The sequence below is a fragment of the Petaurus breviceps genome, unplaced genomic scaffold (assembly GCF_028583685.1).
Source record: "Petaurus breviceps papuanus isolate PSGF00001 unplaced genomic scaffold, PetGlider_PUasm1.0 91041, whole genome shotgun sequence".
Lineage (NCBI taxonomy): Eukaryota > Metazoa > Chordata > Mammalia > Diprotodontia > Petauridae > Petaurus > Petaurus breviceps.
In genome coordinates, this window is record NW_027187400.1 from 39,127,498 (window position 1) to 39,197,776 (window position 70,279).

General features: G+C 47.8%; 2 protein-coding genes across 3 annotated transcripts; one reads left to right on the forward strand and one right to left on the reverse strand.

Annotated features, from left to right (window-relative positions):
* Positions 1-10,301: 10,301 nt before the first annotated feature.
* Positions 10,302-11,897, reverse strand: B3GALT6 (beta-1,3-galactosyltransferase 6). The gene has a single exon (XM_069079093.1). It carries the CDS (start codon positions 11,763-11,765, stop codon positions 10,755-10,757), a length of 1,011 nt encoding a protein of 336 aa, XP_068935194.1. The 5' UTR covers positions 11,766-11,897; the 3' UTR covers positions 10,302-10,754.
* Positions 11,898-12,116: 219 nt separating this feature from the next.
* Positions 12,117-59,698, forward strand: SDF4 (stromal cell derived factor 4). Of its 2 annotated transcripts, none has more exons than XM_069079091.1 (7): positions 12,117-12,306; positions 23,148-23,507; positions 40,430-40,566; positions 43,487-43,600; positions 51,767-51,925; positions 54,764-54,939; positions 58,801-59,698. In XM_069079091.1, exons 2-7 carry the CDS (start codon positions 23,203-23,205, stop codon positions 58,975-58,977), a joined length of 1,068 nt encoding a protein of 355 aa, XP_068935192.1. In that variant the 5' UTR covers positions 12,117-12,306; positions 23,148-23,202; the 3' UTR covers positions 58,978-59,698. The 2 variants fall into 2 exon arrangements, with proteins under 2 accessions (XP_068935192.1, XP_068935193.1); XM_069079092.1 differs by lacking the exon at positions 12,117-12,306 and adding an exon at positions 12,324-12,457.
* Positions 59,699-70,279: the final 10,581 nt, after the last annotated feature.

A 70,279-nucleotide genomic window follows, 5' to 3' on the forward strand; every position in this document is an offset into this window, starting at 1 on the left:
TGAGGACTGCCAGGGGCCGGACGCTGGGTGGTTGCTGTGTGTGGGGAGAGGAGGACCTTTGCCTGAGGTAGCCTGTTCTGTTTTAAAGGCTTGAAAATGTGGGTGCTTTCTACTTTATCTACCTGTGCCAATATCATAACTACTCTGATGGCTTTCACTTTCTGGTTTTGGGACTCAGTCTTTTGGTATCTTAATAAATTTTCTAGTTTATTTCCCCAAATGGCAAACCTGACGTATTTTGTGATGGATAATTATATCAGCATATTTGTAATCTCTATAGGCATTGTGAATATGGCATTGCTGATACAGCAAGTCACCCCTCAGGGTGGTTCCCTGGACTCAGCCTCTCTGTTTATAGCAGATTTTACTATGGAGTCCCATAGTCAGATCACTGGTGGTTCTTCTGACCTTCTGAAACTTACAAGGTTGCTCTGGTTCCTGCCCCTCCACACACTTATTTTTTTTTCCAATTACATATAAAGATAGTTTTCAACATTTTTATAAGATTTTGAGTTCCAAATTTTTCTCCCTCACCCCTCCCCAAGATGGCAAGCAATCCGATATAAGTTGTATATGTGCAATCATGTTAAACATTTTTCCATATCAGTCATGTTGTGAAAGAAGAAACAGAAAAGGGGAAAACCGTGAGAAAGAAAAAAGCAAAAAAAAACAAAGAAAGTGAAAATAGTAAGCTTTGATCTGCATTCAGACTCCATAGTTCTTTCTCTGGATGTGGACAACATTTTCCGTCATGGGTCTTTCAGAATCTTCTTAGATCATTGTATTGCTGACCATTGAACAATGTAGCTGTTACTATGGTAACAAGGTTCTCCTGATTCTACTCACTTCACTCAGCATCAGTTCATATAAGTCTTCCCAAGGTTTTTCTGAAGTCCGCTTACTCATCATTTCTTATAGCACAGTAGTATTCCATTACATTCATATACCATAACTTGTTCAGCTATTCCCCAAATGAAGGAATCCCCTCAATTTCCAGTTCTTTGGTCGCTCTGTTTTCAACACTCATTTATGGAGGATCAGAGAAGAATAAACATAACAGGGAGAGAAAAAAACAAACAAAAAACATGCTGTGTTTGAAGGCACCAGGTTGATGAGGGGCTTCTCCACCTAAAGGTTTACATATAGCATTTCTTCCTCCTCACTCAAAAGCATCCAGGAAGAGAGGACAGGAGGGCAGGGAGGAAGGAAGGGAGACAGAGAGGCAGAGAGAAAGAAAGAGAAAAAGAGAAGAGAGGGGGGAGGGAGGGAGGGAGAGAGAGACAGAGTGAGACAGAGAGAGAGGGAGACAGAGAGACAGAGACAGACACACAGAGACAGAGAAAAGAGAGAGAAAGACACAGAGACTGAGAGGAGAGATAGAGACAGAGAAGTTATTTTTTTATTAGAGTCTTTTGTATTTCACTTGGTGCCACATGACCATGAGGTAAGCCATCCAGAAAGAGTCTGTTTGTCCTTGTACAAGGAAAGCAGAGCCCCTACATCACCAGTCCCAGAAACAGATTCCCAGATCTCCACGAGGGCTGGCGCCAGGCAGAGAAGAAGGTACATACTTGATGAGCTGGGTCCTGTTGGCCAGTGCCTGATTTCAGTAGACACTGTTATTTTGGGTGACTTGGAATACAAGCAGAGGAGTGAGGAGCCAGTAACAGGAGTGGTAGGGCTCAGCAAGGTAGAAATGAGCCAAACTCAGAGTACCAGCTCCAGTGTTGGGACGACCTGGAGATCGAATCCCGGGCTCAGACACTCAGCACCACACCCAGAAATAACTGGCCGTGTAACCTTGAGCAAGTTACTTAACCCCGATTGCTTAAACAAACAAACAAAAAAAGAAATGAGCCAAACTCGTGTACCAGGTTGTAAAGTCATGTGGAGTGGTACATAGAGGGGTGGTCTTACAGTCACAGACCAGGGTTTTAGTCCTCTGACAAATAATAGCTGCATGAATATGAATATGGGCAAGTCACCTCTAGGGCCCCAGACAACTCTTGGAGACTGTTAAGTTGCAAATAATTTCATTATCTTCGTTAGTGGAAGGAGTTTCCACACAGGCAATCACATATACTGACGAAATGGATGTTCGGGGCAAAAAGCCAAAAAACCCTGAAACAAATGCCCCAAATTATCATTAAGCTTTAGTAAGTTAATTAAAATGAACACATGAAAAAAATATTGAATATTATTTGTTAAATGGGACAGCTGTCTTAGAGGGAAGAGGGGGTCAGATAGGTATCTACAGCACTGGACCTGGAGTCAGGAAGACCTGAGTTCAAATCCACCTTCAGATACTTAATTCTGTGTGAACCTGGGCAAGTCACTTAATCATTGTCTGCCTGTTTCCTCTATTGAAAAATTGGAATAATAATCATACCTACCTCCCAGGGCTGTTGTGAAGATCAAATGAGATCATTTTTGTAAAGGGCTTTGTCACTTAGTGAATAAACATTTAATAAGCGCTCACTGTATGCCAGGCATTGTGCTTGCGATACAGAAAGAGGCAAAAAGAGCTCCGTAAGGAGCTCACAATCTATCAGGGGAGACAACATTAAAAAAACCAGATGTACGAAGAAAGCTACATGCAGGATAAATAGGGAAGAGGGATTGGAAATTGGGGGGAATGCCCATCAACTGGGGAATGGATGAATAAGTTGTGATCAATCAATGTAATGGAAAACGATTGTACTATAAGAAATGACAAGCAGGAGAAATTCAGAAAAACCTGGAAAGACTTACATGAACTGATGCTAAGTGAAGCGAGCAGAACCAGAACATTGTATACAGCAACAGCAATATTGTGTGATGACTGACTTGGATAGACTTAGCTGTTTTCAGCAATGCAAGGTTCTAAGGCATTAAAGGCTCATGATGGAAAATGCTATCCACACCCAGAGAAAGAACTATGGAGTCTGAATGCAGATCGAAGCAAACTATTTGCTCTCTCTTTTGAAAAATTTTGTTTTGTTTTGTTTCTTCTTTCTCATGGTTCATTCCATTGGTTGTAATTCTTCTTTTAAGACATAACTAATGTGAAAATATGTTTAATATGAATATACATATGGAGCCTATATCAGATTGCACGCCATCTTGGGGAGGGGAGAGGAGAGGGAAGGAGAGAAAATTTAAAACTCAAAAGTTTGTGGCACTGAATGTTGAAAACTAAAACTAAATTAATTAAAAAAGAACATTACTATTAGTAATTAGAAGGAGTGAGTATATATAGACAGCGGGTGTGGACATAAGGTGACTTTGATTGGATGATAGTCCAAAATCCAATTTATTTCGTTGCACTGGAAGGAGGAGGGAGATAGAATGGTGGTAAAAGATCCCACATAAAAGAGGCATGAAAGAGCTATTATAATGGAGGGAAAGATGGGGGAGGGTGGTGAGCAAAGCTTACAGCTTACTCTCATGAAAATTGGTTTAAAGAGGGAATAATATAAACATTCAGTTGGATATAGAAGTCTATCTTACTCTCTCCATTTCACATCCTTTCCATGTGCTCACAGATAGCTGGCTGTCTTTAGAAAACTCACAGATTAAGGTTTGCAGAGGTCCATTATTACATTATCTCATCTGGTCCTCACAGCAACCTCTGGATAGCAATGGGCCATGAGCAGGAGTTAGCGCCCACTTCACTCTTCACTGCTGATCTCAGACCTTCTGCACGTTCTCCTCCCCTAAAGGTCCCTTACTATGAGCCAAGCACTGTGTTATGTTCTGGAGACAAAATAACAGAAAAATATCTGTCCTCAGGAAGCTGACATTCTCCTGGAAAGGGTAGGGACATATACTTGTCATTGAATCATTTCAGTGGTATCCAACTCTTCATGACCCCATTTGGGGTTTTCTTGGCAAAGATACTAGAGGAGTTTGTCATTTCCTTCTCCAGTTCATTTAACAGATGAGGAAACTGAAGCAAACAGGGGGTATATACACATCTAAAAAAATGCAAAAAACCCACACAGAGTAATTTCATGTGGAGAGAGAGGGAGTGACTAACACCTGGAGGGAGATTAGCAAAGGTCATTGGTGTGGGGTATGTATGATTCAGTGGCTAGTAATGTGGAAGAAGTTCGAAAAGATAGTTTGGAGGGACACAATACTGTATGCTTATAAAGACTCTGGACATGCTGGCCTCCCAGGGTCAAGCCCTCCATTGCCATCTAGGGATAGTCACACCTTGACTTTCCCCACATTGCCCATGACTACTCCATCACTACCATGACACCAGAAACTCTGTACTGCCCCTCTCTGGCATCCTGTCCTCTCCATCAGTTCCTCTTTATGGGTTTTGTCCTCAACCTTTCCTACATTAACAACAATTATGGTTCTATCTCTTCCTGGTTCCTTGCCTTTACTATGGCCTCATTTTTTTTTTTCCCTTTCATGCTCTGGTCCTGTAGTAAACCAAGTCCCAAATACTTTGTCCTCCTTCCTTGATTCCCTTTCCCTACCTACCCTTCCTTTTGATATTTATATGCCCTCCCTTTATCTTCAACCTGGGATCACCTCCACTAGCCACACAGGGTTTAGGAGTATAGAATTAGAAATGGAAGGGGCCCTGGAGGCAGTCAACCAGCCAAGGAACATTTATTAAGCACTTGTTAAGTTATCAGGCATGCTCTCCCTCCCCAACTCCACTTCCTGGTTTACTTCAAGTCCCAATTAAAATCCTGCCTTTTACAGGAAGCCTTCCATAGGCCCTCTGAATTCTGGTGCTTTCTCTCTGTTAATAATTTCCTATTTATCCTGAAAATAGCTTGCTTTGTATATAGTTGCTTGTCTCTCCATTAGATTGGGAGCTCCATGAGGGCAGGAACCGTCTTTTGCCTCCTTCTGTATCCCAGTGCTTAGTAGAGGTGCCTGATAAATGTCTATTGATTGGCATGTGCTATGCTCAGTGGATATAAAGAAAGATAAAAACACAGCCCCAGCCCTCAGTATAGACGTAAGATATATGTGGTGTGAAGGGAAGGTCATCCCTGAGGGATGGCACTTGCAGTGAGGGGTGGGGGTGTCCTTGGGCAGAAGGTGGTATGTCAGCTTTGGAAGCAGAGGTGAGGAGGGAGGACAGCCAGTTCAAAGGCAAGAAGGGAAATGGGGATGGTGTCTGAGGAACACAGTGGAGCCAGACGTTAGTATTTGCAGAGGGGAGTAAGGTGTGAGAAGATTAGAAAAACAGAAAGGGGCCAAGTTATGAAGAGATTTAAATGCCACACAGAGGACTTTATATTTGACCCTGGAGGCAACAGGGAACCACTGATGGTCACTGAGGGAGGTGGGGCAGCCACAGGATCAGACATAGTTGAGGAAGCTCATCTTGGCAGCTGGGAAGATGGTTTAAAGTTGGGGGAGACTGGAAGCAAGGAGATCAATGAGAAGGTGAGGAGTGTCTGAATCAGGGTTGTGGCTGATTATCTATATGACAGCTGTGAAGAGAAATGATGAGATTTGGCCACAGATTGGTTATCTGGGGGACTCAGGTGGGAAAGCAAAGATGGATGCCTAGGTGACTGGGATGGCGGCCCCCTTGACAGCAGTAGAGGAGTTGGGAAGAGGGGAGGGTTTGGGGGGAGACAATGAATTCTGATCTGTTCAGTTGGGACGCCCAAGTAGCTGGTGATGCTCGGCTAGTGTCAGGGAGATAGGTCAGGGCTGGATCTATTGATTTGTGAGTCATCCGAATTAGAGATAAGTGAACCTATGAGATCACCTATGAGCTAAGGAGATTGGAGGGCCCCCCCCCCCCCCCTTGCTTCCTATTAGCCAGCAGACAAGTCAGCCTTGCTCAATCCAACAAACACTTACTACTATGTTATGTGCTGGGGTTATGACAACTAGCTCTTAGCAAACGAGAGGCAGGACCAACAATTATAAAAAGTCATTCCCAATTGAGATTCTTAAGGCCATTTCCCTGATGAGGACACTTCTAGGCGCCTCCTTTCTGCCGCCCTCTTCCTTTTGGCTTTTAATTCTAGCCTTTCATTGCTTGGCCCCTCCCTCTGGGCAGGGTCTTCCTGCCTCCTCACACATTCCATGTTCCAGGTGGCATATTAATTAGTAGCTGTCTGCTCAGGCCGTCCCATCTTCTGCTTCTGCGCACAGGCCTTCCCTGGGCCTGTTAGGAGCAAACAGCTCCCTCTATCTTAGCACTTTGCACTTACTGTGGTTTTTATTTACCCATTTTTGTGTCTCTCGGGGTTCAGAGGTCCTTGAGGACAGAGCCTTTCTGTATCCCCGGCACCCCGAAAGGCACCTGCGTCCAATGAACGCTAGCTGAACTGAAGAATGCCACTTTTCCCCTGACGCCCTCTCCCTCCACAGCAGGCCCCCGACTCGGGGTCACTCTTTAAGCCCCAAGCTGTGCCTCTCCAAACAACCTCCCTTCTGTTTGTGCAGAATCCCCGACGCCGTAAAAATCGAGCCCCATACTTGGGTTGGAACAGCCACAATGAGGGGCTAAATTAGGAAATGAAGAGCGGCGAGGTTTCATTAGCCATCTAAACCTAGGCTTGGCTCCACTCTGCAGGACTATAAATACGGTATATAAAGACATACCATAAATGTCACACTCAGACCTGAGGATCTGAGCCACCCCACCTGACTTGGTCAGCGCGCCTCCAGACCTTCCGAAAGCCCCCTCCCCCACACTGGCAAGTACATTTTGGAAAACCTTGCCCGCCCCCAAGATGCCGATTCCAAGAGGGTGGGGAACCGCTGAGGGAAGGTTTGTTCTGTGGAAGGCTCTGTAGCTAAATCCACTCATCCCGTCTTTCTTTCTAGGGGATGGCAACTTTCTATAGCAGCCCTAATTTATCTTCCTTTATTTTTCTGGCTTTGGGCTGGGGGGGCGGGGTGTTCCCAGGCTTAATTCTCTATCACTCCAAAGGCAGGGGCTATTTTGTACTCTCAGCACAATGCGGGGCAGCTAGGTCTGCAGTCAACAGTAAACATTTATCAAGGGTCTACTTAGTGCCAGGCACTGCGCTAAGGAGATAAGACGGAAGACAAGTCCCTTGCCCTTGAGTTCACAATCTAATGGGGGAGACAACCCGCCACAGAAAATGCCTGAAGTGGAGAGATGGAGTGTCTTGTTCCAGAAACAGTCAAGAGACCAGCGTCACTGAAGAATATGTGGTGGGGAAGACCTGTGTTCAAATCCAGACTCGGTTACTTTCCAGCAGTGTGACCTAGGCAAGTCATTTAACCTCTGCCTGCCTTATCTGTAAAACGAGGATACACACACACACACACACACACACATATATATATGTATGTGTATACACACACCAGCTATTAGTAGTAGTAGTAAGGTGCTTAAAAATGCTTGCTGAACCACTCCTGAAATTACTTGTGTACTATTGTTTATATCCCCCTTAGTAGAACACAAACCCCTTGAGAGCAGGTGTTCTCTCAGTTTTTGCCTTTCTATCTCCAGGGTCCCTCATCCGGGTGAATGGCTTAAGAAATGCTTGAATTGGGTTAGTCAACTAACCTTAACAGTAATACAGACAAGTAGCTCATCACAAGCAGTTAGTTGGTGCCCAGTGCACAGATTGTTGGGCTTGGAGTCAAATGCAGCTTCAGACATTCACAAGCTGTGTGACCCTGGGCAAAGTCGTTCACCTATCTGCCTCAGTTTCTTCAATCTGTGAAATGGGGATTGGGGATAACTACACCTACCTCCTGGGGCTGTTGTAATCAAACAACATTTGTAAAGCACAAAGCAGATGCCATATAAATGACCACTGCTCCCCCCATCCCTGCCCTAGCCACTTCGGCACATTAGTCACTATTGTGAGCACTTAAAAATGCCCACCTTTCCAGATTGTACAATTTAATAAATGTACCAGAGTAGGTGGGATATTAGAGGTGTCTATACAAATGACCAAAGGCAAAACTTTAGTAGGCTTTTACATTTTCAAGGTGAAAAAAGATTTAAAATCAAATTGAGAAGGTGAACATCTGGCCCATAGGGAGGGGTCACCCGATTTCAAACCCTGATGAAAAGTTTTACAAATGTCATCATCATCAATTCAATGTTCCTGACACAGTGCTTTTAAGTCACCTTTCTCACTCTCTAAACCTTTCCTGTAAAACAAGGGCAGGAGAAAAGAAATGGGGACTCTAGCAGGAACGACAGATGGAGTGGGATCATTTGTGCACGCTAAGCAAAAAGTCACTAGGCACTGTTAAAATACGGGGGAGCTGGTGGTCAAGTTCTGACTTACTGCTAAGAAGTACTTATGGTGGATACTGTATCTTAAAGCATCATGGAATAATATTCCTGATGTATGAATGTTTTGCTGTTTTAAGTTTAATGTTCTTATAACAGCCTACCAAATACTTTACTAGACCCTAAAAGGGCCTATGCTGCAAAAGGCCCCCAGCAAACCACCCAACCTATATCTATATGTGTGTGTGTATAAGACATTTCCTATACTCCATCAAGAGATTTGAGAGGCAAAAAGTCACAATGGACAGAGAGAACTGGCCTTGGAGAAGGAAGGCCTGACTTGAAGTCTCAACACTGGCTTTGAGATCCTGGGCAAGTGTCTTAACCTCTCTGTATTCTAGGTACAGTTCTAAGCCTGTATGTTTCAGGGAAGGCCTGTAACTGCCCTTGTAGAAGAAGCTGCTCTTTGGGGCTTTGCGTGCCACCAGAACCACAGATTCAGTCCCTAATCCTAGCTTGTTGGGGAGTATGAAGGGTGCTGCTCAGTCAACGGCCTTACGAAATGAATGAGAAAGGCTTCCCCCCTTTTATTCTTTCAGGCTTACTTCAAAAAAAAATAGAGTCTCAGCAGCAATTGATTGATGTTCCTTTTGTACCTTAAGAAAGTCCCAGCTGGGACCAGTGACACAGACTATATGGGCTGGCCAAGTCAAAAGAAACTTTGTCTTCAGCAGTCACATCAATGTAAGGACTTATCTTCAGTGGTTCAAGGGCACAGAATAAGGAAATCCCCATGTAACCAGATCAGAAAGGTCATCAGTCAATCCGGAGGGGAACTGAACAATGCAGAGAACAACTCTTAATTCTTAGTCTTCTGGATGAGGTGGTTCTCCGGGTAGGCCTTGCTTCAAGAGAACCCACTTAATGTTTCTCCCAGACTTTTGGAGCTTCTATCCTTCAGAGAGTTTAGGGACAACACCTCTCATTTTACAAATGGGGACACTGAGGCCCAGAGAGGTTAAGGTCATTTGCCCATGGTCATCCAGACTGATGGCCCCAGGCCTGGGCTTCTTCCAAAATACCACTCTGCTCTGGAGAAGGGGGTTTTGAAAATTCTTACACCAATCTCTTTCTTTTATAAAGAAAAATAAAACTTGACACTTTAAGACAACACTGTGATTGTTTTAGAATCCTCATGATTCCCAATATTTGTTTAAAAATGAAATGACTTAAACCTGGATTATACCAAGTCTAGTAAGGTGACACTTACTTAATAATTTCTCAGGTGGTATAAAACACAAAAGAAAAAAATATAGTTAGATAAACCAGTTCAAATAAGGTTTGAGATCAGTTGATAAAACCAAGGTTTGCCTTATTTTAATTACAAGGACTAGTGTTCATTTTTCCTATTTGCCAGAGAAAAAGAAAAAGGCACCTGAGGTCACTGGGGCAGGGTCATTCCCTAGGAACCACTCTCTCTGTTGTTTAAAAGTAACACTGAAATGGGAGAAGGGTCTTTGCAGCATTTGGAGAACCTCAGACCCATATTAAAGAATTCAGTCTTGTCTGTGGACAAGCTACAAGAATGAAAGTCAATGTGGAAGAGCAAGAAACCCTTTTTGCCTGGTTAGAGGAGCTAGTGACTTACTATTCATTCCATCAAGGGAACCTTAAAAGGAGAGCCTCTGACAAAAGACAATATGTGTAAACTGTTAAGATAAATGGATGGTTCTCACATTCTTGCCAATTTAAATGGATTTGAAGCAATTTGGGATTATAAAACTCTGAACCTAAAAACAAACTGTACACCCATGAATTTGAAGCTTTGTTAAGACAGATGAAGAATAAAAAGACTTTTCATTAAATACTATTCAAATACTGGGAACCTCACACTCAGCTTAAGCTCCTCACTATACATATTTATAGTATTTATAAATATATCACAGTTAAACACTGACCCGTATTTACAGTACTGCTTTGCCCAGAGACATTGCCAAGGACTCATTAAATATAGTCACTCTAAAGTAAAATCCAAACTTCAGTTTTACCTGCTACAACAAATATTGCTAACGTCAGATGCAAACGAATAGATCAGGGAAAGTTACAATTGCCTTGGCAAGAATATTTTTTACTGCATGGTGGAAAAGAGGTCAAAAAGTGATTTCCTTTTCAGCCATTAAAATAATCTTTCCCCCTCCAAGTCTCAGTTTTGTTTAGAATGAGATGAGGAAAATTTATTCAGTCCCACCCTGGAATATATACACTCTTGATTCCTTTGGCATAAGTGACTAAAACAGAGGTCAATTTTAGTTACTGGTATTTTGGAGTTTGTCTCCCTTCCTAGGTAACAGGGCCGGGGAGGCTGGCTGGCCTGGCTCAGAATTAGGAGAAGAGGTCACGTGACCAACGTGTGCAAGTTTCAATAAATAAGCCCAAGAGATGACAGATAATCAACTACTTCTTGCGGTCCAAACGCGGCCTTCGGGGGCCCGTCGGGGGGCCCGGAAGCAGCGTCCGCCCCCTCCGGCCCGGCCCGGCCCGGCCCCCGCGGCGGCGCGGCTCAGGGGATGCCCTCGCGGCGCCGGCAGCACTGCGACGGCGGCACGTCCCAGTCGTAGACGTAGGAGAGGCGCAGGCGCACCTCCTGCGGGCACAGGCGGCCGTCGCGGGTCAGGCTGCGCTGCTTGGCGCGCATGTCGTCGGGGCTCTGCTTGTGCGTCACCAGGTACTGGTTGCTGCAGCCCCGCGAGCGGTACTCCGTGTCGAAGCGCGGGTCGTGCTCGCGCCGCACGTCCAGGGGCGCCAGCCAGGCGCCCAGCGACACGTCCTCGTTGCGCCAGCGCTGCAGCACGTCGCGGTTGCGGCTCACGAAGCGCACCAGGTCGGCCGAGAGCACGTAGCCGCCGCCCAGCGCGTAGGGCAGGTAGTGGTCGCAGAGCAGCCAGGCGGCCTCGCGCCAGCGCCCGCCCGCCTGCACGCGCCCGCGGCCCGAGAAGAAGCCCCAGTAGAGGCGGCGGCGCCGCTCCGGCGCGCGCGCGCGCAGCTCGTCGCGCAGGGCGCCCAGGCGCGCGAACGTGTCGTCGTCGGCCTTGAGCACGAAGTCGAAAGCCACGCGGTCGTCGAGCCACGCGAACATGGCCAGCACCTTTGCCGTCAGGTTCTCGTAGGCGTCGCGCACGTGCGGCAGCAGCAGCAGGTCGCCGTGGCGCGCCTGCTCCCGCTCCAACGCGCGCCGCTCGGCGGCCTCCAGCCCGGCCGTGCCTACCACGAAGCGCGCCCACACGTCGGCCAACGGCCCCGGCCGCCCGGCGCCCGCCAGCCACGTGCCGCGTACGGCAATCCGTCTCTCCGTGCCCGCGGGCGCGCTCACCACCAGCACGGCCAGGAACGCGCCGTTCTCGGCCGGCGCGCCCTTCTCTGCTGGCGCATGCGCCGCGCCGTCCACGCGCCCGCCTCCCGTCGAGCTGTCGGGCGCGCACCTGGCCAGCCAGAGCAGCGTGCCTGCAGACAGCACCAGGCCGGCCAGCGCCAGCGCCGTGCGGTGCCGGCACACGAACCGCGGCAGGTTCATCGCGCCCTGCTGCACGCGGGGGCTGCGCGCGCACCTCCTCTCCGCCGACTTCTGCTCTGGGGAGGGGGCGTCCGGCGGATAGGGGCTAGGGGCGGCGCGCGCCGCTACTGCGCGTGCGCGAGACGGCCTCTCCCCCGCCCCCCCAGTCCCTGCATCCCGACCCGTGATGCACCTCGCTCCCGTGGGTGGCGCTCTCCCCTCTCGGCAGCCGAGAAAGTGAGAGGGGCGGGCGCGCAGACTCGTAAGCCGGCTGGCGGAGGCGTGCCTTCAGCCGAGGGCGCTGAGGTGGCAGGGCTGAGGGGCGGGGTGGGGCAGGAGGGGCCCGGTGTCATGTGATACGGGTAGTTTCCGCCTCTGGCACGTGATCGGGACTACGTCGCCTTGGTATCTTCCGCCCGGAGGAAAGATGGCAGCACCTTAAGACTCTGTTGCCGCTCGCTCCTCCCCGCCCCTTCCCTCGAGAAAGATGGCGGCCGCCTGTGCGGGTTTCCGTTGACGGTGTCGCGGACTTTGCTTCTGTTTCACCTCGGGGCTCCGGGCGGTGAGTGACGGGCGCCCACGGTGGGGCGGTCTGGGCTCGGCTGGGGGCCGGGGGGCTTGTGAGTCGCGGTGTCACGGGCCGTCCAGCTAGGGAACTCCTGGCAGGAGCCTTCTGACGATGGGGGACTCACTTCCCAGTCACGGACAGTCGGGTTCGTGGGGGACTGGAGGGACCCCGGGGTCACAGACTGAGGGGGCTGGAGGAGCCGTCGGGGGTCACCGGGCTGGAGAGGGTTCCCCTCGCCCCCGCTCCAAGGAGGAGTCCCCCTTGAATCCTGCCGTCGGTGCCCAGCGCTGCCCTGGGGGAGCTGCCTCCGGCCCGGCCCACGCTCGGGGCCCCCCCGGGCCGCGGCAGGACCGGCCGCTCCGTGTCTCTGTGTCCCGGGCTCGGCGCGGTGCCCAGTGCGCACGGTGGGCGCCTCCTCCGGGCCTAAGGGCTGACTAAGCTGGGGGCAGGGGTCCGCGCGGCCCTGCCGCCGGTCAGAGCCCGGGGCCGGGGCGGGCCCCGTGCGGGGTGCCCTGCCCAGGGCTGCTCGGGGAGCTGGTGTCAGAGCCCTAGTTCGAACCTGCACCCCTCCAATGCGGGGCTTCAAGCCTCGGAGCCGGGGTGTGCACGGCTCTACCTGTTGTGGGTAAAGCACTCGAAAGGACCGAGAGCAGGACCAGGACAGGTTTGGAGGAGGCCGACCCTGGCCCCAGGATCCAGGCTGGGGTTCGAGGGAGAGTGTGCCGGGGGACTGGCCGGGTGGGGGCGGCGAGTTAGTGCAGCCCGAGTTTGGCCAGGTCCAGATTGCCGAGAGAGGAGGAAGAGGAGGACGGGAAACGTCTCAAGTGATTGTTTTTGGTGTTTTAGTCATCTGTTTCTGCAGGATGGAAGGTTAGCTGGGTATGCTTTTCGACTAGAGGAAAGACTTCTTTAGGACCAGAAACAAAATGGGTTGAGAAAGAAATTCAAAACCTTTTATAGAATCTTATTCTTTTTTAATTTTTATTTTTCATTTGGGTTTGGGATGCAGAGTTAACAAGCAAGAAATTCCCCAATTTTCTTCCCACGCCACTCTTCCCAAAACTTTCTCTGTTGATGATGGGCATACTTCCTCCTGTTCCTAGGATATAGGAAGAGCTCAGTCTCCTCCCCTCCCTCTGTTTCCCTGCCCCACCTTCTCTGCCCAGGATGGATCAGCTTAGCTTGAGCTTGAGTGCAGAGTGGTGACAGGGACTTGGGGCTGGGGAGGAGGGGATAATTGTGAAATTGGAGCCCCTGTAACTGAAGTGACTGAATGGAGGGCCCAGGGAAAGAGCCACCTGTCTCCAAACCCTGCCAGGATGAGTAACTGTCGACCTGCTTGCCTTTACGGACCCAGACTGGCCAGCGGCCTTCTTGAGGCCCAGCTCCTTCAGCAGCAGGAAGACCAAGCTCCCTGAGGTTCTTGAGCCAAGCTGCAGTGGCTCTGATGGGATGCTCACCTAAGCTTGGGCTTAACGTAGGCTGCTTCTCTTCCCAGTTAGCCTCTTGGCAAATAGCTGCAGCTCTTCAGGATCTGTTCTCCATTCTTTGCTGGCCAAGCTTGCTGACTTGCTGAAGGGGCCCTCAACACAAGGCTTTCTATTGCTTCCTCCTCTCCCATCTACTGGACAAGGTTGGAGGCCATTCTCCACTGCTGGGTCTCAGCCTCACCCCTGGCTATCTGGAGAGAGAAAAGCCTCGCTGACCCTGGTGCATCCAGGCTAAGCAAACAGGCTCTTACCTGCCCTTTTATAGAGGCACAGATAAGTATGGGGCAGTTTGCTGGACCTGAGAGAGTCTGCATTGCAAAAGCCAGCTGTTGTAGCCTCTGGCATTCCTTGATTTCCATCAATCTAGAGCAGCTAGGTGGCCCAGTGGATAGAGACCTGATTTCAAGACCAGCCTCGTGTACTTCCTAGTTGTGTGACTGTGGGCAAGTCATTGTAGCCTCTCTGCCTCAGTTTCCTCATCTGTAAAATGGGGGTGATGATGGCATCTCCCTCCCAGGGTTGTTGTGAGGATCAGATGACATAGTATTTGTAAAGTGTTTAGCACAGTGCCTGGCATGTAGTGCCATATCAATGTCATGCACTGCCAGGGGATGGTCTGGAGAGAGGAGGAGGAGGAGATTGGGTATTTTCAGCAGTTCCCCCAAATCTGGAGGCCCTGGAGTGAGATGACGATGGGAGGTAGGATTGTTAGCGAGACCAAGGGTTGAGTGGAAAGACCTTCTTTGCCCTGTCCTGGTCAGAGGCTAGGTTCCCTCACCTGTGAAGGGTGGTATTTGGCTCTGGTGCAGCTGCACAAATGAAAGGACTTTACTTCTCATGACCTGGGTTTCAGCGGCTTGTCTAAGGAAGCTGTTGGCTAATCTGACCTCATCTGATTTTCTCAATTCAAACCCTGACTTGCCATACTACCAGGGTTCTGGGAGGGGCAGGGGAAGTGTCTTCTGGGGCCCCTGCAGCTGCTTGCTGTGTTCAGGGTGAAGGGCCTGCTTTTTTCTCAAGGCCCCCCCCCCCCCTTTGGTGCCAATCAGGCTTGACCCCCTCGGAGCCTAGGAAAAGATGCACTAATCATCTGTTGGGCCTCCTACCTGTTACTCCATCTGATGATCTGTGATAAAGGAGGCTGAGCAGGGATGAACACCCCATTTATAGTTAAACTCAAGGTCATAGGGCCATTAAGTGTTGGACCTGGGACTAGAAACCTGATCTTACCGGTACTTAGCTAAATTCAGAACTCGATTGCAGTCCTCCTGGGAGAACAGGACCCTTAGATTTGCCTTCTACTGGCTGTGAGCTTAGGGGTGTCCTTATTAAGGTAGTAAGTTTATGTGAAAGGATTTATAGGGCCTCTGAAAGGCTTCTTGACTTTCCTGGATGAAACATAGACTGTACCATGATCCTCTAAGTGGTCAGCACATTCTCTTTGATGACTACCTAGGTAGGCACCTAGCATTGTGCAGGGTACAGCAGAAGGCCCCTATTTGAGAGAAAATTGTATGCATTGTTTTCTAACCTAAATCATATTTGGCTATTGTAAATACTCTGTTCTTTTGAAGGGCTTCTGCATCCCATTTGTTGTAGCAACGCTTTAAATAATAAATAACTCCAAAGAGTTAAATTACAGGGCATGACAGTGATACTGCTCCAAGGAAGTGAGCTCTGCTGGATGCTGTGAGAGGCCAAGAGGTGGGCAGGAGAAGGGGGGGCCGGAGCCAGAGAGCCTGGGGGCTCTGTGAGAAGGGCACTTAGTGAGACCTGCATTTGGGGAAGGTGAGGGAAGGCTGTTCAGAGGAGAGGCAGAGGTGGGCGCTTTGAGCCTCTCCTGGGCCAGCTGAGGCAGCTGCCTTGGGGGAAGGAGAAAGGAAAGTGACAGGCAGGCAGGCTCCAGCACTTATTAAGCACTCACTGTGTGCAGTGACTGTGCTAAGACTGACTCCGTGAGTGCTTAAAGGGAAGGGTGTTTGTGGAGCGCCCACTCCATGCCGGCTGCTGGGCTCAGCACTGTACAATTATGATCTCTGAGCCTCACAACAACCTTTATAGATGAGGAAACTGAGGCAATCTGGGGTTAAGTGACTTGCCGGGGCAGCTAGATGGTGCAGTGAACAGAGCACTGGGCCTGGAGTCAGGGATCAAATCTTCCCGGGATCAAATCTGGCCTCAGACACTTCCTAGCTATGTGACTGTGGGCAAGTCACTTCACCCTGTTTGCTTCAGTTTCCTCATGTAAAATGAGCCGCAGAAGGAAATGGCAAACTGCTCCAGTATCTCTGCCAAGAAAGCCCTAAACGGGGTCATGGAGAGTCAGAAATGATGTGCTCAGGGTCACCCCTGGTGTCTGAGGTTGAATTTGAGCCCATCTTCTTCCTGTGGCTAAGTGCTGGAGGTGCCTATCCAAACCGAAGGAGCACAGCTCCTGCCCTGGAGTGGGGCATTGGTGGCAAAGGCCTGAGGCTCCAAATCAGAATTGCTGTTGTTTGTCCTTCATTCTCAGAGAGGCTTGGAGAGGCCCATGGTTTCAAGGAGATGAGACCCATGGCTGTGCAAGTAAATTGCATTTAAGGGAGGCAGGGCTGTGCAAAGTCACCAGCCTCACTCTCTCCTCTGGAGCCAGCTGGGTCCAGTGGCCAGACATAGATCAGGACAACTGAAGATGGCCCTGGTTGTAGTGGGAAACCTTGGTCTTTTTAAGCTAAGATTTTTAACAGGTCTCAGTTTGATTGAGGCAATGCCCATTCAGTGATTAAGACTGGTTAAGAAATGAGCCAAGGAATGGCTCCCTTTTTCTAATCAAAATTTTTATAAAAATCTATCTGGGAGGTAAAGACCCTCAGGGTTTCTTACCAAAACAAAAACAATTACTATGTATGTTCTCTCTGAGTCTTGCAGACCCAAACTATGACCACTAAGTGGTGCTTGGACTAGGACCTATTGTTGGCCAATAAGTTGAGAGTCAGAGTAAATTTGGTTTACTTTAAGGCACTATCTTTGAGAAAGAAATCTAACCTCAAGATTTCTTGCTAGGTTTCAGCCATCAAAATTTACATTCATTTGGGCAGAGCACCTATAGGTAAGGGCATGAAACTCCACCTGGACAGAGGGAGAGGAAGAAAGGAAGGGAGAGAGAGGAGAAGAAAGGAAGGAGCAGAGTTATCAGAATGGAGCTGGCCAGTTGGGTCCCCAGTGGGGCAGCTTGGACACTCACAGGTTGTTGTTTGTCCTTCATTCTTGAAGAGGACCATGACATCAGGAAGATGGTGCCATGACATGCAGATGAATCGGATGTAAGTGAGGGAGGGCTGCACTAGCTCACCGGCCTCACTCTCCTCCAGAGCTATCTGGGTCCAGTGGCCAGTTACAGATCAGGATCACTGGAGATGGCCCTGCTGGAGTCAGACATGGGAGAGGGAGAGAGGACTGCCAACCCAGGCTCCTCCCAAAACAGAGGCTTTAGGGGAAACTCATCACTGGGAGAAAAGCTGGAAACTGAGCAGCTGAGCCGCGAGAGCCCTTGGGCACCCAGACTTCAGGGGAGGGAGGACAAGGGGACAACATGGTCTATAGACCAAGAGGCCAGGAGCTCAGGGAGAAGAGCCTTGGCTTTCGGTTTGTCCAATCAGTCCCTGATCAGGATCCCCCTCAGTGAGTCCTCCCTGCCCCCAGGCCGTGTTGGCCACTTGGGGCAGCTTTGTTAGAGAGTTAGCAGCCTAATCTGCCTCTTGGCAGCTTTTCCTTACAACACCTATAATCCTTTTTTCCTGTAATAACCCTTTTATGTACTTATTTTAATAATGAATAACTTTTATGCTTTTTTAAAAAACATCAGTCATGTCCCAACATGCACTCTTTCTCATTGAATCCTTTATTGTGAGAGTAATTCAAGCAAAATCCACGCCCCAAAGGGACTGTGCTGATAATTTTTACAGCTTACTCCCTCTCTCCTGAGAGGAGTTTGGGTTGTTTCTTCTTTAATGGGAGGGACTACAGAGTTGTTTTCCCTTAGATCATTATGGTAGATTGTATAGTTTTCTCTTGGTTCTACTCTCTTTGTTCTTTCCATGTTTCTCTAAGTTCTTCAAAATTGTTGTTTCTTATAGCAGTACACCCAGATTCCATTACTTTCGTGTCCAGCACAGTCAAATCTTGGGCATGGATTGGTTTCCAAAGTCAGGATCCCATTCAATCAAAACTCCCTTTGAAAGTCCACTAGAGAAAAAAAGAACTCTTGAAAGGACTTCCCTGCCCTGCCCATGCCTGCTTCTGCTTAGCCATGAGCAAACTGGAGAGGACCAGAGTGAGTGAGTCCAAGGGAGCCGGCCACAGGGGGCTGCCTGCTGATAAGGCCGCCCCAGGCTGCCCCTCTCATTGGCTCCTCCAGCCTATGCAGAATAAGCAGTTAGACAGTGGGTGCAGAGAGAGGTGAGCATCGGTCCTGGGAGGGGTGAGGGAGCAAGCAAGCAGCATGTTCATTCGTTTGTCCCATGCAGGCCTTCTCATACTGGTGTCCATGGATGTATTTCGTTAAGTGTTTATTTTTATGACCCTAACAGAACTTCAGCATTTCCTTCTGAACGTGGGCAGTGCAACCTTCTGAGAAGGGCTTCACATGGAGCTGCACAGTGGGTGGCCTCTCCCACATTCCACTTGTTTCTCTTCTTCCCTTCCTCTCCCCTTCCTACATACAGTTGACATTCACCTGCGCTCAATGCCCACACGTGGCTCCATCTCTCTTCCCTAAGGCACCTCCTTTGTGGGCTGTTTTTTGCTAGTGCTCCAGTGCTATAATTGCCCTCCTTGGGGGGTGCATCTGTAGCTGTGGACTGGACAGTGGCGATCACTCACCAGTGTGACAGCAGTTTAGAGCTGGTTTTTGTATGATCCCAGATCGCTGTACAGAAGGGTCTGGCCAATTACAGCTCCACCCAAAGGGTGTGCTTGTTTGCCCATAGCTTGGCCAGCACAGTTGGTTTTTGTCCTTGCATCCCCTCTAATGGTTTGGAGCCTTCTTTCTATGATTGTTAATCGTTTACATTTATTCTCTTAAGAACTATTTAAATCTTTCCCCCACTTACCTGCTGGAGAATCAGCCCCTTAGTTGTTTAAAGGCAGCTCTCATTCTTCCGGTGGCAGGGTCACCAGACTTCTCCCTGCTCTGGTGGTTTTTCCTCTAGGTCATAGATCCCTTATTAACCCAGTAGTCACTTTATAGATGATGAAACTGAGGCTTAGCAGGCAGATGATTTGCCAGGTGCCTCAGAACTGATAAATAGCTTAATTGGGCTTCCAGTCTTGTGTATCATTCACAGAATCACTGAATTTGGGTGTTGGAAAGGACCTTGGTGGCTCTTGTGTCCAGCCCTCTCACACAAGGAGTCCTGGCTGTGACGGACCTGATCCTTTCAGAGACTCTCTCCTACTCCCACCAGGAATCTTCTACAGGCCCGCTGTCTCATGTGATGTGGGTGCCCTTCCACTGCCCTGCTTGCCCTCCAGCCTTTAGATCTCAGTGTGTCACCTCCCTCCTCCTGGAAGTTAGGTTTCCGTTGACATAAAAATTGTCCAAGGGTTTGTTGGCAGGCGCTGCTGCCTGTTGTACGTGTTGGCATGCAGAGACAGTTTAAAAGTGGCTTATTACGTGCTGAACATAGACCATGGTATACAAAAGCCAGTGGGTCCTGAGCAGTCTTTTCAGCAACTTTATGTGGGTCTTCGTTACTTCAGGCAGGATGGGTACTATAGAATTTCACAAAGGACAGTAAAGATTTACACCTGAGAGGACGAATAGCAGAAGGGGAAGTCTGTTTGTATCAGGTGCACTTGTGGGCTGACCAGGAAATACCAGGGATTTAGCTGAATTTGCAGACTAACTGTTAATACCAGGGTTGTGGTGAGTGAGTCAGTCATTAAACATTATTAAGTGACAGGCTCTGTTCTAAGTGCTACTGATGCAAATATAAAAAAGACAGCCTCTGTCCTCAAGGAGTTTATAATCTAATGGGGGAAGACTACAGGAGGCTGGAAGGGTGGGGAGGGGCAGAGCAAGCTGGCAGGAACTCCTTGGACATTCACCTGCGCTCAATGGACTCCATATCAGGAATGGACTCCTTCCTGATATGGAGTCCTGCAGGAAAAATCAGAGGGATCCCAGAGCAGTGCAGCTGAGACGGCCGTGCTGCGAGCCTTTCTGACCTGGTGCCTGGCAACGCTCACCTTAATGGGGAGGCAGAAACATCTGTCACTGACCAGTTACTCACAGAGTCCAGGTGTGTCTGTGTGGGTATGGGAGGTGGGAGGGGGAGGGTCTCAGCTCAGTTCCCAAGGTGTCTGTGAGTCAGACCATAACTTGGTGCTCCTGGAGAAGAGGATGGCCTTCTTGGCTGCTTCATGACCCTGTTCAGTACCACTGAGCTCACAAGCCACGAAAATTACCAGATTTCTTCTTCCTCTTCTATTTTTAAAGAATGGCTGCTGTTTGGCTCCTGACCCTCCCAATTTCAGGTGATCTTTACATAGGATCAGCATGCTAGCTCTGCCTTGAGCCAAGCCATTGACAAAAGTTATTCAGTACCAGAGGGCCAAGCATGGATTCCTGGGTTACTGACATTGACTGATTCCTGATTCAAAACTGTGTGTGCATGCACACCATTGATTTGTAGCAAGTCAGAATCATGTATCATTTGGGGGGGGGGGTTTCCAAGTTCTTATCTTAGGGGAAAAGGGAGGGGACTTCTGGGAGGCTGATAAATAAAGGAAAGGAGGTCTGGAATGACATTTATTCTGATGTTAATAACAGTTCAGTTAATTGGAGGACACAGATTTTATTTTTTTGTTACACTTTGAAAAGAGGGATTTTGGAGGAGCCTTTACCTTATCTACAAGTACTTGGAAAACTTTTTTTAAGAGAAAGATTAATGAGACTTTGGGGCTTCTTTTGAAGTGACTCTTGCTGATAGGTTTAGGGACTCTAATTGACTCTCTAACCCCCGGTTCAGCAAAATGTAAATTTTGCTGGACTGGAAAAAAAAGGAGGGACTGTTTTGGGGGGGGGGTGTAGAAAGAGCTAAAGCCTATGGCCAGAAGGGAAGGGGGGAGAAAATCTTACCATTCCCAAGTATTTCTGAATTTTTGTCTTTTGGCCTAGGATACACATCTCCCCAAATCTGCAGGGGTACAGATTTTAAGCTACAAAAAAGTGAATTAATTTAAACAGGGCTTATTCCGTGTCAGAAACACAGGATTTCAGAGGTGGGAGGGACCATAGTGGTCTTGTTCACACTACCTATCTTCAGTTGGGGGGCCCCACTGCCCTTCAGGGCTAAACCCTTCTCTTGAGTACTTGGGAGAAGCTGTGCTATCCCTGCTCTGTCATGGCCTCCATGGACTTGGGGCCTCTTATCAGTGGTTGCCTGCCCATGGAGCAGACATGGGACTTGGCTTCTGTTTATTCTCCCTAATGGGGCTTTAACTTATTTTGGCAGTTCTGCCCCAGTGACTCTCAGAGCTTGCAGTCCACTAGCAGCCCCCATCTTTCTCAGACTGTCTGTGCTTCCCCATCCCAATTTCTTGAGCCCAGTGTTTCTCCTTAGTTAATCTTCTCTTATTAGGTTCAGTGCACTGGGCTAGCCTGTCACCCTTTTAGAATCCTGGCTTCTCTGGTGTGTTCTCCAGCCCCCAAGTTAGCTGCAGATTTTGTTCAAACCATCTTTGACTTTATCCAGCTCATGTATAAGAGGGTCACGAAGAGATCCTGGGCTCCTCCTGTTGGGGACCTTCCCACTGTGATGGCAGTGGCTCCTTGAGGCTGGCTGATCAGCCCATTCAGATCCATCTGCTTGTGCTCTCCATTAGTTGGCATCTTTCCATTTTCCTGTCAGAGTAGCAGAAGATAAATGGGAGGAGATTAATCTGACCAAGATCAGCCCTGAGGATGAGAGGAGAAAATACATTCCCTTCTTAGGAGAGCTCTCAAATTTGACAGCCATGCTGGCCAGGTTTTCTCTGGTTTTCTTCTTCTCTCTTTATTTCTTCTTAGGTACAAGGGCTTGGAAACCCACCTGGCACATCCTGCCTGTGTGACCTGGGCAGGTCCCCTTCACCTCTGCTGAACTAGCAGGGGCTGAGAAGGAATCAATCTGCATTGGGGGAGGCCTTCCTCTCCTGGGTGATCCCAGTACCGATGACCCCATGGGGGTCCTTAGGCCTACTGGGGAAGGAAGGCTTCTGCCTGGGAAAGGAAAATTACATAAAAACAGAATATATCACTATAATTTCAAAAACCCACAACATGTAAGATACTTTATCAGATGATTTGTTAAAATTTGGGTAATTTTTATAAATAATTACATTGTTCCTTGGATGTACCAGTTTAGTAACCCTGTCACAAAATGAAGTTAGCCTGGTATCGTTGAGGTTTGAGGTTTAGGGGTTCTCAAGACCCCAAAATACCAATACGTCGGGTCCTGGCTGAATGAATTCGACTCAAGCCTTCTCTCTGCCAAAGTAAAACAAAGTTTATTAAAGATTTGCCATAATGGGTTAGACTCTTAAGGAGCCTTAGTATTTGTGAGGCTTGTGTTGTGACAAGCGGGTCAGAACAATCTGACACAGACTGAGTTTGAGTTGAATCTCAGTGCCTTAATGCAGGCAAGATAGGTCTTATATACAGAAAGACTGTGGGAGGGGTCTAGGGGTGGTCTAGAGGAGGGGTTAGACTAGGTTGAGAGTAACAGATTTGGGCCTAGCAATAATGAAAAGCTTCTGGCCTCAGGTAGATAAGGGGGTTCCCAGAGCCTGTATCCTATCAGGATGACTGCTGTCTTGCCTAGGCTACAGGTGTAATGTCTTCATATAGACCTGACTCCTGAAGCTGGTAGGCACAGAAGCTGTAAATGCCTCCCATTTTTCCAGCCTGGCCATGTTTTCCCCCTTCCTTAGGCTCCTGTCATCCTCAGCTCTTGGGCTTACCCAATCTGTGTTAGAGTTAGGGTGGAGACCCATTCCACTGTAGCCTGAGTTCACAGCTCAGGACTAAGGACTCGAGTGAGCTGCTAGCCTCAGCCTCCCTAGCAGCAGGGATTATGGGCATGTGCCAACAGGCTGGCCAGACCAACCTGCCTGACCTCTTCTGATTTTCATCCCATTTCTGGATATTACCATTATTGCTAACAGAGGATTCCTGTTAAAGATGACTCTTCAGGTGACAGCATACACTTGTCCTTTGGGCTTCACGGTGGGTTTCTAGTTGACCAAGGCCCCAGTTTAGGAGGCCAGTCTCACCTTTGGCTGGGGCCTTCTGAGAGCTTTACTCTTTTGCTTTTATTTTGGCAGCCAATTGGATCCTTCCTTGAAGATACCTGAGCTCATATTAAAGAGCCAGAAGAAAATGGTGTCCAAGCAGGCCTTCCTCTGCAGCCTGGGCTCCGTCTACTTGTCTCTGCTCTTTGTTTTCCTCCTCATGGACGTTTATGCCAGGCCTGCGAACAACTCAGCTTTAAAGGAGAAGGGAATCGACAAGGATGAGAATGAGATCCTCCCCAGAGATCACCTGAACGGTGTCAAGATGGAGATGGACGGGCACCTGAACAAAGATTTTCACCAGGAGGTCTTTTTGGGGAAGGAGATGGAGGAATTTGATGAAGATTCAGAACCACGAAGAAACAGAAAAAAGCTCATGGCAATCTTTGCAAAGTAAGTCAGGAATAGGAGGTCTGAGGGCAGGCCTGTGGTTGCCATGTTTCTGAGTGTTTGCTGTGGCCATTGGGAGTTATTGGGATTTTTAGGAGAAAAAAAGAGCTGTAGGTCTGGAGGAGTCAGGAGGCCTGGGTGTGAATCCTATCTCTGCTGAGCATCAGGGCTCATTTGTAAAATGGGTACAATGCTCAGGGTGGTGAGGAATGTGGATTGCAAGCGTTGAAGTGCTGTCATGACTTGTGAGCCGCTGGTAGGGCCTGCATCCATGTCCTGTGACAGTCAGATCACTGCCTCACAGGCTGTACTGTTTCTGGGTACATTGCTTTTAATGCCTTAAATATCGATTAGGGACTTAACAGTGTTCCAGCCACTGTGCTAAGTCCTGGAGGTACAAAGTTTATCCACCTTGCTTAGATGGATAAAACATTAATCTGGAAAAAGAGTAATAATGATAATAGCTAGTATTTATATAACGCCTACTATATGCCAGGAACTGTGCTAAGCTCTTTTACAAATGTTATTTCATTTGATCCTCACAATAACCCTGAGAGGGAGGTGCTGTTATATTTCCATTTTATAGATGAGGAAACTGAGGCAAACAGTGGTTAAGTGACTTGCCTTGGGTTACACAGCTAGTAAGTTCCCAAGGCACAGTTTAAATTCAGGTCCTTCCTGACTCCAGGCCCAGAATTGTCTAGAATTGTATCCATCTCTAGTTGCCTCTTAATAGAATTTCTAAGTATGATGCAGAGTAATTTGGGGAGAGAACTGTAGCTACTTATAGAGTATCAGAGCTGGACTTAGAAGGGGAAGAGATGTGGAGAGCCTTGGGGGCTTCACAGAGGGTGGGGCTGAAATGTCGAGATTGGGGAACAGACGCTCATCCAGCTTGGTCCAAACACAGAGTGTTTTTATAACGTGAAATAAGACTGGAAAGGCCATTTGGAGCCAGACTCAGGAAAGCAGTGGTCCACTAGGTCTGGTTCTCTTATCCTAAAGGGAAGAGTAACTGGTGAAGGGGAAGTCAGCAAACATTTAGTACCTACTGTGTGCAGGCGCTGTGGGCTAGGCACTGGGGATGCCAAAAGAGATAAAAGACAGTCCCTGTCCTCCAGGAGCTTATCGTCTAATGGGGGAGACCACCAGCAAACAATATAAGCAAGCTGTGTAAACAAGCCTTGCAGAGTCATGATCTGTGGAATATGGTTGAAGGGGCAGGCTTCTGGAAAAGGTTAGTCTGGTAGGGTAGAAGGCCACCTCTGAGAGGCTGGAGCTAAGGACAGTGCTGAGGGAGGGCATTTTCTCAAGGCCATCAGTCTTCGGGGGGTAGGACATAGCCTCCGCAGCAGGGAGCAGTGGGGTTTGGTTTGGGAGCCCTGGGGCCCTTAATACATTTTTACTGACTGTGGAAGGAGGTGGGGTAACTCCTCTGGCCTTGGGGAGAGTGATGATCTTATCTGAGATGATTCAAAGGATGGATTGCTGAGCTCAGCTGATTTAGGGAACTGCTTTTCCAGTGGACACAGCCTTTAGCATTGAGCACTTTGAGATTAGGAGCCATGGGAGGCAGCTGTTGGCAGTGCCTGGAGGGTGGGGCTGGCTGGTGTGCTCTGGATGGCGGGAGGGCATGACAAGCTCAGGGAGTGGTGTGGCATTTCCCTGAGGGAAAGAGTGAGGTCAGGGAAGAGGTGATGGATGAGGGATGGATAGATGGAGGACCAAGCTACATGGGGGTCTTCATGGATGCTTATGAATTCAGGAGGATTGCTGAGGTCCACTTGATCTCTTTATGCTATTTGTACAGGTTCCTAGGGGCTACTTTTGCTTTTTTTTCTCTCAGTTGAAAACCCTGGCCTCAGATTTCACTGAAAAGATTGAGGACATTCTCTGAGAGCTCCCTCTTCTCCCCTTGCCCTTCTCACTTCCCATCACTCAGAGGCCTCCCTCGCTCTCTCCACTTTGATCCCTTCTTGCCAAGGTGGATCCTCTACTTGCCCACAAGACTCGAGTCCATTCTGTCTTTTCTAGATTTTTCTTACTGTTGTCTCCTCACTTTCTCATTCTTCAAAGTCTCCCTGTCTGCTGGCTGCTTCCCTGCTATCTGCCAGCGTGCCTGGGGTTCCCCCTTCCACCCCCACCAGCTGCATCCTATCTCTCCTCCTTTGGTAGCTAAACTCCCTAAGAAGGCCATGTGTAATTGGTGCCTCAACTTCCTTCCCTCTCACTCTCTTCTTAATTCTCCTCTGACCTTGTCATTCAACCAAAACCGATGTCTCCAAAGTTACTAGTGATCTCTTAAAGTTTTTTTTTAAAAATTGTTTTAAGAAGCCAAGATCCACCTTCTTACCTTTCTAGCCCAACCCTACTTCTCTTAATTGAGAACACAAGAAAAATAAAAATCCTGCTATAAACATGTATATTCAATAAAAAATTTTCTACAGTGACCATGTGTAAAAAATGTCTTTCTCATTCTGCATTCTGAGCCCTTCACCTCTCTATCAGGAGGTGGGTGCACGTATGAGTTCAGCACAGTGGTGTACAGTCACATCTATATACCATAACTTGTGTATACAGTGCCCAGCTTGTGGGCACCCTCTCAGACTCCCATTGTCACCTCCAAAAGAGCTACAAACATTTTTGTACATCCTTAGAGTTTGCTTTGCTTAGAACTAATCTGTCCCTTAATTCCCTCTTTGCTCTTATTTCACTGTTGAGTGAAATGTGCTTCTATACCCAACTGTGTGTGTGTTCATGTGTGCATGCATGTGCGCATTTGTGTGTGTGTGTTTATTTGTTCTTCCTTCCTTTGAGCAGTTCAGATGAGAGTGAGGTTCAGATGTCAGCTGCTTCTCAGTACCCCTCCTCTTCGTATAAATGTCTCCTTGTGTACCCAGGTTATGTTAGATAATTTCTCCTAATCTTCCTTTCTCCCCTCAGTTTTTTCCTCGTCCTCGCCTTCATTCTTCTTTTAAGATCATCAAGGCATAACAGAGCTGCTCCTAGACCTTGTCTAATTGGACTCCCTCTGTGGGCCCTGATGATAATAGGGATCAGAGGGGACAAGTATATTCTCCCCATCTTTGAATGTGAGTCTTTTATCCTTGTTAAGTCCTTTATTTATGTTTGTTTTTTTTCATCATTCTCTTTATTCCAGTGTTTGAATTTCAGAGCTCCTACACATACATCTCTGGTCTTTTTGTCAGGAATGCTTGGAGGTCCTCTATTTCATTAAAGGTTCATTTTCCCCCCTCTAACATTATATCAGTTTTGCTGTAAGTCCACATCCTTTGCCTTCTGGAATGTCATATTCTAAGTTCTCTGCTCCTTTATAGTGTAGTGGCTGCTGGATTTATGTGATGTGCATTTTGGTGCTTGAATTCTTTCTTTCTGGCTTCTTGTCGTTTTATTATTTTTTTTCCCTGGAACCCTTGAATCTTGTCTGTAATGTTCCTGGGTGTTTTCATTTTGGGTTTTTTTTCAGGAGGTGACTGGTGAATTCTTTTTGTTTCCACTTTGCCCTGAGTTTTCAGAGATCTGGGCAATTTTCCTTTTAGATTTCTTAAAATATAATGCATAGACTCCTTTTTTGGTCTTGGCGTTTAGATAGTCCTTAATTCCACCCCCCCCCTTCTGTTTTCTAAGTTGATATTGTTGTGATTTTCCAGGCTTTTGATAATGTTTTAGTATCTCTTGCTGCCTCATGAAGTCATTGGTTTCTGTTTGATCCATTCTGATTTTCAGAGAGATTATTTCTCAGGCAGTTTTATACCTCTTGCACCGTGGTACCCCTCCCCTAGTCAGTAAGCTCTAGGGGCTGTGTCACCTTTAGAATCAAGCATAAGATTCTCTCTTTGGCTTTTAGATGCCCCTTATAACCTGGACATTCCTCCCTTTCCAGTCTTCTTTCCCTTCCACATGTTCTACCATCCAGTGACACTGGCCTCCTGACTGCTCTTCATCTCCCAGCTTGGCACGTTTTCCCTGGCTGTCCCCAAGGTCACTCTCCCTCCTCACCTCTGGCCACTGGGAAGGACCAACTCAAAGCCTGCCTTATACTGCAGAAGAAGCAGCCTCAGATAGAAAGAGGACTTGCTAAACCATGCATTCACTTAGGAAAACCACACACTGACAGTGCTTGTGTTCTGTCTGATTTCTGTTATTCTGTTCAGTCTTCCTCATCCACTTCAGTCTGGCTCGGGCTGTGGGTTCTCAGAGGCACTCTGTGCCACAGCTGGCCTTTCTTAAGCCCTTCGTGCCGCCCTCAGGGGCAGTCTTCCGTCTGTCCTCTGTATGTCTTGTCTGTCCGTGGCTCTTGGCGTGCTGTCTCCCCCGTTAGGCTGGGAGCTTCCGGGGGCAGGCCAGTGCCAGGGCTGCTCTTTATATCCCTCGGCTTTTGCTTGGCTGTTAGTAGTTACTTAGCAGATGCTTGCTGGTGAAATAATTTTAATGGAAGTAGAACAGTGAAGGGGTGACAGTTCTGTGGTGTTGCCTGAGTTACTCTGCAGGTAGGACAGTGAAGGGGTGACAGTTCTGTGGTGTTGCCTGAGTTACCCTGCAGGTAGGACAGTGAAGGGGTGACAGTTCGGTGGTGTTTTCTGAGTTACCCTGCAGGTAGGACAGTGAAGGGGTGACAGTTCGGTGGTGTTGCCTGAGTTACCCTGCAGGTAGCTTAGGTAACATGAGGTGGTGGTGATGACAGAACCCTCTTCCACCAAGAATCCTGGAAAGTTGGGGCTCTCTCTCTTGCAGATCCGTAAACTTGGTTTTCCAAGAATCATTAAACCAAAAAGTCAAGTATTTGCCACATTAATTTTTTTTTAAAAACCTATTTAGTGTTTTGAGCAAAATATAAAACATCTTTTTAAAGTTGCAGACAAGTTAATGTAGAACTTTAAACAAATTTAGCATTAATACAAATTCAGTTCAGGAAGTAAAAGGGGAATGCAAAGGAGGCAGTGAGACGGGCTCAGAGCCAGCGTTGTGGGGACACCTGTGAGAAGAGGTGGTCAGACCAGCCAGCCTTAGGGGTTGGCCTCCACGCCTTGGCGAGGACCCCTGGAAAGGAGGGAGAAGCCGGAGACCAAGGAAGCACTTTAGCAGACCTCATCCCTGAGTTCTTTAGACAAGGCGCGATGGGTAAGAAGTGAAGCCCCTGTGGACACAGAAATGGAGTTGTTTCAGTTGTGTCTGGCTCTTCATGGCCCTTTTGGGGTATTCTGGGGAGAGATCCTGGAGACCTTTGCCATTTCCTTCTCCAGCCCTTTTTACAGATGAGTAAACTGAGGCACACAGGGTGAAGTGACTTGCCCAGGGTCACCCAGCTCGGAAGTGTCTGCGGTCACATCTGTACTGCAGGCCCAGCCCTCTGGGTGCCACGACAGATCCCCACGTGAGCTGGCTTTGAGCTGCAGCTGAGGTGGGTGACTTGGGAGAGGCTAGGAGTGGAGGCACAGCCTTCCTCAGGGGCCTCTGAACTCGGGTCCTTCTTTCCTTGGCACAGCCCCCTTCCCTGTGCCTCAGCTCAGCCTTGGCATATGACACACGGGCAGCAGCGCTCCATCACCCTGGTTCTGGTGCTTCCCTCCCTCCTCCATCCTGGCCAAGAGAGCGCCTGGAGAGGCTTGGCCTTGTACTGGTGTCTCTGGGTGCGGCTCAGCGACTTTGGGATATAGGTCCTAAAATCTTTCTCTGGAAATTGAGGAACATCCAGTGGCTTTGTTCTGATGTAATATCTTGTCACCTTGCGCTCTAGGATGGGCAACTGTGCTCTGCCTTTACAGCTGTGAGCCTCGATGGCTTAGGACCTCCAGCCAAGGCCAGCTCAGAGGCCTCTGCCCCCTCGTTTGGGGGGCTGGGGCCTTGTCTTGGACGCTTGTCTGTCGTCTTTTCTCCCTCTAGCATTTGGTGCATTTCTCCTTAGGGTGATGGGGATGAAATAGCTGTGCAATGCAGATTGGCCACAAGGTGGCAGTGATTTCCCTTTAGCATTTCAAACCTACAGCTTCTGCTATTTTTAAGTTTAAATGGTGGAACTAGGCCTTGGAGGAAGTGCAGCGTCACTTTCCACAGAAGGCCTTGTCTTCCACTTAGAGGAGCCAAGGACTTTTGTTGTGTCTTGTTAGAAGGTGTACCAGCCAGGTATGGTGAGGAAGGAGGAGCCAAGCATTGTGAGCTGGACAGATTTTTTGAAATTGTTATTTGTCACCTGTATTTCTAAATACTTCTCCCTCCTCCCCAGGGAACTATCTCTTCTACCAAATAATTTTTAAAAAGAGAAAAAAAAGAAACTTGGTACTGTAAAACTGACCAACACAGCAACTGGGTCAGACAGTGCAGATGCAGTGCTTGGTACCCATTCTCCTGTCTCCCCACCCTGTCTGAAAAAGGAGGGAGGGGGCCTTTTCTTACTTCTTTTTCAGGAACGGACTTGATGATTGACCATGTGAGCTTAATGCTATGACCTTCTAATCTCCCTTAGTAAGGGAGAACTCTCATGGTGTGGTTTCTGAGAAGAGCAAAGGAAGGCAGTTCTCAGAAGGACAGGTAGTTCTCGCCACTCCCTCTTCATCTTGTAGAGAGATGTCGTTCTCTTGTTACAGATGGATTCCCACACTTCAGCAGGCAGAGCCCCCTTTTCCATCAAGAACGATTGGCTCTTACGACTAGTTGATGCATGTTGGGTTCTGCATATGGCAGCCACACTGCTGGTCCACCCTGTGTTTGCTTTGGAGTCAGAGAAATAAGTATCTGTTCTGTCCAAGAATTGATTCTCATTGGCTCAGTAGCTCCCTTGGCCTCCATCCCTAGTGGTGTAACTAGACATGAATAGATGCCAGCCCAATCCATCCTCTGAAGATCCCCAGTGAGTGGTCCTGCCTGCAGTCTTCACATGGAGACCTCTAGTTTTGGAAAAGAGACAGAATTGCACCAAATAATGCCTGGCCAAGCAGGGCAGGCTCCTGCCAGGATGCTGGCACTGAGCTTCCTTGTCAGTCCTTAGGAGCTGGGCCTCTGGGGCTTGCCTTACAGTGTTGTTGGTGAACTGTACTTCACGCTGGGTCAGTTCATGCAAGTCTTGCAAGCTTGCCAGGCTTCTCTGAGGCCATCCCATCAGCCTTTCTTATGGCCACTGTCTGCCATTCAATTCGCAGACCACGATTTGTTCACAGCTTTTCTCAGTGGATAAACACCTTCCTGGTTTCCACTTCTTTGCCACCACCAGAAGAGCTGCCGTCGTGACTTCTGTGCATCACGAGTCCTTCCACTCTTTCCTCTTGAGGCTGGGCTTTCTGCCATGCCCCTGCTTCAGGTACCCTCCTCCTCATCACTGACATAGCTCTTGCTAGGTGCCTCATTGGATCCTCACAGCCACCCTGGGGATCAGAGCCAAAGTGGCTGGCCCAGGGTCACAGAGATGGCCTGATTCCAGCCCTGGTGCTCTGTCCACTCCCCCCCTCTACCACGCCCTCCAGCTCCCTGTTATGTAGAATGTAAGCTCCCCCAGGGCAGGGACTGCCTCTCTCTCGGTGTTTGCAGTTCCAGCACTTGGCCCTATGCCCAGCACAACTGCTTAATACATGTTTCTTGACTGACAGAGGGAACCTTAAAACACTATAGAAGCATGCTTTATTGTGAGGGAGCTTTGGGCAGTTCAATTTACTTTGGGATATGTCTAGTTGTTAGGTTTTCTTTGTGCTGAGAGAAGTTGCTGCTGGATTAGACAGATGGGTCCCTTTTCCATGGCATTGCCCTTCAAACAAATGAAGAGTCCTTGTCATCTCCTCCCCAGGTCCTTCCCTTGCTTCTTGGTCCTGCTGATCACTTCCTGGCTTCCCTCCACCTCCCCCCAGTGCTGAGCTCCACCCTCCAGATGCACGTGGTCTTCAGAGGGCAGGAAGGTGGAGCTTCTTTTCTTCTGGGCTTTCCCCACAGTGTGAGCCTAAAGCACATGGCCAGATTACAGCCTACTCTGCCCATCCCGCAGGATTGTCTTTCTAACCATAACCATCTTGTTCTCGAAAAGTTATTTTAACACAACTCCAGTTGGGTATTAGATTTTTCTAAATTCTCTCCAGCTCTAGCCCACAGTTCTAATTTGGATCATGATTGTTGCCCTGGGTGCTCTCACATCTCCCAGCTTCTTGTCATCTGTAGATTTGATAAACCTGCTTCCAGGGCCTTCTCCTGAGTCATTAATGATAATATTGACTAGCACAGAACCAGGGAAGGGTTGTTAGGACACTGCCCTGGAGACTTGCCATTGGGTGGCTGCAGGTCCAGTCACTCAGCCAGTGCAGTCTCTGCCTTGACTACCTGGATGGCATGGAGGCCTGTCTGGCATTTGATGGCCTGTGATAACCTGCTAATCCTCCCATAAGAAGAAATTTAGTTAGCCTGCTATGCCCTATTATTTTTAAAATCCCACTTTATTGGTGTTTCTTGCTTTTAAAGTCATTTCCTAAAACTCCTCCCCAGGAAGGACCCTCTTCAGCCGTATGCCCATTGATGGGCGCCCATTTTGTCTCCCACGCTATTTCTGGTGTGAGCTGTTCCAGATGGAGCCGTGCGGGGGTCACTATCCCCATTTTCCTTCTCAGTGTTCTCAAACTGGTCCTCCAGTGACATGATGGAGCCAGCAATCTGTCACACTCATCATCCGTGGTCATAGGGTCCTGCTTGACTGGTTTAAGATTCAGGCCATTGGCCTTTGTGACTCAGCCGCTGCACCTACCGGCTTTTGTCATGCCTCGGGGGAGCCGTCCACACCTGGTGACCTGAAAGCTTCTGGAGGCAGTGCTGTATTCTCGCTGAATCCAAGCTTCCAGCTTCCTGGTCGTGGTCTTTGTTCTGTCTCTCAGAGTACAAAGACAGTGTCCTTGGCAGAGAACAGTGGGATCTGCTTTGTCTCTGACTTGGGGGGAGCTTAGTTTTGTTGATGCTTTTTGTTCCTAAATCATAGTCATTTAAAAGACAAACAAACAACTTTGTACAAACAAACTGTAGCTGGAATAACCAAGAGGAAGTACTGGAATTAATAGGGTTGGGGAAGGCTTCCAATAAAAGATGGGATTTTAGTTAAAGGAAGCCAGGAGGCAGAAATGAAGGGGAAGAGCCTTCCCAACCTAGGGGACGCCCGAGAGAATGCCCAGAGCAGGGAGCTGGAGGGTCTCATTTATGGAAGAGCCAGGAGGCCGGTGTCACTGGATGGAAGAGGACGTGATGGGGCGTGGCGTGTAAGAAGCCGGGAAAGGTAGGAGAGGGCTTGTGACGAAGGGCCACACGGAGCATTTTGTGTCTGATCCTGGACGAAGTAATCCAGGGAGGAGGTGATGAGGGCCTGGACCGGGGTGGGGGCAGTGTCAGAGGAGGGAAGGCACAGGTGAGAGAGATGCAGCAGAGGTGTCATCACAGTGGGGGGATGAGAGACAGTGAGGAGCCTAGGATCAGTCCTGGGGTGAGAGCCGGGGGGAGGGGAGGCTTTGGGGGGAAGATAGAGAGACTGGGGCGGGAATCATCAGCACAGAGACACATGGTCATTAAATCCATAGGAGCTGATGAGATCACCCAGTGAAGTCGTATGGAGGGAGAAGAGAAGAGAGTCCAGGAGAGAAAGTGCTTGAAATGGCCATGCCTTTTGTCCCAGACATTCCTCTGCTATCATAGTGAAAAAAAGACATGAACTATGAGTATATACACCAATGTTTGCCTCAGCATTTATATTGTCAATTTAATATCTATGCCAAAGTATGGCTAGCAGCATAGTGGCAAAGAACTGGAACCAAGTAGACACCCATTGATTAATGAATCAATGGAACAAGTTCTGATCCATGGATGTAATGAAGTGTTATTGTACTCTAAGAACTGATCACTACGCTGAGTAGTCCAAACTGAATGCTGCACAAGAATGACCAGGCTTAGCCCAAAGAAGAGAAGGCGCCTCCCTCTTGTAGCAGGACCGTGGATGTGCAGCGCCATGTAAGAGACTTCTTCGGCTTTCTTCAGTATTCCTAACTTAATTTTCCCCTCTTGTTTATTTCAAGTGATAATTCACTGGGAAGGAGTGAGGCTTGGGATATGTTAGGAAACGTGCAGTAAAAACCAGACCTGTCAGTAAAGGTAAATTGAAAGACAGAGAGGTGTCCTCGGCATCGATGGCCAGTTTTTTGTTTTGAGCCTTACCACCCCTAACACTGTTATCCTTTTAATCTCCCCTTGTTTCTGGCTCCTATTTTTAAAACCAAAGTTGGTCACAGATTCCTTCTGCTTCCATTTTTCTTTCTTTAGATAGCTTCCCTTTTTTTCTCCTTAATGGAATTATCTCTGTTTGTGTCTTCAGAATTTCATCTTATGTGGGGAAGGGAAGCAGCATTTATGAAATGCCTGTGGCAGAGCCATGCTAAGCACTTCCCATTCGATCCTTCTAATGACCCTGGGAGATATGTGCCATTATGATCCCCATTTTATAGTTGAGGAAGCTGAGGCAGACAAAGGTTAAATGACCCATCCAAGGTCACATGGCTAGGAAGCGTCTGAGACTAGATTTGAACTCCCAGATCTCCCTGCCTTGAGGCCCAGTTCTCTGTGTGCTGGGGCGTCTTTCCTGAACTGACATCTCCTGGAGAACTGTAGGCTTTGGTCTTCTGTACCTGTGCAGAATGCTCTGAAATCCTCTGAAACCATGTCTCCCCACATCTGGAGTGAACAGCAGCCCCTGCCTTCTCTTTGTGAATTCTGAAATGGGAGTGGCCACAGGGATTGCCCTCTGGAGACTGTGAACTGTTGTCTGTGTCCTGTCTCTCACAGAATCTTGTTGATTGGTCCCCATGAGGGCCCCCAGTCTCTGTTTTTGGCTCCAGATACTTTCTGTTGATGAAGATCTTGTCCCGCCTTTGGAGGAGCAAGGCCATTCATGCAGACAATCCAAGGACGTTGGGTGACTTTTTTTCAGCAAGTAGGGCAGAACGTGCCCAGCGTGTCCTGGTTCACCCACGAGCTGGCGTAAAGGAAGGGCTCTCACTGTGGTGCACTTCCAGACTGTCCAGCGGGGCTTGTTTATTGGTGGCCACGTGGATGCACATTCTCTCCTTAGATCTGTCAGTATAACCCCAACTCTTATGCCATGCCGACCCCCAAAGTCATTGCAGCAAGATGTCTTTGACTCGATAGGTCGTCAGCTAGGTGTTTAATGGCATACCTGAAATGTCCTTTAATTTGTGGTAAAAGAAACTGAGATGGAGTCTTGGAAATTTGATTTATACTTTATTTTCCCAATAGTCTTGTTTTTAAGAGTCTGTTGTTCAGTTGTTTCAGTCATGTCCGAGTCTTCCTGACCCATTTGGGGTTTTCTTGGTGGAGATACTTCAGTGGTTTGTCATTTCCTTCTCCAGCCCATTTTACAGATAAGGAAAGTGAGGCAAACAGGGTGAAGTGACTTGCCTAAGGTCATGCAGCTAGTAAGTGTCTGGGGCTTGATTTGAACCCTGGTCCTCCTGACACTGGGCTTGGTGCTTTATCCACTGGGCCACCTAGCTGCACTTCTAAAAGTTCAGTGCATATCTTGACTTTTGCCAGAGCAAGATCATATGTTTCTTAAACATTGCAACTAGAAGGAGGCCTGGGAGAACATTTTTTTTCAGCGTAGATAAAATACAACCCCTAATTGATGAATGAAAGAATAATGTCCACTTGGAATCCTTTAATCCTTAATCATCATATTCGAAGTAAACAGTCCCTTAGAACTTCTCTCTGGGAGGTTTATGTTAATTTTATGGATGTTTGACCTTTGACTTCAGAACCCAAGTAGATGTCTGTTAGTGGGGTTTTATTTCTGGTCCTTAGCAGAGCTCAAAATGTTTCAGAATATTCAGATTGAGATTTCTTATAAAATCCAGGTGAGTTGGGTAGATAGTATAACATGCTCAGTGTCCTCCCCTCCCCGACTCCACTGTCAGAAACCAGCAGAGGACCCGCTGCCCCTGCTCTCCCTGCCCTGACTGACCAGAGAGACCAGGCTGGGCTTCACAGCCTTCCTAGGCTGCCTCCCTCTAAGGCACACCCCCGCAGAACTGACCCGAGAAAGCTGGCTGCCTGCTGAGTCTGTGTAAAAACTCCTTCACAACGATATTTAGGTTAGCCTGTGACTACAGTTGTTGTGGTGGAGCGGCATTGGTGAGTTAGGTGGGAGGAGGATGTGAACATTGCCCACTGCTCTTTCTCTGTTGCCTTAAATTACTAAGGAGACTCTTGTTCTACTGTGGTTTGATACGGAATTTATTGAAAAACCACTCACTGAATGTCTTCTCATTGACAGTGCGTGCAGTGTTGTGGCCAGAAGGCAGGGTGATCCGGGTTCAAGCTCCTCCTTTGGTGCATGCTGGGTGTGAGCCACACAGGTCACTTCTAGGCCACCTACTAGGATCGCTCTTAGGAGTGTATACACTGGAAGGTGCCAGCCCGCATCATCAGGGGGATTCCTTACTATGATAGTAGCTAGTGTTTTACCCAGAAGTGCTTTCTGTTTGTCATATCATTTCATCCTCACAAAAACCCTGTGAGGTAGGGCCTGGTGTGATCACCATTTTACAAATGAGAAAACTAAGACAGGTTAAGTGACTTGCCCAGGGTCATGCAGCTAGGAAGTATCTCAGGCTGGATTTGAACTCAGATCTTCCTGAGTCCAGGCCTAGTGCCCAATCCACTATGCCAGTTGGCTGTGCCAGTACTAAACCAATGAAAGCACAGGTCTGCTCCCTTTTTTCATTTCTTATTCCTTTAATGCCATAATCAGGATTAAAATAGGGAGGAAGAGCAAAGTTTTGTGGAAAATAGCATTATCTAGTAAATTTCAAGTGGTTCCCTATCCGTGCATAAAGGTAGTTTTTCACTGTAATTTTTAGGCACCAGATAACTTGGAGCTGTGTGTGTGTTTGTGTGCGTGCATGCATGCGTGTGTTTGTGTGTGCTCATGCACATGTGTGTGTTGGACATGAAAAACAGGCAAGTTAATGCAGTTTGAGAAAAAGAGAAGATTGGCCACGTGACGACTCTTCTGTGGTATTTCCATCTAAGAACAGGCCTGCTTATTGATTTAAATTGTTCTGATCCGCTATCTGTTGACATTTTACTTTATTCATTACAGTCTTATGTGGTTAGCCTTGGAATTTTTTAGGGGTAATGTGACTTTTAGAAAGGAACCAGATATTGCTGAAGAAATCCCCTCAACTTTCTGCCGTTACTTGAGAGTAGAGAAACAGTTAAGGCCTTAGAATTAGCTTTGGCTTGACTTTACCTTGGTGAGTTACTACAGCTCCGGGCTCTGGCACTCAGTCTTATTTACTCAGAATCTCAGTTTTTATCTTCTGAGGTGTAATCCTCTAAAGAATGACACTAGCGAATAGAGAGTTGACTCTCCTTTTAAGCAGGAAGGAAGGAAACAAGAACACATGGCTGCCTTGAAGAGGCCTGAGTGAGCGGCATCCTCTGTGTGCTGGGATCGCGGACATAGCGGGACTTCAGAGCCCTAGTCAGGGTGGACCCCAGGAGACGGGCTTGTGCACCAGAGGACAGACACTGTGCTGATTCTCAAGTAAGGGAGGAGAGGAGAGGGGCGTCTGCAAAGTGTAGGCCGATGAGTTTGCCCTTGATTCCTGGACACATTGTATTTAGATTGTGTGTTATTCAAAGACGGTTAGTAACAATCTAGAGAAGGTAGCAGTTGTTGGCTGCGTGGCTTGATTGTGGAGAGGTCCTGCCACACTAACCATGTTTCTTTTTTCGCTGGGGTCCTCGATCAGTAGGATGCTGTCTCTGTAGTTTGCCTAGAGGTGAATAGAGCATTTAACAGACTCATGAGGTTCTCACCTTTCATGCCGCATCTGGGCAGGCTGCAGCCAGGCTCACCTCCCCATCTCTTCACTTCCCCAAGCTCTTTGATTTCCAGTTCTGGAACCATTGTTCAATCTGGGAAAGAGCGAAAGAGCTTGCCAGGCTGCTCCCCCTTCCATCTGACTGCCTGGAGTCGGCATTCCGGGGGCAGCTGCCTTCTCTTTACTCCCGGCCCCCCCCCACTCCCCACTCCCCACTCCCCACTCCCCTTGGTGCTCTTCCTCAGAGCCCCTCCTTGGAATGTTGTTGAAGCAGCATTTCCCACTCTGAGTCACAGCAGCTGCCACCACTCACCTCTGGGAAAGTCAGGGGCCTCCAGACCCAGAATCGCACGTAGCCAAGGTGTTAGGAGGCCTTTGCTTCCTTCTTCTTTTTCCCTTGGGACAGGGTGGAGAGGGTGAGGAAGGGACAGGGTAGTATTAAGAAAAGGAGAGTCACTAAGGCTGCTCCTTTTTTTTCTCTTTTTAAACACAGAATAGAACAGAAGGAAGGCTGTGAAAGCTACAGGTCGAATGTATTATATACTTAAAAAGAAAAGTTAAGGGAGAGCCGCAGTCCAAACATTACAAATCATTTTCAGTTCTACTATGTAGGTAGAAATGTCCATTTTATTTTGTATTTGTTAACTGAAGACTAAAAAGCTTATTTTGGAATCACATAGGTATTGCTGGGGTAGCCAGTGTTTAGAGAAGGTGCAGCCAGGCTGATTGGGGACCCTAGAACCCTGTAATCCAGGGTTGGCAGGGCCTAGCCAATAGGAGGGTGGGCAGGCCTTCTGGCACTTCCTAACTTAGCCCCGCCATCCAGACCTCTCCTCAAGCCTCTTTTGCCTCCTTTGTCCACCTGATGGCGTGGCGGCCCTTCTCTGGCCATGGCCAGTCTCTCTGCACATGCCCTTCTCCTGTGCCCTTCCCTTTTCTCCAGCAGCTTTCCCCAGCGCATCCCCTTTTCTCTGCGATCTTCAGCCTCTGCAGGGGTTCTTTTCCTATTGCCTTCAAAGGTGCCATCTCCCCCAGCCCTCAAAAAGTCTCTCCTCTGCCTCTCCCCCTCTCACTCTCCTCTCAGACTCACTGAGAAAGTGGTCTTTCCTCAGTGCAGCTACTGCCCACTCCCTCACCTCCCTCACCACCCTCACCTCCAGACTCATCCCTCAGGTGAAGCTCCTGCACCAAAGGTTCTGGTGGTTTCTTCATTGTCATAGCTGATGGTCTCTTCTTCCCGACCCCCCTGATGCATCTGATGCAGCTCCCTCCATCCCATTCCTGGGTTCTTTTCAGTTGGTCAGCCAGCAGGCATTTCTTCAGCAGTTACGAGGTGTTAGGTATGGTGCAGTCAGTCTTCCCTCTGTATGTAACGTAACCCTCCTCTCCTGCTTGGCATATGCCTCCTCCTCCTTCAAGGCATTGCTCCAGCGTCCCTCTCTGCAGGAAGCCTTTCCCTCTCCTTCTGGCTTCTGCCTTCTCCCAAACTGCGGTGCCTTGTGTGTCTACCGAAGTATGATCTTGTCTTGACATCTGGGGTCTGGACCTCTTGATAGTAGGGACTCTTTTCATCTTGAACATTTGTTTCCTCTGGGCTTGGCAATCTGGCTGGGCAGATCACAGCATCCTTGCCCTCCAGGGACAGGGTACCCAGAGGCTATCTATCCACATCTCTTCATTTTACAGCTGAGGAAACTGAGGCACGAGGCTGGTAAGCAGATTGCCCACTGTCACTGTAGGTAGACAGTAGAAACTTAATAAATGCCTGCTGATTGATTGTTTATTGTTTGGATCACTTGATTGACTCAGTCGGTCGATTGATGAGCTCTTCTGCCCTGACTCCACTCACCACACCTGTTTGTTCCCCTATATAGAGATCGACTCCATCAGACTGTAAGCCAGAGTTGGCCTCACTTTTGTGTTTGTACCCCAGCACTTAGCGTACTTTGGGGTAGTGTTTTTTCATTCATAGCCAGCCCCAAATCATTAGTGGCTCCTTAATAGATTGGGAGGTCTCTGGTAGAGGGCTCCAGGGGTCTTCTTGTGCATCTCTGCTGTTCACCATTTTCCTCAAGGACTAGAACCATAAGACAGATGGTATGATTTTCTAATTTTCAGATAACATTAACATATTGACTAACAGTCATGACCTAAAAATACCTCAGCAGGCCGAAAGATTGGAAAGGTTAGACCAAACCTAAGAAGGTGACGTTTAATAAGAAACAAGTAAAATTCTAAGAGTCAGGTAGATGAGTATCTGAGGTAGCAGTTTATCCGAAAAGATCCTGTCGTCTTTGTGGGCTTCAGCCTTAGTATGAATTAGAGGTGCGACCTGGGAGCCACAAAACCTAATAAATGCCACTGTGGGCTGCATGAAAGAAAGCCTCAAATCTAGACCTAGTAGGACTTGGCAAAGCCCTCTGTGTGCCAGGATGAGGGGCTAGGGCCTAGAAGAGGGGGAGAAGCACATCCTGGACCCTCCCAGGGAGTCAGCACGTGGGCCTTGGTGATCCTGCTTTCTCTCAATTCTTAAAACATTGACGATAGAGCTAGGCATTTCTCTAGCACTCTGAGCCTCATGGGGCCCTTGCACCTCTGTCTCATTTGCCTGAGTAGGGTAGACATGCTCTACCCAGCAGTGTCACCAGACCCTGGCTCTAGAGACCTAGATCCTAGAGGGGGAGACAAGTTGTCATCATCCTCATCGTCATCATCATCGTCACCTTCTGGGCATACCCAGGGTTTAAAATAAAGGGCAAGGAAGCAGGCAGTGGAAGAGGCCATTTCTAACAGCCGTTCTGCCCTGGCTCGGAACAGGGACCCTGCTGTGGGGTGATTAGACCTTCATTCCCTTCTGGCACAGTCACTGCCCTGGGATCAGGGGCACAGCCCTCCCTTTCCTCACCTGTAAGAGAAGGGGCTTGGACTCCAGGCATTTGTGAGGCTGCTTCCTCCTGGGTGTCCATGGCATGGCCCTCTTCTCTCGCCCAGCAAACCCTCATGACGCTGTGGTGGCTCTTGTCTAGGTCCATTGACTTTTGTGCATCTTTGCAGGGTGGACGTGAATAATGACAAAAGGATCAGTGCCAAAGAAATGCAGCGTTGGATCATGGAGAAGACCGAGGAGCACTTTCAGGAAGCCGTCAAAGAAAACAAGATGCACTTCAGGGCAGTGGATCCTGATGGAGACGGTAGGCCCCCCTGGCACCCCCACGTCCAGTGTCTCTCCAATGCCCTCATGCTTCCGTTAGGGCGCCAAGGGCTTCCTGAGACAGGCTGTACATTTTTCATGCACAGCCATGACAAAAAATACTGGTGTCTGTAAACCAGAGGACAAGTGACATTTGCTTTTCCTAGAAGTGAGTTAGCGTGGGCCTCTTTGTGCCTGCAAACCTGTGGGGCCTCAGCTAACTCCTGGGAAGGCATATCCATGAACAGGCCCCCACCCCCCACCCCCCATCCCTGCCAGGTGAAACTGGACAGCCTGGACTAGCCGCAGGCCCCTGGCAAGGTCTGGAGCTGTTAGGTGGGCTCTGCCCTGAACCCAGGAGGTTGGACCAGGCATGCCTGCTTGTATCTGTCCTCCCGGATAGCCGTGATGAGGGGTCTGTTAGGCCAGGTCAGACTAAGTGGGGCCCTTGGTTTCTGTTCCTTGAAGCCACAGAGGGGCTTCAGTCTCTTGTAAGGACTAGCACAACACTGGGTCCATAGTGTGGATTGCTCCATTAGGAATAGTCAGGGTCACTTCCAACTTATATTAAAAAGTCTGAATTCAGTTGGTTTGGAAATATAAGCTGGAAATGACCTGATACTGTTTGGTGCCATTTAGAGTAAACATTTAAAAAATAAATTTGAAAGATTCTACTGCAAGGTTCCTCTGAACTTTTGTTTTAATGAGAAATTCGGTTTTTTTGGAGGGCAGTTGGGGTTAAGTGACTTGTCCAAGGTCACATGGCTAGTTTTTTTGTTAAATGTCTGAGGCTGGATTTTGAACTCAGGTCCTCCTGACTCCAGGGCCGGTGCTCTATTCACTGCACCACCTAGCAACCCCTAATGAGAAATTCTTAATAGGAAAACTGACTGAAATTTTATTTTAAAAATAGCAACAAAATCTGAAGAAAAGGATCAAAGAAAATGATCAGTAAAGGACACAGACACTAACAATTTGAGTTTTTAATTTTCTTCCCCACCCTGTCCTCCCCCCTCTCCAAGATGGTGTGCAGTTTGATATAGGCTCTGCTGATACATTCATATTAAACGTATTTTCACATTAGTCGTGATGTGAAGAGGAATTAGAACTAATGGGGGGAACCAAGAGAAAAAAGAAACAAAGCAACAAATGAAAAGGAGAGCAGATAGTCTGCTTCCATCTGCATCCAGACCCCAGAGCTCTGTCTCTGAATGTGGATGGCATTTTCCATTGCGAGTCTTTTGGAGTTGTCTTCTATCCTTGCATTGCGAGAAGAGCCGAGTCTTATTAAAGTCAGTTATATAATGCGGTTGTTACTCTGTGCAATGTTCTCCTGTTTCTGCTCACTTCGCTCAGCATCAGTTCATGTTAATCTTCCCAGGTTTTTCTCAAGTCCGCCTGCTCATCATTTCGTATAGCACAATAGTATTCCATTACATTCGTATGCCACAGCTTGTTCAGCCATTCCCCAACTGATGGGCATCCCTTCACTTTCCAATTCTTTGCCACCACAAAAAGAGCAAATATTTTTATACATGTGGGTCCTTTTCCCATTGGTGTGATGTCTTTGGGATACAGCCCTAGAAGTGGTATTGCTGGGTCAAAGGGCATGCACAGTTTTATAGCCCTTTGGGCAGACTTCCAGGTTGCTCTCCAGAATGGCTGGATCGGTTCACAGCTCCACCAATGGATTAGTGTTCCAGGTTTCCCACATTTGCATGCATAATTGATATCATAATTGTGTTCCTTCTCAGTGGGTGGGGAATGGCTGAGAGAATGTGGAACTCAAAATTTTAAAATATGAATGTTAAAATATGTTAAGTGTAGTCTTTTTGCTAGGATTTTATTTAAAATTTTAGTATCAATATGCTTTAGTTACATTGATACACAATTCTTTATTTGATCCTTCCCTGATTTAGGTGTTAGGACTTGTCTCCTAACAGGAGCTTAATAGAATATTTTCTTTCCCAGGTTTTTGAGAATAATTTGTGTAGCATAGGTATTAATTGTTCTTCTTGCAAATCCATCTGGACCATTGGTTTTTTTTTTCCCCCTTGAGATATCCTTTACAGTTTGTTTAATTTTATTTTCTAAGACTTTTAAGATCTCTATTTGATCCACTCATTTGGGTATTTTATGTTTTTGCAAATAATACTCCTTTTAAATTCTCATTTTTGCTGGCATATAAATATCTGTAGTAAGTTCTATGCCCTGTACATTGCTATCTGTCTTGTTGTGGCATCCCAAGGACCACTGGGGCTTGCCATCTCCTCATATCTTTAAAAAATTTATCTGTTGCAACATGACTCTTAATCCTATATATTTGTGACAGTTCTCTTTTATGTCTTGGATAGCAATCTTTACTTAGGAATGTTCATGGTTTTTCCACATACAACCTGGCAGTTTCTCCTCTTATTCTGGTTGCATTGATTTTGTCTGTACAAAAGCTTTAAAATTTCATATAATGTAAATAGTCCAATTTGTCTTTTGTGGTCTCTTCTATTTTTTTGGTTATGAAAGCTTCCTCTAACCATACTGCATTTTACCTCTTGGGTTCATTTAACTCCATGGTATTTTCTGGGGTGTGCCTGTAGAAGGGGTATGCTGAGCTAGCTGAACTGGGGAAGGTAGAAGCCAACGTGGTTTCTTATTCATCTGCTTTTCTCTACCACATCACACACATCCCACACCCCACTTTACCTAAAAGTAAACTTGGGCTCAAGAAAAGTATTTTTGAGGTCTTTGTTCAGAGAGAAAATCAACTAGGTAAGTACTGGGGAAGAGTTCCCCTATAACCCCAGTGAGGATAGGACAGGACTGTATTTTACATAGGACTGTGGTATCAAGGTCTTACCAGATGTATCAGAGGAACATAACAAAGTATTATTAAAAAGTCTAATGTGTTTGATGTATTCTTTTAGGCCGTGTGTCTTGGGACGAATATAAAGTGAAGTTTTTGGCAAGCAAAGGCCACAATGAAAAAGAGGTCGCGGAAAAGATTAAAAACAATGAGGAGCTGAAGATTGATGAAGAAAGTAAGTTCACAAGAGCCTGTGGTCAGCACCTGGTTTTCTTGGGTTGCATCAGAACCAGGGTGCTGGGAGACCTTTCAGTGCAGTTCTGGTGGAGCATTTGCTTTGACTTGCAAAGGGAGAGATGTTAGGGAAGGTGGTGGGTAAGCCAACTACCAGATGGGCAGGGCTGGGGGTGGTAACTAATTTGCAGGTGTGCAGGCCAAGGGGGCAATGGGTAACTAACTGCCAGATGGGCAGGGTGGGGGTGTGGGGGGTAACTGACTTTCAGGTGTGCAGGTCCAGGGTGGGGGGATAGCTGCCAGGCAGGCAAGGAGAGGGTGGGGTGGGGGTGGTTTACATCCAAGAGCAAGCAGACTTTTTGAATTCTAGACACACTAGTAAGAATGATTTTTGAGCTTGGTCTGTCTTTACTTAGAGTCTACAAGCTAAAGAATATTAAAGTTATAGAGTCTCAACCAATATTCTATGACCCTTTTCACTGCCAGGTGGCTTCTTATTCTTTTCCTTAAGCTAAGGAGATGCTCTAGTCTTGGGTCGTCTAGGGTTATGTCTTACCATATTGAAAGTTAAGAATTCTTTCTTATAACCTACTGAATAGCTTTTGAATGTCCCCTATATCCAAGACAGGATAGAGAATTTATCAAACGATTTAACCTCAATGCCACGGTAAACTCCAGGTGATTGTGTAGGGACCCATGGTTCTTATCCATAATTGTACATATGAGTAATCGGCAGGGTGTCTTGGAGGCCCCAGGAGGCCGGTTGTGAGCATGGCTGCAGAAAGGAGGATTCCTGCTTGGATTAGGGAAGTAGAGAAGGGCCACATATTAAGAAGATGTATTTGTGTGAGGAGTCCAGGGCTCCAGGCAGGGGATGAAGTGGAACATGGGCAAGAACATTTGGCTGAGAATCAATGAGGGCAGAAGTGGAAGTGCAGCTGTCTTGGGAATACGCTACAGGCTGCCAGGACAGAAGGAGCACGGTGATGATGAGCTTGAAGAGCTCACAGATCTGGCAGAGACAGCCTAGAATAATGAGGGGAGACATCTCCTCCAGATCTCTCCAGATCTCTCCTGGCCAAAGCAAAGCAGTTGGTGAATGTGGACTTAACAGTAGCTGCTAGGCTAGGGCCTGACATTTACATGGTGCTTCAAGCTTGGGAAGGCATTTTACATACATTATCACAGCAGCATTGATTTCAGTCTTTGAAAGATGGTAGGATTATCCAGGACCCCGGCTCTTCTGGGCCTGCTGCTGGAGTGGGCATGAGGGAGACTTTGGGGGATGTGAGTGACTTCTTCATCCTCTGTGTCCTCTTGTGCTGGAGGAGTCTGGGAAAGCTGGGCATGGTCTGACCTCCCCTGATGTGTAAATATTTCACAAGGGAATGGATCACAGAGAGCCGCCTTCAAGAAGAGGTCCGATAGGACTGGCCTGGCTTACTTACACTGGCTGGGCAACAGGATGGAGAGTCTGCCGGACTTCAGTAAAGTAGCAGGCAGAGTCGCGCGTCTTTTCTGAAAACACGCTAGGGAGCCGTGGGCTGGAGCTCGCCTTGTGGGGAAGACTCCAGCAGAGTGAGTGTCATAGGAATCTTTCTTGGGGAGGGAGGAAGACAGTTCAAAATTTGAAGTGTAACAAAAAATTACGTTAAGCAAGCCTGGCTGGCGTATCCTCTTAATGCAGAGAGGACCCCAAGTGAGGAAAGCTGACCAATGTGACAGGCCCGGAGAGCTGGAGAGCTCAGTGGGCGGGCTTAAGGGACTGAATTGCACAGCGTAAAATATAGCTGTAAATGTCAAGTTCTGTTGTTGAGTCCAGAAGATGGCTTCACAAACACAGATGGGAGGGAGTACATCTAGACAGTGCTGTCTGTGGAAAACTGGAGGCCTTCAAGGACTCATTGTGAGTCACCACTGTGACGTGGGAGCCCAAAGGGTAAATGGGACCTGTGCCTGCCTTTAGAGGAGTGGGCAGGGCTTTGCCTGAGGGCTGGCACTGGCCAGGTCTGCTATACTCCGCCCTCCTCAGACTGCATGGATATGTCCATCGGGGGCACCACTGTTTAGGAAAGAATGATCAGGGGAAGAGTGACCAGGATGGTAAAAGACCTGGAGTCCATGGTGTATGGGGATCTGTCAGAGGAGCTAGAGAGGTTTAGATTGGAAAAGGACTATTGTTGGGGGGGAGGTGGGGTGGGCAGGATAGATGGGCACGAGGGCCGGACCCCAGGCACACGTCGGAGCAATCAGTAAAGGTCACAGAGAGGCAGGGCCAGGCCCCTCCCAGAGCTGTGTGCCTTATGTGGGGTAGGCTCACGCAACCTCATGGTGTGTGAGGGGGAGCGGAGCCCGTGCACCCTCACTGGGGGGCTTGGGGAACTTAATAGAAGGGGTTCTTAGACAACTCCTGCTTGGACCCCATGTCCCCTGAGGTCCCTTCCAACTCAGGTTCCTTTGATCAATGTGTAGATTAGTCATTTGAAAATTGGTTGTTTTTTTTTACCCCTTATTCATCAGAAAGCCACCAAAATGCAAATCTAACTTAGACTCCTCTGCAGTATAGGTATTTTCCCTTAGTCTTAGGACCATGTGTATAATTTTCCTTTACAGGAATGCTGAGTAGGCCACAATGGTATGTTGCTTTCACATTTGCATTTGTCTAGCACTCATTTATGTAGAAGACCCTGTGCCTAGCATTGGGGGTGTATGGAGGCTACCAAGCCCTTTACACACATTCTCTCATTGGAACCCCTCAGTTCAAATAAGAGTCAAACACAGTCACACAGTCTCACACACACACATACTCACACATGCAGACACACACTCACACACACACACACACACACACACACAGAGGAAGTTCCCTGCTCCTGCTCTTGCTCTGTTCACAGTTGCTCTGTCCCTGTAGCCCTTTTTTCTCATTACACGACTCCTCCCAGAGCCTCCTCTTTCAGCACAGAGCCCACGCCGGCCAGCCGTGTTTTGCTTCTGAGCTTCTTCTTCCCTCTGCAGACTTTGTCCCCCAGGTCCTGTAAGGACTGTCTCCTCCCCTCCCTCCTCCGTGTTCTGCCCCTTTTTGAATGGACGTTGCTGGAGGGCAGGCAGGGATGGTTTTCTTCCTGCTGGTATCTTGATTCCCATCACTTGGCCCATAGTAAGCATTGAATAAATAAACACTCATGTGAGGAGGCAGCACCAAGAGGTGGGTGCCTAGGGGTAAGGAGGTGTGTGTCTGCTGTGCTCCGTCATCAGGCCTCATGTGCAGTGCCGTGTTCTCTTACAGGAGGGACATTCATCAACTGGAGAGTGCCCAGAGAGGGAGGCCAGGATGGCGAAGGCCCTGAAGCCTGGGCCTGGTAAGGTCCCTTAAGAGAACTAGGCCTGATTCTCCTATTAGAAATCTGCCCCATGAAGGATAGATTAGACTTCTCTTTAAACCGTGTAGTACCTGGCATTACAAAGCATGAGCAGCTCCCATCAGTGGTGGTGTTAGGGCAGCTGTGTCTGCAGCCTCCGGTGCCCTGCACAAGCTGAGTGTCTCCTTCAGTCGGGGTTTCCGCGTACGCTGAGGTCAGTGTACAGTCCTGTTGCTTGTCGTTGGGGCCTTGTTATTTCCTGAGGTCATCAGCAGGTTTTCAGCGGCTTAGGCATTGGGAGGCACCAGGCTTGTTCTTGGTACGGTCTGCAGCTTGTCCCAGTGATTAGTGGCGGTGAACTAGACCAGCTGCTCTCAAACATTTTGATTTCAAGACCCCTTTATACTCTCAGAAATGATCGAGGACCCCAAAGAACTTTTTTTAAATGTGGGTTATATATGCTATTGATAAGGACCATATTAGAACTTAAAATGGATCAATTTTAAAATATTCATTTAAAATAATAAACCCATATGTAGAAATATATAAAGAAATCATATAGATACATAGTTTAAAAAAGGAGGCAGAGGCAAATAATATCTTAGTATATTATAAAAGTGGATTTGGCCTCTTGGACCCCCTGAGAAGGCCTCAGAGGCCTTGGGGACCTTTGGGCCACACTTTGAGAGCAAGTGGACTGGACACCAGTTCCCAGGCCACCCAAGGCCTGCTGCCGCCTGCTGCCAGGAGCAGCTGTTGTTGCAGTTGGGGCCTGGCCACCAAGAGCTTAATGTATGTTTGTTTGCCTTGAATTGACTAATGCCGGGGTAGGAAGCAGGGGGACTTGAAAGCCAAGCAGGTGTTCTCTTCCTTACATTGTAAAAAAATTGGGATGCAGCCATGCATGTTTCTCCAGATACTGAAGCAGTCATGGTGTCTTCCTTGCTGGGTCAGAGTCAGAAACCCTTTTCATTGAGATCATTGGCATATGGAAGGCAGTCATCCTTGTCTGATGTAGTTGTACAGTGGCTGTTGGCCCTCTCACTCTCTCAGGAGATGCCTCTGACCTTCTGTCTGGCGAAAGTGTGTGACCAAGGCACGGAGTTCATCTTGTCTCATCCTTGAATGGTCTGCTGAAATGCAGCCTTAGAAGGACCGTCAGCTTACTGGTGTACCCAGCGACATCCCTGAGCTTTCAGGGGGTTCTGAGTGCTATCTGTCTGGGTCTGTCCCTGTGAGTGTCAGGGGCTCTGTGGCCATGTGAAAATTTGGGATTATGGGGAAGCACCTCCTCTCCCCTTTCACTTTGCTTGAAGTCTGGTCATTTACTAAGTGTCTTCTGCATGCCAGGCAATGCGCTAGGTGATGGGGGCACAGAGATAGAAAGAAGCAATCCTTTCCCTCCAAGAGCTTGTCCCAGTGTCGAGGAGACAATCATAAGTCCGACTCAGAAGGCCTGGAGTCGGGGTAAGGGCGAAGGAGACTAAGGAGAATGTGGACTGTCAGACCCTGCAACCTCCAGGGGCATGCATCTGCATTTGAGGGGCCTGCCTTGGGGAGCCAGCCTTGGGCTGAGAAAGTCGTGGAGCTTCCCTTCAGTAGACCTTAGTTTTTGACTCAGGGTGTTGGTCCCACTGTGGCAGACCATCCCCATTTCCCTGGCTTTATAAAGGTAAAAGCATCATGACTCATTCAATTTCAGGTGATTACAGACGTTATTCTGCACTTTAAAGGATACCTGTGTAGGAGAGGACAAGTCAGCACTTCCATTTTCCCCCCCACGTAAATAGCTTTGTCACATGGGATTATGTTGGAACAGGCACGCTGACTTTTTAAGATTCCAGTTTGATGATTTTTTTCTTCTTAAAACATACGTAATCAGAACTCCCTGGGGGGTAGAGCCAAGATGGCAGAGTAGAAGCTGGACCTCCCCGGGGCTCCGGCTTCCACCTTCCCCAATCCATGTAAAAGGGGACTCTAAACAAACGTTGGAGCTACAGAACCCACAAAATGACACAGAGAAGCTAACCTCCCGCTGAGGACAGCCCGGCAGGAATCGGCCAGAGCAGTGCTCTGGGAGTCGAGCCCAGCCCCACATGGAGGCTTTAGCCCAGGGCAGGCCTGACCAGCCGCCGGCTGGAGGGACTCCAGATCAGCAGAGCTGTGGTCGTTTCCAGATTTATCAACGCATAGATGCGAAGGACAAAGTGAGAGGTCAGTGCAGTATGGACTTTGGGACCTTGTAGTTGGGAGAGCTTTGGCTTTTGCCCCCGGGGGCGAGAAGCTGCTGAGGGCTGCGGTGCAGCCACTGCTACCATGTGGCAGCTTCAGTTCCTGGCCTGCAGAGTGTAGGGGGACCAAGCGACCAGTCTGAGGGGTAATCACTCTTGCTTTAACCTGCTTGGATCTGGATTGCAGTCTAGGGTGGAGGTCCTGGGGCATGTGTCCAGCTTGCCAGAGTGTGAGGAGGCCTCAAAGAGGGCTCCCAACTAATACGTCTGGCTGCTGAGAAAACCCCAGCGTTTGGGACGGAAGCTCCCCTGTCTGGTAGCAGAGTCCTACTGTGGCAAAAAGCCTAAAAGTCAAATAATTGAGTGGCTACACGCCCAGGCAAAGGAAACAAAGCAAACAGAAGATTCCAACATTAGACTTCTATTTTGGGGACAAAAAGGAGCAAAGCATGGGACAGGAGGAAGACAGTGAAGTCAGAACTCCTGCACCAAAAACATCAAAGGAAAATACGAGCTGGTTACAGGCCATAGAGGATCTTAAAAAGCAAATAAGAGAAGCGGAGGAAAAATTGGGAAGAGAAATGAGAACAATGCAAGAAAATTACAAAATGAGAGTCAACAGCCTGACTGAGGAAAATCATACCTTAAAAAATACCTAACTCAAATGGCAAAAGAGGCTCAAAAAGGCAACAAGGAGAAGAATGCCTCAAAAAGCCGAATTTGCCAGATGGAAAAAGAATCTCAAAAGCTCAATGAGGAGAATCATTCCTTCAGAATTAGATTGGAGCAAATGGAAGCTAATGACTTTATGAGAAATCAAGATGCTATTAAACAGATCCAAACAAATGAAAGAATAGAAGGCAATGTGAAATATCTCATTGGAAAAACTACTGACCTGGAAAATAGATCCAGGAGAGATAATTTAAAAATTATTGGACTACCAGAAAGCCATGATCAAAGAAAGAACCTAGAAATCATCCTCCAAGAAATTCTCAAGGAAAACTGCCCTGATGTTTTAGAACCAGAGGGCAAAATAGAGCTTGGAAGAATCCACCGATCACCTTCTGAAAAAGATCCCAAAAAGAAAACTCCTAGGAATATTACAGCCAGGTTCTGAAATTCCCAGATGAAGGAGAGAATATTACAAGCAGCCAGGAAGAAACAATTTGAATATTGTGGAAACACAATCAGGATAACCCAGGATCTGGCAGCTTCTACACTAAGGGATCGAAGGGCCTGGAATATGATATGCCAGAGGTCAAAGGAGCTGAGATTAAAACCAAGAATCATTTACACAGCAAAACTGAGTATCATGTTTCAGGGGAAAATATGGTCATTCAATGAAATAGAGGACTTTCAAGCATTCTTGATGAAAAAACCAGAGTTTGACATTCAGATACAAGAAGCAAGAGAAGCATGGGAAGGTAAACAGGGAAAAGAAACCATAAGGAACTTATCAAAGTAGAACTATTAACATTCCTACATGGAAAAACAATAATTGTAACTCTCTGCTCAGTATGAAAATAGTTGAAGGGAATATATATATATATATATATATATATATGCATATATATGTTTATATATGTCTATATTGGAGGGTATACAGGTGTATGAATACATATGTGAATGTGTGTATATATGTTTACAGGTAGACATAGATAGAGAGCACAGGACCAATTTAATAGGAAGGGATGATACTTAAAAGGTGAAATTAAGAAATGAGAGGAATATAATGAGAAGAGATGGGGAGAGACAGAATGGGGTAAACTATCTCATATAGAAGAGGCAAGGGAAAATGGTTACAATGGAGGGGAAGAATAGGAAAGCAAAAGGGAATGGGTCAACCTTATTCTCATTGAATTTGGCTCGGGGAGGGAATGAAATACACACTAAATAGGGTATCTCACCCTACAGGAGAGTAGGGGGGAAGGGGATCAGAGGGGGGAGGATGGAATGGAGGGCAGGCTGGGAGGAGGGAAGTTGGAAGCACCCACTTTTGAAAAGGGATGGGATCAAAGTAGAGAATAGAACTATTGGAAGGTGGGATAGGAGGGAGGGAAATATAGTCAGTCTTTTATAATATATCAACCATGTTAAATGTTTTGCATAAGCTACACATGTGCAACCTATACTGAACTGCTTATCTTTCCAGTAAGGGTAGGTGACAAGGGAGAAAGGGAATGAATCTGGAATTCAAAGTTTTAAAATAAAATGTTTATATATACACATACTACTAATAATACTATTTTACATGCAATTGGGAAATAAGATATACAGGCACTGGGGCATAGAGATCCACCATGCCCTACTGGAAAAGTCAAAGGGGGTATGGGAGAGAGCAGATTGGAAGAGGGGATATACTGTGGGACTGCTATTTTGGGTAGGGGAAAAATGGGGAGAAAATGTGTAATTCAAAATCTGGTGGAAATGAATGATGTAAATCAGAAGTTAATAAAGCATTTGAAAAATGAAAAAAAAACTTCCTAGAAACATCCCTCTTGAGTTTAGAAAATTAGGGTTTCGTGTGTGTAGTGCCCGTGATTGTCTGTGCTAATGAGATGATGTCCTTTTTTTCAGCCCTGGAAGTTCTTGATAACCTCAAGGATCGCTGGTATCAGGCCGACAACCCTCCAGCTGACCTGCTGCTGAACGAGGAGGAGTTCCTGTCCTTTCTCCATCCAGAACATAGCAGGGGCATGCTCAAGTTCATGGTCAAGGAAATTGTCCGGGACTTGGGTATGGGCTTCACATTTGTCCAGTGTGGTGAAAGGGCCCTGTGCGGGTAGGGGAAGGAAGAGCGCCTGGTCGGGGCTTTGTGTGGGTCAGGGGCGGCCAGAGGCCCTGGTCAGACCCAGCGCCCTTGGGTAGAGAGGAGGCAGAGCTGGCATGTGGAAACTGGTCAGAGGGACTTAGGAGAGAAAGCAGGAAGGGACGAGGGTCCGTTTTACTGGTTTTTACTGATGTGATGTGTTTCTACATCACAGTCCAGTCTTGTATTTGCCTTCTGTTCTTCACTTGTAACTTGGGACGCAGCCTCAGGGATGCGACCCCCAGGGCTGACAGGAAAGGCCCCAGGCACTGGCTCCAGGGAGCAACCTTCTCCCCTGTTCTCTTGGACAGGACTGTCTACCACAAAGGTAAAGACTTGTCTTTCTTCTCCTCTTGGTGCCAGTTATTTCCCAGTGTGTCTCTGTTCTCTGAATTTGGTTTGTGTAGCTCATGGGTCAGAGACACGGAGAGGTGGATTTCATTATCTTCAGTGGCATGGATGCCTTTGTAAAGTAGTGGTGAGTTCCCCGGCACCGGAAGTATTTAAAGAACAGATGGCTGACTCTTTTACAGCTTTGGATAGAAACTAGGCAATCTGTCTATGAAACCATTTTTAACTTTCAGATTTTATTATTTTAATATCCTTTGTAGAAAAGTTTCCCTGAAATTGAAAAAAAAATTCTTTTTACCTGTGTTTTTGTGGTAGAATTTATTAACAATGTAAATTTTGTGGTTTACTTTAGGGGAAAAAAAAAGTTGTTTTTTTATAATTCACTCTCAAGGGGAAACTGCAGGTTCTCCCCTCTCCTTTCCTTTAATCATACACCTTTGAAAATGTTTTCTCTTACATTTTTTGTTTTTTATGCTGTTTCTGATTCTGATATTTTCTTCATTTGGTTTATTTTTCATTTCCTAACCTGTAAAAGCTGGAACCATTCTAATTATAGGAGTTTGTTTTTTTTTCCTGGAAATTTTAACACAACCATGTAAAACCTGGTTTTGGAAATTCAGGTGAGCTTGGGGATTTTCCCTTCCTGGGCAGCTGTTTAGGAATCTTTCCAGGGCTCTCCCTTCCTGCCTCCCTTACTTGACTTTTTATTGGGGAACAATTATTGCATATACTATATGTATATACACACACATACATGTATCTGTACTTGTATGTATATAGAATTAGGTGCTGTCACGTGTGAAAGAGGGGTGTGTGACCTCTGTCTTGTGATTTCTTGTGTTTTCCCACCCCTGCAGCCATGTCTCTGCTGAAGGGCAGCTCACTGCCTTTGCCCTGTGCTTTCTAGTGCTTAAGAATGAATTTATGGAGAAACTATCTTCTACATAAAAATAGTGATAGTTTTCCTTTCTTTCATGGGACCAAAGCTGTTCATTTATTTGTTTGTTTGTTTGTTTTTAGCAATGCTAAAATATGTAGCTATATGTTTATATCTATCTCTAATCTTATTTGATTTTAACTAATGGCCAAGAGTCATTTGGAATCTTACTTGTGAGCCTTTGGAAGGCTCAGCCCACGTCTCATGCGAGTTCGTGTCCCACAAAGGCCCAGAACAGTGCCTTAAGCATAGGGTGCGTCCAGTTAGGGAAGAGCAGAGCCTTGTGTGGTGAGAGGGCTTGAGTGGTCAGCAGAGGCTCGGCAGGAGGAAGAGGTGGCAGGGGTGGCCCTTTCAGAAGGGACGCAGGTGGCCAGGGAACGGGATAGCGTGCCCAGCCAGGTTGTGGAGGTGAGGATGCCAGACAGAACTTGGAGGGGTCCTGAGCCTCCTGCCCCATCTGCAGGGGAAGATTCTTGTGGGCTAATGGTAGGAGATGAGGTTCAGGAAAAGAAGCCTGCGGCCCATGGGGAGATAATGGCTGTCCAAGGAACTTGGACTCTGTCCTCTGGAAAACAGAGGACACTCTTCCCTTATTAAGTATTTATGAGTGCTTGGGTGCCAGGCATTTATTTTGTAAAAAAAAATCTGACTGTGGGCCTGTGCAGATGTTAGATTTGATGAAATCACCGAGAATGTAGGGAGAAGAGATCCCAGAGTGGAGCCTGTGGAGGAGGGGCCATCGAGCAGAATCAAACAGGTGTGTCAGGGGAAGGGGATGGAGGGAACAGTGGAAAGGAAATGGGCAGCAGGGCAGCCATCCAGAAGTGTTCAGTTCTACTGAGAGTAAGAAAGGAAGAGAATTGAGGAAAGCAGCTGCGTTTTTAGACGGGTGCTTCTGCCACTGCCTCTGACTGGGTGACCTTGGACTTGGAGCCTTTGAGCCTCTCTTCTGCACCAGATGACTTCAGGCTCTGAATCTGGCACCTCGTGATGAGTGACTTGAAGGCCTCTGGGGTCCCCTCAGCTCTAGATAATCATCCCTGTGACTGGGCAGGTCATTGATTGGCCATACGCTGATCAGGTGGGATACAGAGAGCTCATTGGGGTGGGCAGGGAGGGCATATGACGTGCACAAGGGACTCGGGCCAAAGGGGTGCTGCTCCCTGTCTGTCGTGGGCACCCTCCGCCTTCTTCCCCAAGGATGTCTTGACTATTTTTAATGTCGTGACACCTCACATAGTATCTGTGCTTTAAGGTATTTCAGCCAACATAAGTATTGTGAGACTAGGAGCATACATGAGGTTTGTGGTCTGGCTTGTTCCAGGAGAAAATGAAAGTTCGAGCTAAATTTGCTCCCACAAACTTGGCTGGCTGTTGTGTGCTCAGGGCTGCCCCGTCGCTGCCGTGCCGGACGGTCAGCCGCGCGTCTCTGCCGCCTGCTTTTCACGCGCCTTCCTTCTCCGCACCTCTTTTCCAGACCAGGATGGAGACAAGAAGCTCGCTTTGTCCGAGTTCATTTCCCTGCCTGTGGGGACGGTTGAAAACCAGCAGGCCCAGGACATCGACGACGACTGGGTGAGAGACCGAAAGAAGGAGTTTGAGGACGTGATTGACGCTAACCACGACGGGGTCGTCACCATGGAGGAGCTGGAGGTGAGGCCCCCGCGGGGAGGGCCGCCCCTGCCTCAGCCTGGGGCAGCCGCAGGGGCTCTCTCCCGGGTGAACCCCGCCTCTGGCGGGAGAGAGGAAGGAGGGGCTGACAGGATCCCCGTGCACCGGGTCTGTGTTCGTTTCCTTCATTCCGTGCCCGGAGCGCCCACGGTTGTTCCTCAGCTTCAGCCTCCGCGGGGTCGGGGACTGGATCTCATTGATCTGTGCATCTTTCTTCTGGTGCTGAGCTGCATAGTGCCATAGAGGGCGGGCTGCCGAGTGAGGGTTTGTCAAACGAAGTCCTGTTCTAAGGATAGAAAGTAACTTCTTTTCAATTCCTATCATTTGCCCCCAAAAACCTGTTTGTTAATCTCCAGAAAAATGAATGGCCACAGTTTCATCCAGCTTTTTGCAGGTCCATCTCTCAGACTGAGCCAGCTTTTAGTGCTGGTGTGATGTGGGGCCAGGGGTTCCCTGCTCTCTAGCCCCCCCAGAACCTTCTTGATCTCAGATGTGACCTGGCCCTTTTGGCCACGAGGGTTACCTCCTGGCTCTATGGCATTGCTTCTTTGTTCCACACCCTCCTGCCTGGCAGTGGCCATGGAGGAGAGGTGTTGGCTGGCGTTGGGCTCCCCACTGAGCGTCCTTCTGGTCCTGTTCATCAGCTCAGTGATGGGGGGGGGGTAGGGGGGTGGGGTATATTTCCATACACTCCCCTGTTACCACTCTGTGAAGTTTCATACTCTGACAGGAACTGTTCCCTTCTGGGAAAGGCTCATCCTTCTTAGTTTGATTATCTGGTTTCCCCAGCTTCATGCCTCTGATCTGAAAATCCAAGGATCAGTCCTTAAACTAGCCTTTGAGTAGTCACAGGTTTTAAGTAGGGGCTGGTCAGTATTTGAGAACCATCCCCCATAATGTATGATGTCATTAAGTTCCGAGGTGGTCTGCTCCCCGGATTTCACTGGTGTAGGGGATGGTCAATAAGGACCCTCCTTCTGCCAGTGCAGAACCCCAACCCTCCTGCTACTCAGGGCCTTAGAGAGTTACCCTGGACCCCCAAGGGACCAAGTGCCTTGTGCCAGGTCCCATGGCCAGGCCAGAATAGGTGAGCAGTGTACCTGGGGCTTCCTGACTCCACAGTCTGGTTCAGCCCCTGCCTCACCAAAGTGTGTCATGTTCTTGGAGATCTGTGTTATATGTGGGGAAAGAGGAGAGAGAAGGAAAGGTGAACAGAGGGAGATAGAGAAGGGGAAGGGGAAGAGAGAGGACATTGTTTATGACTTGTTAAAAGTTTTAAAGGCTGCTCAGTCCAGTGCTTTGCCTGTGGTACCCTCACCACGAGCAGCTGCTTCTGCCCCTGCTCTCGGGAACCCCCTCGGATTTATTCCTAGAGGAAACTTCAGTGCCCACAGCTCTGACTAATGAAATTCTCCCCAGTATTTAGGCTTCTGTAGAAAGGAGGAAATAGTTACTGCAGTGATCAGGTATGTCTGGCTGCCTGCTGAACAGCTTCTTATTCTTAGAAACCTTTTCCTCTTGCCTCCCTCAGAGTGGGAGTGCTGTCTGCCCTTCACAAGAAGGATGCTCAGGTGGTGAGAGGAAGGGCTGGCAGCACCCTGTAGCTGCTGCTCCTTGTCATAGAAGGTGTGGTGGGTGTTTCTGGGCTCTGGGGGCCTGGGGCAGGCTGCATGGGCCCAGCAAGCAGGGCGAGTGCTGACCATCACAGCACCTTTCCTCTTACAGTAGGAAGAGGGTTAAACCCAGGAGTTAGGACCAGGGGAGCTCTGCCAGGCTGTGTGACCTTGGGCAAGTCATTTCTTCTTTCTCTGATGTTTCAGACTAATTTTACAGAAAACCAAGTCTCAGGGAAGGACTAAACTCTGACCATGGGCTCTTCCAGCTCCCAAATCTTCGCTTCTCTCCTTTAAGAAAACTGCTAGGGAGAGTCTGACAGCCTGGGATGTGCAGGAGGCAGAGTCTCCAGCGCCCTGCGCCCTGGCTCCCTTCTCACTCTGGGTGCAGAGGTGCTCCGCGAGAGCCAAGCTGGCCGCTGTGTTTGGGACCGGCCAGACTGAGGAGCTTGAGTTGCAAGGAAGAGCTGTCCCTGGCCACAGAGAATAAGCTGGTGTTTGCTGAAATAGAGGAGTAAGGAAGGTCTGGAGTCTCTGTTTCCTGAAGGTCTCAGAGCACCAGCACCTGGCCTCCCAGTGTCTGAACCTTGGGCTTCTGTCTCTTTCTGTCCTGTGGCAAGAAAGGCGGAAGATTGAGTAGCAGCACTGGACTGTCTGAAGCTGTGTGGCGAAGCAGCTGAGATCCATAAGCCCTTGTCCCTGGGGCCTTGCCTGTCTTAGGTGTGTCAGAACCAGGTGCCTGATCATTAGCACTTTCTGGGACGGTCAGGCTGGCCTGGCCATGCTCAGGACCGTGGGGCCCTGGTCAGTGGGAGTTTCAGAAGACACACGGAGGGGCATCATACAGACAACCCTTCCCTGGAAGGATGAAGGCCAGAGGCTGGGGCAGCGAACCACAGGCCCAAGGCTTATCAGGCAGTCAGTAAGGGTCTCCTAAGTGAAAAGGCTTCAGTGCTGTCAAGGAAACGAGACTAATACAAAACAGACATGAAGGGCTTTGGGGTGGCTGGGAGGCTGGCCCTCTCAGCTGGGGGGGTCAGGGTAGGCTTCATGGAGGAGGTGGCCCCTGAGAAGCAGAGGGAAGGAGGAAAGGTATTCTAGGCATGAGGTACAGCCTGGGTGAAGGTAGGGAGACAGGAGGTGGCAGATGAAGATATTTGGGGACATGACAAGGGTGCACATTTGGCAGACAGAAGTTTGAATTTGACCTTAGAGTCGTCAGGAGCCGTGGCAGGTTTTTGAACAGGAGAGTGAGATGTGCTTTAGGAAAATCATTCTGGCAGCTTATAGGCGGTAGGCTGAGGAGGCCCGCTGACCAGAGGCTGGTGGGAGCTTCCGGAAGGGCCAGCCCAGCGGGCCTGCTGTCCCTAGTGCCCAGGGAACTTTCCAGGGAGGGTGTTCAGGTGGGGCTTATGAAGCAGAGGAGGCTCCTGGAGCAAGCCTGGGAGGAGGGATGCGACGGTGCCCCCTGAGCCTCAGCTTCCCAAGGAAGGAGCCGTGGCCTTGTGGCTTGCTTGCTTTCTGGCCAAGGGTCACGTGGCAGAGGATTCCCTCTGGAGGAGGAGCTTCTGAGGCTGCAGGCCCCAGGAGGAGGGTCCCGGGCTTCCTGGGCCCTGCCCCATCTGCAACAGTGGCTCCTGAGGCCGTGGCGCCTGCGTGAGTCTTCTGACCCGCCACAGTAGTGGCCTTTCTACTGAAAGGCAGCTCCAGCTCTGCGGGCCCTGGACTGCCTGGACTGTTTTTCAATGTTCAGGTCAAGAAATGAATTTACAAAAGGTTTTTGGTGGCCTTTTTTTTTTGGTGGTGGTTCTTTGCTTGTGCATACAAGATGTAAATATCCAGATGGTGGTTCCCTGAGAAGGAAGCGGAATAATGCAGGAGATGTGACTCTCGGGGCCCCAGAGTAGTAAGAGGAGAGCTCTGAGCTCTGACAGATGTTGTCCCCGGCTTTGCTGCAGTGGACCGCTGCCCTGACGGGTGCCCCGTGGTCAAAGCTCTCCTTCCTTTTGGGGCTCCCTGGTGAGTTCAGGTTTAATCCCCAGTGAGCAGCCCAGCAGGAGCTCAGAGGAAACAGGTCAGAAGAGGCCTTTTTTCTCCTGTTACTCTGTTTGGGAGACTGGGGAAGGCTGAATGTCAGCCCGTCATTTGTGAGTGCAAAGGCGTAAGAGCCCCAGACCTAGAGCAGCGTTGGCGCTTGGGTCAGACCCCTCTGACGGCTCTTCCCTCCTAGGAGTACATGGACCCCAGGAATGAATACAACGCTCTCAACGAGGCCAAGCAGATGATAGCGGTGGCTGACGAGAACCAGAACCGTCACCTAGAGATGGAGGAGATCCTGAAATACGGCGAGTACTTCACCGGGAGCAAGCTGATGGACTATGCCCGCAATGTCCACGAGGAGTTCTGAGGCGGCCTCCCTTCCGCAGGGCTCGCTGCGCCTTCTCGCGCGCCCCCCCCGCTCCTGCCCCGTGACGAGAGGACACGGTCTCTGGCTGCTATTTGTGTCCACCCAGGACTCTAAACGTGGCTTCCGTTACCCTGCAGCGCCCTGGCCACTTACCCTGGTTTTCCCAGAGCCGACCGTCATCTCCTCAGCCAAACCCCTCCTTAGACTCATGACACACACCTGTGAAATGGCTGAGTGGAGTTGGGAGTGGACGTGGCGGCTTCTTCCTAGCTCAGAGCAGAGCAGGCTGTGGAAAGGAGGAAGCAGGCCCAGGGGCCAGTCACCGCTTGGTCCGTGCTCTCAGGGCACCCCGTGGGGTGGGGCCTGAGGCCACAGGAAGGGGACCTGTGCTCGTGTTTACTGTGGTGGCCTTGAAATGAGCTGATCCTTGGAGTTCATGGGGGCTGGAGGATCTGAATTTGACAAGAGCAGCACGATTTCCACTGTTATTTTTACATTTTCTGGAGTATCCTTGGGGTGTGCTTGGGTGTGGCCGAGCCAGAGTGTGAGGGACGGGGTGGGCTTTTCCTCCTTGTCTCTGGTGACCAAGCCGTCCCACTCAGAACAGACCGTCAGGTCGCTTCAAGACACGTTTGTATTGGCCTCCCCTGCCCTTTGCATTACATTATTTTGTTCCAATGGCATTTTTGGTTTTCAGATTTATTAAAAATTGCCTCCAAAAGCTTGGTTCTGTTGTGTTTATCGAAAGGACATGGGGGTAAAGGGTCTGGGAATGACTTGTCCAAGGTCACAGAGGCAGTAGGTGCCAGAGGTGGGCCTTGAAGCACACACACAGACATGCAGAGACACACACATACACACATGCAGACACACACACACACACACCGCTCACCAGCACACCCTTGCCTCCACTGCCCCCTCCTGTCTTTGTGAAGCCCTCTGTAGGGAGGCGATGGCAGCTTTGCTTCATGGACATAGAACACTGAGGAGCGTCTTTGACGTGAACACGAGCGAGTTTGCCACAGGAAGTGATGAGTCATCACTGGGCCTGGGCCGTGGTCTGTGTGGGGCGGGCTTGTCGTGTCTCTGGGTGGGGGGTGGGGGTTCCAAACTGGAGAGAGAGCCTTCACTGTACACTGACCACAGCTGTCATTGCAGAGTAGGAACACACTTGTGATCTGGGCTTATTGATGGAACCGATGATGTCTGGCAGATAGATTCTGCTGCTTGTCCTGCTACAGGTGCAGCCTGTGAAAGGTCGGGCAGCCGGGCAGCATCCGTGCCCGGGCCCCTCCTCCCCACTTTCTCCTCTCAGGCTTTCCTGGAGGACCTTCCTGGCCTCTCCAGTTTCCCGGGGGTTAGTCTTGAGTGTGCCGCTCAGTTACGTCCAGCCTCCTCAGGATATGATTGGGTTTTTCCATCCCTTCTTATCCTCAGTTACGTCTTTACCTCTCACTGATGACGTGCTGCAGCCTGCTAGCTCACCCCCGGGTTCTTCAATACATCTGGGTGCCGTGAGTCACCACCTAGCACACTAGCCTGGACAGGACGGGCCCTGGGGAGGTGGGCTTTTGTGTGGGAGAGCACACGAGAGTCCCTGAGAGAATTGTAATAGGCATGTATGTGCGTAGACACATACAAGCAGCACACCTCTCTGGGTGTGAGCTGTGTGTATGACACAGGAATGCTCATATCACACACAGGTTTCCTTTGGCTCATTGGCCGTGGTGGACGGTCTGCATTTACCAAAACCCTCCTCCCGGGCTTGTGTGTTCTGATGGCTGTAGAGACTGGATTCCACCTGGGAGGGGCCAGCTGCATCATTCAGCCATGCTGCTACCCCAGCACCCCCTCTTGCCCATTGTACACAGCCTCTAACCTCTTAAATTGAGACTGTCAACTTTAGGAAGCCTACAGCATCAGCCCATTGCTAAGATTGGTACTCAGTAGTCCAGGTTTATAGAAAAGCATCGTGATACAGAGGGTGGAGTGCTGGGCATGGAATCAAACGAGTCAGATCCTGGCTTGGACACCAGGCAGATGGGCAGGTCCCTGGAGGCCATCAAGGGAACGTCTGCCACGTGATCCCCTGCCTGCCTGTGGTGTCATGCTAATTTACCTTCCTGGGCCTCAGATTCCTGTCCATGTAGATAAGTCACGCACCCCGATAGTGCGTCCCTCACAGGATTACCGTGAGAGTCAGGTGAGAGCTTTACAAACTAATGCGATCTCTCAATGTCATTTATTAGTGGTAGGCCATATCTTCAGGTTGGCTTGCTCTGCCACTCACCAGTTTCCCATTGTAGATGTGAATTGTTGACTGTGACCAGGGCTAAGTTCCATGGCAATTCTTGTGTTTTCTCTCACTCTTTCCAAAGTGCCCTCAGAGACAGTACTTTCCCCTCCCTGACAATATCTGCTAAGACAGCTACTGGTGTTGAGTATGACTGAGCTAGAATCTCCCGGCTGTCTCGGGGCTTGCTCCCCACATCACTGAAAGTCGATTCTTGTGGTATACCTAATTGTGAGTAGGCAGAGTTTGTATAAAAATAGACAAGGGGAAAACTTTGTCCTTCTTTGGGAGTTTAAATACAACCTTTTAAAGGGCTTTAAAATCAAGTCTTGGATTTTGCTGCTATTAACAGTGACCAAACCATGGAAGGTCCTGGGTGTGACCGACTGACTCTTGGCTTCTAGATAACGTGGTGCAAGACTGCTGAATGCAACCGGAAAGACCTATGGTCAGGCTCTCAGATCGGCTCTGGCTTTCTACATTTATGCCCAACTCTGGCTATTGGAGTTCTCATCAGGGTGAGAGGCCTTTCTCAAAACAGACCATCAACCCTGATAATAGAAATGTGAACAGAATAAGAATTCTTAAGTTGGCTGATTGTTCTTGTGTGTGACCGGTAACTCTACCTCATACTCGGTGGAGTTTCTGGTGATGGAAAATACTTGTGAGGACTGTGATGACACCTATCCCTCAGAAGCAGACTGCAGCAGGCACCCCTCCCCTCCTGCAGGGTACAGGGGATAGAGTGATGGGCCTGGAGTCAGGAAGTTGTTATTTTTCAACTGTGTCTGACTCTTTATGATCTCTTTTGTGCTTTTCTTGGCAGAGATACTGGAGCGACTTGCCATTTACTTCTCCAGCTCATTTTACAGATGAGGAAACTGAGGCAAATTGGGTGAAATGATTCATCCAGGGTCACACAGCTAGTAAGTGTCTGAGGCCAGATTTGAACTCAGGCCTTTCTGACTCCAGGCCCCACACTCTTATCTGCTGCACCACCTCGCTGCCCAGAGTCAGAAAGACCCAAGTTCAAATATGGCTTCAGGGAGGTACAAACTGTGTGACCCTAGGCAAGTCACTTAACCTCCTTTAACTTAGATTCCTCAAATGTGGAAAGGATGTCATCTTTGTGCTGCTGCCCCCCCAGTCACCACCACTGTCATTGCACACAGACGCACACATGCACTCACGCATACCCCAAACCTGCACTGCATTCAGTCTGTGTGGGCCCCACAGACCGCCTGTTGGTCAAAGCACAGCACAGAGTACAGACCAAATAGCGTCACAGTGCCAACTTTGAACCAAGGGAAGTTTGCCTGAGCAGGTGGGGCTGAGGCTTTTGTACATCAAGAAGCCCGATTTCCCTTCACCTGTAGCTGCTCTGACCTGGGGAGGGAGCGGGGATTTCCAGTAGCGACCAAAGGAAGAAAAAAAAACCCAAGTAGGGATGAAACCAGGGAGGGAAGGAGGGTTATTGTTTCAGGTCTGGGTGTTGTTTTTCTTTAATAACGTATAGTGTGCTTATCGTCGCCCCTCATCCCCTCCCTCCTCCTGCCTGGAGTATCTCCTTACGGGCAGCGGTGACATCAGGAAGGAAAAAATCCGGCCTCTGAGTTCACAACAATCCCTGCGTTCCTGTAAGAGACCCATCGGCCAGACAGCGTGCGAGTTCGTGACAACCTTATAAAGCTCTCATTTGATCCTCATAACCCCTGGTATCTTCATTACTGAGGTACGCAAAAGTTAAGTTGCTTTCATAAGTGAAAGACTAAAAAGAAAGCTTGCCAGCTGGTCCCCAGAGCCCACCATCCTCCAGTCATGTCCCTGTGGTTCCACAAACTGCCTCCATCCCTAGAACACCCACCCTTTCTCACATCTGCCTAAGAGAATCCTTTTCTTCAGTCAAGGCTCAACTCAGGTTGGCCTTTGCTGATTTGTCCAGCTGTTAATGTTCTCTTTCTCCTCATGCTGCTACACACACACAGACACACACACACACACACGTGTGTGGTTCCAGGATTTTGCCATGCTTGTCATATATGTGTGTGTGTGTGTGTCTGTTGTGCATATATAAATATGTGTGTATGCATACACACACACACATACAGAGTTACTTTTAGACTGTTTTCCAGTAACTTTGTAATTCCAGGAATATAATCTCACTTTACTCACAGAAACACTGAAGAAGTGAAATTGGGCACGTCAACTCAAGTCTGCCTTTCATGAAACAACCCAGCAGTGAACTGAAAAACATTTTCGTTCATGAGACGTTTAGAAGATGTTTGCCCTGGAATGAACCAGAAAGGAAACAGGGAGACCAGAGGTGGCCAAGAAGGGTGCTGTTCTTGTGGCTCTCTCCTGGCCGTGGGTAGTTCCATAAAAACTGAGGCTCTCTTCCTGCTTCCACTGTAGTTTCCTCTCCCAGTGCCTCAGGGTGATAGAGGATGGATGACAAGGCTGTTTTTTGGTAACAACAAAGGCTAAGACAGAAAAATAGGAAGCGTCAGAGAGAAGAGAGCTGACCACTTGAGTGAATGGACATCTGTCCTCCACATGGAGTTGTAGATTGAAGCCTCAAAGATGCCGGGCTCCAGGTCAGAAAGGATGCTCAAATTACATATGCCATCCCATGACGATGCACAGCAAATTGGTATTGGGCCGATGGAATCCTGCTGAATCCTGGTCTCCCTCTCTGGGATTCTTGGCTTTCCACAGCTCCAGAGTTCTTTTAGTAAGGATCAGAGGAAGAATAGATGATGAGTGGTGCTTGAGGCATAGAGAAGGGGCTACTTATTGGCCCTGTGACGTGCCTGATGTGGGGCAGAACTCTCAAGGCTTGTCAAAGCAGATGACCACTACCCACTTCTGATGTATGGGAGAGGTGTAGGAAGAGGGCAAACGTCGATCAAAAACAGTCATTAAAAGTTAGAATCTGTGATCTGGGGGCCATTGACTTCTGCTTGCCATGTCTAACCCTAACCCTCCCTGTTTTTTATATCCCCAAATGCTTTTCCATTCATTCATTCATTCATTCATTCATTATCTTAGGCACATCACCTTTTCTGTTTTTGGGTGGGGGGAGTCTTCATTTCTTTCCCAGTAAAATGATGGTGTTGGGCTAGGTACCTGATCGCTGAGGTCTTTGTATTTCTGAATCTTCCATTCTCTATGGTGAAACCTTCCCTGACCACCCCCAACTGGATTGGGAATGGGCGGGGTCTGTATGTGTACAAACACATGCAGAACAGATGGAGAGTGATATCTGGGGTCAAGGGGGGACCTCAGGAAAGACACAAGGTGGCACCTGGAGCTAAGGAAAGGTTCACAAATGCATGATGGAGGGGGGAGGGGAGATAACCCAACTGGATCCTAGCCCCTGAAGAGAAAAGGAAGGCGGGGGGGGGGGGAATAGCCCCTTGCCCCATCCCCAAACCCATCAGCTTTCTCCTATTCTTCCCCTCCCCCCCTCCCCCACACACAATAAATCAAAACACAAGACACTTCTGTAAAAAAAAAAATACACAATGCAGGGCACGGGGGAGATTTCTAGTTTCTGTGGGAAAAGTTCTGGGGGTTTCAGTAAACAGTATGAGTCAGCAGTATCATAGGCTCCCCCCAAACAACAGATAGACTTTAAGCTATATTGAAAGGTGTCGTGCCCAGGACTAGGGAAGTTCTGGTCCTGCTGTCTTCTCCCTTGCTTGGACCTCATTAGGAGTTTGTGTTCATTTTGGTCAAGGGAGGGCATTGACAAGCTTGAGAATGACCAGAGAGGAGGGTGACCAGGATGGTGAAAGACCTGGAGTCTAAATTCTATGGGGATCCCTTGAAGGCACTAGAAATGTTTAGATTAGAAAAGAGAAGATTGGTTAGGTGGAGGAGGGTGTGGAGTGGACAGGAGGGATGGACACAAGAGCCTTCGGGTCTTTGGAAGAAGGATTGACCTGGCCTCACGGACAGATATGGGAGCAGTCAATAGAGGTTACAGACTGTCCCAAAGCAAAATTCTTGTGCCTTTCCTCTGTTGAACATACCCGACTTATCCTATGTAAAGCATGCTTGTACGTCGTGGCGTACATATTGTCTCCTCAATTAGACAAGGAGCGCCTTGAGACCTGGGACTGTCCTTTATCTTTCTTTGTCTCAATGTTTAGCACAATGCCTGGCTTGAATAAATGCTGGTTGACTGGCCAGTTTGAAGAGGTTTCCTCAAATCCCTCCCCGACTGGACATTTGTAAAAGGAATTCTTATACAGTATTGATTGAACTCAGGTTCTGTGTTCCCATAATTTCAGGCATGGGGGCACACAGTCTGTGCAGAAATCTTGAGGATAGGAATCTCATATAGGCAACAGCAAGAAAGTTGACTTGGATAGCGATCTAGAGTTTGATAAATCCAAAGACTCCCAGCTTTTGGGACAAAAACTCGCTATTTGATAAAAACTCTGGTAAAACTGGAAAACACTATAGCAGAAACTAGGTATAGACTGACAGCTTACACCATATACCAAGATAAAGTGAACATGAGTACATGATTTAGACATAAAAGGTGAGCAAAGAGATCAAGGAATAGTTTACCTGTCAGATCTATGGGGAAAGGAAGAATTTATGAACAGACATGAGACGGAGCATTATGAGATGCATAATGGATAATTTTGATTATATAAAATTAAAAAGGTTTTGTAAAAACAAAACCAATGCAGCCAAGATTTTTTTAAAAGCATAAAACTGGGAAACAATTTTTATAGCAAGTTTCTCTGATAAGTGCTTCATTTCTTAAGTATATATGGAATTGAGTCAAATTTATAAGAAAATACAGATCATTCCAGTTGATAAATGGTCAAAATAAATGAATAAGCAGTTTTCAGATGAAGAAATCAAAGCTATCTATAGTCAAATTAAAAAAAATACTCTAAATCACTACTGATTAGAGAAATGCAAATTAATACAACTCTGAGGCACCACCTCACATGTATCAGATTGACTAATATGAGAGAAAAGGAAAATGATAAATGTTTGAGGGGATGTGGGAAAATTGGGACACTAATGCACTGTTGGTGGAGTTGTGAACTGAGCCAACCATTCTGGAGAGCAATTTGGAATATGTAAGGCCAACCAAACTATGGATACCTTTTGATCCAGCAATGCCAGTACTAGATCTGTATCCCAAAGAGATTTTTTTTAAAAAAGGAGAATGACCTATTTGTACAGAAAAATATTTATAGCAGCTCTTTTTTGTGGTGACAAAGAATTGGAAATTGAGGTCATGCCTATCAACTGGGGAATGGCTATTCAAGTTGTGGCATATAAGGGTAGTAGAATGTTATTGCGCTCCAAGAAATGACAAGCAGGATGCTTTCAGAAAAACCTGGAAAGACTGAATGAACTGATGCAAAGCGAAGTGAGCAGAACCAGGAAAACACTGTATACAGTGATAATCATTCAATGTCATATTTTTGGCCAAAGTCTGAATTAATCGAACAGACTGCTTTCCCTTGCTTTAAAAAAATGCCTTTACCTGTGTCAGCAACTTCAGAGAACAGTTAAGGCTGGAGATGTGATTTCCCTTGTTTTGGAACGTACTCCATATGGGAGGAAAACAGATATTCCAAGACCATAAATTGTAAACAAAACCTGCTCTGTTTGTTGTCAGTTCGTATTTATAACCAAGGAATTTTTCTCACATACAGATGGTAACAAATGGAGATCATAAATGTGTGTGACATGGTCATCCTGAATTGGGATGGTTCTAAAATGTCTATAAGTCATCAGTTAGGACCTAGCTCTCCTCACTTCTTGTACAAGTCTGCTAGCTTTGGGGGAATAAATGCTGTAACTGTATATTGCTATTTGTCTGTCTCTCTTTTTTTTTTTTTTAGCAATTGGGGTTAAGTAACTTACTCAAGGTTACATGGCCAGGTGTTTCTGGGTGGGTGCTAAGTGTCTGAGCCCGGATTCGATCCCAGGTCATCCCGACTCTCGGGCCGGTGCTCTTACTCACTGTGCTACCTGGCCGCCCCATATCTGTCTCCTTTAACCAAACTTTTAAAAGGTCGACAATAGCAATATTGTACAGTGATCAACTATGAATGATTTAGCTCTTCTCAGCAGTGCGATGATCCAGAACAATTCCAAAGGGACTCATGATGAAAAATGCTAACCACATCCAGAGAAAAAGTGGAGTCTGAATGCAGACAGAAGCATACTATTTTCACTTTATTTTTTTCCTGTTTTTTTTTTTCTTTTGGTCTCTTTCTCCTTTGACAACATTATTGATGTGGAAATATGTTTTATATGATTGAACATGTAACCTGCATTAAATTGGTTATAGCAGTGGTGGGGAACCTGTGGCCTTGAGGCCACATGTGGCCTTCTAAGTCCTTGGGTGGGGCCTTTTAATTAAGTCCAAGTTTTACAGAACAAATCCTTTTAGTAAGGGGATGTGTTCTGTGAATTTTGGAATCAGTCAAAGGGCTGCACTTTAGGACCTAGAGGGCCACATGAGGCCTGGGAGCCACAGGTTCCCCACCCCTGGCTTATACCTTCTTAGGGAGGAGGAAGGAGACGAGGGGAGAAAGGGAGGGAGAAAATTTGGAACACAAAATTTTTAAAAATTGAATGTTAAAAATTATCTTTACATGTAATTGAGAAAAATTTTTTAAAAGAAAGTTGATTTGGCTAGATAGTACAGTTCATGGAGGGTAATAATGTATAATGATTTTGGAAAGATGGGTTGGATCCCAATTGTGAAGGGCTTTTAATGCCAAAGAAAATGGTATTTGAGCCTTTGGTCAACAAGCCACCAAATCTGCTTGAGTAACTTGGCAAGGCTTGGGCTTTCAGTCCAAATTTGGTGACCGCGTGGATACTGGCTGGGAGAGGGGAGTCCAGGGGACACAGAGTCCAGTTAGGAGGTTATAGAAATAATCCAGGGGAGAGGGGATGAGGTTGTGAACCAGAGGAGAGGCTTTGTGAGTCAAGAGGGATGGATGCCAGAATGGAGGTGAAGGCAGAATCAGCCAGACTCAGCAGGTGATTGGAGGTCAGGGCCGAGAAGCAAGAAGTAGAGAATAATTCCGAGATTTGGAACTGAAGTGACTGAAGGGCAGAAATAGGAAAGCTGAGAAAAAACCCTGTAAAATGAAAGGGGATGGCACTGACCTTTCAGGTGCCTTGTGGCTCTTAACTGATGATACTACAAACCCTTGCAATGATATCACAGCCCCCAGGCCTTCTACCATCCACAGATTGGGAACAATTGGATTAGCTTATCCAAGGCTCCTCCCAGTTCTAAATCTCATATTCCTATGATGGATAAACATTCCACAGTGCCCAATTTAGGTCTGATAACAGAAACACTTTTTTTTAAAGCAATTAGAGCTACCCCAAAATGGAATGGGCTGCTTTGGGAGGGAGAACTCTTTCCTTACTAGAGATTGTCACATAGAGATCGGATGGCCCTTTGTTGGGGATGTTATAGAGGTGGTTTCTGGTCACATGTGGCTTGGACTGGATAGCCTCCAAAGGTCCCTCCAGCTCTTGAGATTATGGGCACATTGGGCTCAATTGAATAGGGGATACAAGGAAATCTTGCAGGGTTGCTGGGGCTTTGGTGGACCACTACCCTCCACACGAATCAGCAATTTGATATGGCAGCCAAGACAAATACTTCCTTAGGTTGCATGAAAGAAGCATAGTGTACTAGATCTGTATCCCAAAAAGATCATAAAAGAGGGAAAAGGACCCACATGTACAAAAATATTTCTAGCAGCTTTTAGTAGTGACAAAGAATTGGAAGTTGAGGGAATGCCGATCAATTGGGGAATGGCTGAACAAGTTGTGGTACGTGAATGTAATGGAATACTATAGTGCTATAAGAAATGATGAGCAGGCAGACTTCAGAAAAGCCTGGAAAGACTTAAATGAACTGATGCTGAGTGAAGTGAACAGAACCAGGAGGACACTTTACACAGTACCAGCAACATTGTTCAGTGATCAACTTTGACAGACAGCTCTTCTCGGCGATACAATGATCCAAGACAATTCCAAAATACTCAAGATGGAAAATGCCGTCCACATCCAGAGAAAGAACTATGGAGTCTGAATTCAGATTAAAGCACACCATTTGCTCTTTTTTTTTCTCTCATGGTTTTTCCCTTTTGTACTGATTCTTCTTTCACAACATGACTAATGTGGAGATATGTTTAATATGGTTGTACATGTATAATCTGTGTCAGATTGCATGCTGTCTTGGGGAGGAGAAGGGAAGGGTGTATGAGAGAAAAAATTGGAACTCAGCCTTATAAAAGTGAATGTTGAAATATATCTTTACATGTAATTGGAAGAAATAAAAACTTTTAAGTGGTGGGGGAAAGAATGGCCCAATGGAAGGGAAAATTAAAAACAAAACAAAACATTCCTGCTTTAAAAAATATAGAATATATTATATAGAATATGTTAAAAAAAACTCAAAGAAAAGAAAAGAGAGGCATAGGGTATTCAGGAATGAGGAAATGACAGTCTTGTCCTCTTTACCCTGGTTGGACCATGTAGGGAATATCGTGTTCCATATTTAACAGACAAAGTTTGTAAACTGTTGGTAGTGTCGAGGAAGTCCGTCAGGGTGCTGACGGGTCTCCAGTTCATGCCATAAAGACAGTTTGAAGGAACTAGGGATAGATATCTATTCTGTAGGGTGGGGAGAAGTAGAGGGGACACATGAGAGCTGTCCTCACGTGTTGGGAGGGACCTCGGTAGAGACTTTGCCCAGACAACTGCTGGGACCAGGAGCAATAGAGGGCCCCCCAAAAAGAGAGAAGTCAGAAGCCAATTGAGACTTGATTTCAGGAAGGTTCTTTCTCACCTGCAGAGAGGAGGGAGCAGGGGACTCCTCAATCTTCAGACAAAGACTGGATGACCCCCCTCAAGTACACTGTAGGAGAGTGTGCATTTTCCAGGTGCAGGCTGTGGTAGGGGGCCTCTTTGGTCCATCCAAATGAGATTTTGTGA

Coding starts and splice junctions, on each gene's coding strand:
- B3GALT6 (XM_069079093.1), bottom strand. CDS start 11,765: ATGAACCTGCCGCGGTTCGTGTGCCGGCACCGCACGGCGCTGGCGCTG.
- SDF4 (XM_069079091.1), top strand. CDS start 23,203: ATGGTGTCCAAGCAGGCCTTCCTCTGCAGCCTGGGCTCCGTCTACTTG. Junction 43,601..51,766: donor GCTGAAGATTGATGAAGAAA/GTAAGTTCACAA, acceptor CCTTTTTTTCAG/CCCTGGAAGTTCTTGATAAC. Junction 51,926..54,763: donor GGAAATTGTCCGGGACTTGG/GTATGGGCTTCA, acceptor CCTCTTTTCCAG/ACCAGGATGGAGACAAGAAG.